We start from the raw sequence: 72,089 nt of genomic DNA, 5'->3' as shown, positions 1-72,089 counted from the left end.
AGCAAATGTCTTTTAATTTTATGGCTGAAGTCACCATCTACAGTGATTTTGGAGCCCCGCAAAATAAAGTCTGTCACTGTTTCCATTGTTTCCCCATCTATTTGCTGTGAAGTAATGGGACTGGGTGCCATGATCTTCATTTTTTGAATGTTGTGGTTTAAGCCAACTTTTTCATTCTCCTATTTCACTTTCATCAAGAGGCTCTTTAGTTCCTCTTTACTTCCTGCCATAAGGGTGGTGTCATCTGCATATCTGAGGTTGTTGATATTTCTCCTGGCAGTCTTGATTCCAGCTTGTGCTTCAACCAGCATGGCGTTTCACGTTTACTCTGCATAGAAGTTAAATAAGCATGGTGGCAATATACAGCATTGACATACTCATTTCCCAATTTGGAACCTGTCCATTATTCCATGTCTGGTTCTAACAGTTGCTTCTTGGCCTGCATACAGGTTTTGCAGGAGGCAAGTAAAGTGGTCTGGTAGTTCCATCTCTTGAAGAATTTTCCACAGTTTCTTGTGATCCACACAGTTAAAGGCTTGTTGTAGTCAATGAAACAGAAATAGATGTGGTTTTTTTGCTTTTTCTCTTGCTCTTTCTATGATCCAATAGGTCAAAGGCACTGACTACTTCCTGAGAGCTGTGGCTTGCTGGCTTAAGTCCTTTTGAAGGAGGGTGCCACTATGGCCATTAACCCTACCATAGCTTGGCCTCAGGCCAAACTATAAGAAGGGAACACAGCCCCACCCATCAGCAGAAAATTGGATTAAAGATTTACTGAGCATGGCCTTGCCAACCAGAGCAGTACTCAGTAATTCACACAGCTAGTCCCTTCCATCAGAAATCTTCCACAAACCTCTTATCCTTATCCATCAAAGGGCAGACAGAATGAAAACAACAATCCAGAAAACTAAATGGATCACATGGACCACAGCCTTGCCTAACTCAGTGAAACTATGAGCCATGCCATGTAGGACCACCCAAAATGGACAGGCCATGGTGGGAAGTTCTGACAAAATGTGGTTCACTGGAGAAGGGAAAGGCAGACCACTTTAGCATTCTTGCCTTGAGAATCCCATGAATAGTATGAAAAGGCTAACTTCTCTAATAATGTTTTATTTTGACACTGAGAAAATGGAGAAAATAACATAAACTGAATAAAAAATTGGAAAAGAATTTTGAGGCAAATGCAGTTTTGACATTAAAGATGACAAAAGAAAAATATGAAAATGTGCTAGAGTGGGGACAAATACATAAATAAATATAGGAAAATAGAAGTGCTTAGATCATAGCTGAATTTGAATAAAGGGTGTTGCTTAAGATTATGCAAAGTCTAAATATTTTTAGTTTTTTGCTTCAACATTCAGCTTGAAAAGTTTTATTATGATTTTTTAACTTAACAGTGAGATTTCACTGTTTCCTGCTCTCTGAGGCTAATAGCTATGCAGGTCTGTTTTTTTTTTTTTTTTTTGTATATATATATTTTTAATTTCCCACAAATTTATGAATGGCAGGAACTTAAATCTGCCATTAATATAATGATACTTGTTGCCTCCACAGCCCTCACCCACTGTCCCATTTGCTGTTCACTACATTGGAAGATTGCATCCTGCAAAATAATTTACATTTTGCATTCTCTGGAAGCTACAACTGGCAAAAGGCATTGTGATAAACCCATGTAAATTTTTTAACATTCATAAATGTACATTGCTGTTGTTCATTCGCTAAGTTGTGTCCAACTCTTTGTGACTCCATGAACTGCAGAATACCAGGCTCCCCTGTCCTTCACTATCTCCCAGAGTTTGCTCAAACTTAAGTCCATTCAGTCAGTGATGCCATCCAACCACCTCATCCGCTGTCAGCCCCTTCTCATCCTGCCATCAGTCTTTCCCAGCATCAAGGTCTTTTCAAATTAGTTGGCTCTTCTCACCAGGTAGTCAAAGTATTGGAGCTTTAGCATCAGTTATTCCAATGAATATTCAGGGTTGATTTCCTTTGGGATTGATTGGTTTGATCTCCTTGCTGTCCAGGGACTTTCAAGAGTATTCTCCTGCAAAACAATTTAAAAGCATCAATTCTTTGGTGCTCAGCCTTATTTCTGGTACAACTCTCACATCCATCCATGACTACTGGAAAAAACCATAGCCTTGACATACTTTGTTGACAAAGTACTGTCTCTGCTTTTTTAATATGCAGTCTACGTTGGTCATAACTTTCCTTTCAAGGAGTTCAGTTCAGTTCAGTTCAGTCACTCAGTCGTGTCTGACTTTTTTGATGCCATAAATCGCAGCACACCAGGCCTCCCTGTCCATCACCAACTCCCGGAGTTCACTCAGACTCATGTCCATTGAGTCACTGATGCCATCCAGCCATCTCATCCTCTGTCGTCCCCTTCTCCTCCTGCCCCCAATCCCTCCCAGCATCAGAGTCTTTTCCAATGAGTCAACTCTTCGCATGAGGTGGCCAAAGTACTGGAGTTTAAGCTTTAGCATCATTCCTTCCAAAGAAATCCCAAGGCTGATCTTCTTCAGAATGGACTGGTTGGATCTCCTTGAAGTCCAAGGGACTCTTAAGAGTCTTCTCCAACACCACAGTTCAAAAGCATCAATTCTTCTGCCCTCAGCCTTCTTCACAGTCCAACTCTCACATCCATACATGACCACTGGAAAAACCATAGCCTTGACTAGATGGACCTTTGTTGGCAAAGTAATGTCTCTGCTTTTGAATATGCTATCTAGGTTGGCCATAACTTTCCTTCCAAGGAGTAAGTGTCCTTTAATTTCATGGCTGCAGTCACCATCTGCAGTGATTTTGGAGCCCAAAAAAATAAAGTCTGTCACTGTTTCCACTGTTTCCCCATCTATTTCCCATGAAGTGATGGGACCAGATGCCATGATCTTCATTTTCTGAATGTTGAGCTTTAAGCCAACTTTTTCACTCTCCTCTTTCACCTTCATCAAGAGGCTTTTTAGTTCCTCTTCACTTTCTGCCATAAGGGTGGTGTCATCTGCATATCTGAGGTTATTGATATTTCTCCCGGCAATCTTGATTCCAGCTTGTGTTTCTTCCAGTCCAGCGTTTCTCATGATGCACTCTGCATATAAGTTAAAAAAGCAGGGTGACAATATACAGCCTTGACGTACTCCTTTTCCTATTTGGAACCAGTCTGTTGTTCCATGTCCAGTTCTAACTGTTGCTTCCTGACCTGCATACAGATTTCTCAAGAGGCAGGTCAGGTGGTCTGGTATTCCCATCTCTTTCAGAATTTTCCACAGTTTATTGTGATCCACACAGTCAAAGGCTTTAGCATAGTCAATAAAGCAGAAAAAGATGTTTTTCTGGAATTCTCTTGCTTTTTCGATGATCCAGCGAATGTTGGCAATTTGATCTCTGGTTCCTCTGCCTTTTCTAAAACCAGCTTGAACATCTGAAAGTTCATGGTTCACATACTGCTGAAGCCTGGCTTGGAGAATTTTGAGCATTACTTTACTAGTGTGTGAGATGAGTGCAATTGTGCGGTAGTTTGAGCATTCTTTGGCATTGCCTTTCTTTGGGATTGGAATGAAAACTGACCTTTTCCAGTCCTGTGGCCACTGCTGAGTTTTCCAATTTTGCTGGCATATTGAGTGCAGCACTTTCACAGCATCATCTTTCAGGATTTGAAACAGCTCAACTGGAATTCCATCACCTCCACTAGCTTTGTTTGTAGTGATGCTTTCTAAGGCCCACTTGACTTCACATTCCAGGGTATCTTGCTCTAAGTGAGTGATCATACCATCATGATTATCTGGGTCATGAAGATCTTTTTTGTACAGTTCTTCTGTGTATTCTTGCCATCTCTTCTTAATATCTTCTGCTTCTGTTAGGTCCATACCATTTCTGTCCTTTATCAAGCCCATATTTGCATGAAGGAGTAAACGTCTTTTAATTTCATGGCTGCAATCACCATCTGCAGTGGTTTTGGAGCCCAAGGAAATAAAGTCTATCCCTGTCTCCACTTTTTCCCATCTATTTGCCATGGAGTATTTGGACCAGATGACATCATTTCTGTTATTTGAACACTGAGTTTTAAGCCAGCTTTTTCACTCTCCTCACCCTCATCAAGAGGCTGTTTAGTTCCTCTTCACTTTCTTCCATTAGAGTGTATCATCTGCATATCTGAGGTCGTTGATATTTCCTCCAGCAATTTTGATTCCAGTTGTGAGTCATCAACCCAGCATCTTGTGTGATGTAGTCTGCATATAAGTTAAACAAGCAGGTTGACAATATCTAGCCTTTAAGTACTCCTTTCCCGATTTGGAGCCAGTCTGTTTTTCCATGTCTGGTTCTAGCTGTTGCTTCCTGTCCTGCATGCAGATTTCTCAGGAGGCAGGTAAGGTGGTCTTGTATTCCCATCTCATTAATAATTTTCCACATTTTTTTTTGTGATCCATATAGTCAAAAGCTTTAGAGTAGTCAATGAAGCAAATGTTTTTTTTTTTTAATTCCATTGCTTTTTCTATGATTCAACAGATGTTGGGAATTTAATCTTTGGTTCCTCTGCCTTTTCTGAATCCAGCTGTACATCTGGAATTTCTCAGTTTACATACTGTTGAAGCCTAGCCTAAAGGATTTTGAGCATGACCTTGCTAGCATGTGAAATGAGTACAGTTGTACAGTAGTTTGATCATTCTTTGTCATTACCTTTCTTTGGGATTGGAATGAATACTGAGCTTTTCCAGTACTATGGCCATTGCTGAATTTTCCACATTTGCTGACGTATTGAGTGCAGCACTTTAAGAGCATCATCTTTTAGGATTTGAAATAGCTCAGCTGGAACTCCATCACCTCCACTAGCTTTGTTTGTAGTACCTAGTGAATGTACAAGTAAACCCTATTTTATTGGAATAAATGATTCTCTAACCCATTTATAATGGGAACAGCAATGTACATATAAAGAATAAAATTGTTTTACTTCCCACAGTAGTCATAAGACATTGTAATATTGTATTTATTTGAGAATCAATCACCATATGTCTTCTTTTTCCCTTCAGTTTTTTTCTTTTCTTTTATATCTTTTTTTTCCCTGCCATTATAAATACATTACAGGTACAATGTCTCATTATGTCATCCCAGTCTAACTTGATAGATCCAAGAGATATTTCAGATTATAAAATAACAGTGTTTAAGTAATATTCTAGGTGACTCTGTACTTTGACAACTCCCAAGTTTTTTTTTTTTTTTTTTTTTTGAGTATAGTTGCTTTACATTGTTGTATTAGTTTCTGCTGTACAACAGCATAAGTCAGCAATATGTATACACATATCACATCCCTTTTTATAATTAATGCATGATTTTTCATATGTTATATTTTACCCTAGTATTCATTTTTGAAAATGTATATTATCCATAATATAAAGAAGTATAATAATTCTTTTATACATTTGATTCATGTAATAGATGCATAGTTCATTAACAATGGTTATTAAAATGACTGTAGGGTAAGAAGAGAATATACTCATTTCCTGTAGGCTGAAACATTTTTATACTTATTTGTTGGATTTGACATTTGTTTCAGAAATAATAACATTAAAATCTAAGAGAAGAACTAGCAGTTTGTCAGTTGCTTGATGGATTATTTACATGGATTATGCATTTATAATTTATTCTTTTATGATCTATGAAATAGCACAGAACAAAATTGAACCTTTTTTTTTTTTTTTTGCAAATATGTCTCATAATGTTTTCCAAACTGTGTCAGACAAGAATGTATCTGATTCTTTGTGACCCCAAGGACTGTAGTCCACCAGGCTCCTCTGTCCATAGAATTTTCCAGGCAAGAATACTGGAGTGGCTTGCTATCTCCAACTCCAGTCGATCTTCCTGACTCAGGGAGCAAACCTGTCTCTTCTATCTCCTGCGTTGGCAGGCAGTTTCTTTAAAACTGTGCCACCTGGAAAGCTCCTCACATTCATTAAGGACATTTAAACAAAATTTTCAGAATTGATGGTACATTTTGATTATGTATAACCTGTATGTCTTTGCATGTTTTTTGTTTTTTCCTTTTTTGGTTAACGGCATCTTTATTGCTGTTATTTTCCTTCATCTGAGATGGAAAAGACTTGCTAAAGTTTGTTAATTATGCTCCTTAGTAGTAATTCCAATAGACATTTGCTGGGATGGGAGCTCAAACTCTTATATGGAAAATTCATATTTTTTTTCAGATTATGATACTAAATCACAAGGGTCCCAGGAATGTAGTAATATGTTATTTTCCAAGAGTTCTTTCATTTGTAATAGCCTGTTCTTCTTCAATGGATATATTAATTTTTCAAATTCCTCAATATATACTGGAGTTTTGTTTTTAAGAGTTCTCTGTTCTTTACTTCCATTTGTTTCTGTTTTGTCTGTAATTTATTTATTGATTTTCTGTTTCCCGTATATTTGGTGGCCCTTAGTTCATTCATATTCAAGAATAGAAGACTTGGTGACTGTTACCATTCCCCTCTGATCTTTTATGCTTGTTTCTCTGCTAGCTTTCTCCCAGCAATAGAACTTGGTATGAGCTCAGGTATGAAGAATGCTTGTTATCTTTAGGGTGAGTAGATGAGGAAACCACTCTTTGGATGCTAAAAAGGGGAGATCTTTACTTTGTAGCAGTGGAGACAATTCCAGCATCATTAGAAACCTTATGCTCATACTGTTAATTAAATTCTTTAAGAGCTATTTTTGATGCCTGGGAGTATAATGTTGGGTTTCTGTGCTCAGTGTGTGGGGAGAAAAGGAAGAGGTTAGGGTGAGTCAGTGTGGAGTCTCAGACCACTTTAGTATTTCAGTAGATAGACTTTCAATTAACTCTCTTTTTAAACATTCTTCCTACTCCCACCTTGCATGACACTGCTGTTTGTGATCCAGGTGCCTCCCTTTTCGCCATTATAAACCATTCATATATACTGGGCTGCCTTTTGCTGGATCTATTTTTTTCATTAATATCTTCACTTACTATAATTTTCTTAGAGATTTAGGAGTAGGGAGAGAGAAGTTTTTACTTTTAGTTGTTTTTAACTGAAAGAGACAATTTGAGACACTTGCTTTAAGAAGTCAGTCTCTTTTGCTGTCTCATACACAGGGTTATTGTTATCATCTTTCTAAATTCCATATATATGCGTTAGTATACTGTATTGGTGTTTTTCTTTTTGGCTTACTTCACTCTGTATAATAGGCTCCAGTTTCATCCACCTCATTAGAACTGATTCAAATGCATTCTTTTTAATGGCTGAGTAATACTCCATTGTGTATATGTACCACAGCTTTCTTATCCATTCATCTGCTGATGGGCATCTAGGTTGCTTCCATGTCCTGGGTATTATAAACAGTGCTGCGATGAACATTGGGGTACACGTGTCTCTTTCCCTTCTGGTTTCCTTGGTGTGTATGCCCAGCAGTGGGATTGCTGGATCATAAGGCAGTTCTATTTCCAGTTTTTTAAGGAATCTCCACATTGTTCTCCATAGTGGCTGTACTAGTTTGCATATTTCAATATTTGGCAAAACTAATACAATATTGTAAAGTTTAAAAATAAAATAAAATTTAAAAAATTTTTTTATTTAAAAAAAAAAAAAAGTCATTCTCAGTTATATAGAGAAAAGATTGTAGGGAGCAGAGCTTTGTGCCAGGAATATAAGTGAGCAGGTTCAGAAATAAGATAGTGCCAGTAGAAAGGAGATGGAGAGAAGTAAGAGGTAAAAAGAAGACAAAATTCATAACATTTGATGACTAGTTCATCATTGGTAGTTGTGAATACACAGGAAGAAATAATTTCTTCATTTTTCATGACCAATAAGCATAATTTTAATATAAAAGCAATATGTAGAACTCCAGGCCACATGTCTTATAAGAATAATAGATTTATTCACCTGTTTTTGGTGTATTATTTTTGATGTATTATTCTCTGGGCCTTGCTTATATAATTTTTCATAATACTTCTGCAGCATAATAAAATACTTCCTGCCCACTTAAGGCCTGACATTGCCATCTTCTTCCAGATCCTTGTGATTGCTATTATTTGCTCTATTAATTCCAAGTCATTTTTATTACATTGAATTTTTAAAAATTTTAATTTCACTTTCTCTATATCTTTTTTTCATCATGCTCAAATGCACTAAATTAGGACCCTTAATGAAATTCACATAATACTATTTCTCTAAGGCCTAATAATATTTGAAAGCCTAAATCCAAAGAAAATAACTAAATTCACTGTGGCATTTTAACTCACTGTAGCATTGAGAATGGTTAAATACTACACACCTCATAGAAATGTCTTCTCTCTTAATTTCTTTATCATAGCATCTGAAGGCTTCCTTCCATTTTTGATACTTTTTCTCTTTTCACACAGTATATTTTTAGTGGGTTAAATCATTCACTCATGGCTTCAATTCCTAAATTAAAACTTTTAAGCTAAAGCTCTCTCCTGATAGTACCTACCAAATGTCTTCACTTTGATGTATCATTAGCACCTCAAAACCAGTCCAGTAAGAGATGAACTTCCTTTCCCAGTTTATCTTCTGACTACATTTTTGTATGGGTAAAAAATAAGCTGGTATTAAAAAGACTATAGTGTGTATTAATGATAAATTAGATACCAACTGATTTCAGAGTGTAAATTTTGTCCTATTAAGTATTTTAACAGAAGGGTATTTATTCTTTCCCATGTTGAGTACTCATGTCCATTGATGCTATGTCAAATCTGATTGCTACTGAATTAGGTAAAGGGAAATATTAACAGGGTGGAATTTTAAAATATTGGGTAGTATCATAAAGCCCAAAAATCTGGTACATGTGTATAAGCTGGACATTATGACAAAAAAAAAATCAATGGAATAAATAGGAATGCATAAAAGATGGACTCCTTTGGAACACAGTTGAAAAGATTGGAAGTAGTCATAAAAAAAAAAGTCATTACTTTTCTTAATTTTATTAAAAATAAAAATGTCACATATGTTACCTCATGCGCAAATCTGGATAATTGTTTTTCAAGGTAGTTTCATTTTAACCATATGAGGGTGCTGCGTGTGTAGATATGGAAGATGTTTATTGTCCAAGCATTTCAGAAATTTATAAAATAATAATTTATTCCATTTTTATGCCTAGCCCAGCTCTAAACTAATCACTATTAAAATTTTGGAATATATTCTAGACTTTTAAATTTGAGAATATCCTGTATAGTTTATATGCAATTTTTTTTTTTTTACCAAAAGATGAATCATAGTTCTGCATACTTTTGCAAAATAACTTTTCCTCTTTCTATATTAAAGATATTTTCCATCCTCCCTCCATATCTCCTGCTTCAGTCTCCTGTCTCCTATGTAAATGGCTATCAATCTTTGTAATTTTGGGAAAACTCTATTTTATTTGTGAACAAATATTTATTAGCCAATATATCATTGGTGAATGGTTAGAATGTCTCCATTTATTTTATTGTGAATATTAAGACAGTTTTGCAACTAACACCATGGTACATATATCTTTGAAATCTTTTGCAGTTATTTAGCTTATCTATAGAATAAATTCCAAGAAAACAAAGCTGCTTAACTAATATCTACATTAAAATTTTTTTTCACTTGGTACCAGATTTTTCTCCTGATTAATATTAATTTACTGTTTCACTGAGAGTGTATAAAAAGTGCTACTTTCTGGAGCATTTGATAACAATGGATAATTTAAACTTCTGAATCTTCTATAATCTGATTCCATTCTTTAATAGACTGAATATTAAATGATTGATTTTACTCCCCACTAATATTTTCTCTTAAATGAATTATATGTTCATTGTTTTGCCTTTGTTTTTTTTTTTTTTTAATTGACATATATTGGTAGAAGATCTTTCCTCATTGTAAATAAGTACTATCTGTGTCTTCTTTTATGTTGCAACTTTTTTTCCCCTTTGTCTTAATTTGTGTTCTATTTGTGTTTTGTAAAACATAAAATTTTAATCTTCCAAAATTTCATGGTTTTATTTTGTGTCTAAAGGTCTGTTTGTGAGTAACTTCAAATCATATTTTAATTTTTCTAAATGGATATATCATATAGCAATATTTTCAACTTCCTGTTATAGTCTACCTAAATACTTGTGCCTTAAGCTATAAATGATCTTATAAGCACAATAATAATCTCACTGAAGAATTTTAGAGATAGATACTATGAGTTACATCATATCATTAAAGACCTATTTTTTTTTCTATTATCTGAGTTGCCATCCTTAGACTATTGACTTGCTGACTCATTAAGATTGCTGCAATATTTCTAGGCATCATATCTTGTTCCAAAAAGGAAGAAGTGGGCCAAAAAATAGTCAGTCACATTTGCCCTTGTTAATAGAACAGCAGATAATTTACCAGAATCCCTAAAAAACTTCTAGTTATGCTTCACTGACAAGATCTGATTTACAGGGGGACTCCTAGATACAAAGAAGTCGAGAGAACAATTTGTTTTAGAATTGACATAGGTCTATAATATGGAGTGATATTCTGCTTGTTGTGCTTTTAAAGATATATCCAAAAACATTTTATATTACTTTTATAATTGCATGCTCCTGCTTCTGCTAGAGCAAATAGAAAATTTAACATCTTGTATTTTTCTCTCTTCTCTTTCTCTTTTTATCCACAGTCTACATGTAATTATTTTCAATTTTACAAAAAGTGGTCATAATTCTGCATACTGCTGCCAAGTAATTTGATTTCCCTTTACCTACTACAATATGCTTATTTTCTTTCTTGTGTGTACATTTGTTGTTGTTGTTCAATTGCTCACTCATATCTGACTCTTTGTGACCCCATGGACTCTGCAGCACACCAAGATTCCCTGTCCTTCACCATCTCCCAGAGTTTGCTCAAACTCATGTCCATAGAGTCGGTGATGCCATCCAGCCATCTCATCTTCTGTCATCCCCTTCTCCTGCCTTCAGTGTTCCCAGCATCAGGGTCTTTTCCAATGAGTCAGCTCTTTGCTGAATATTCTAGTGAATATTCAGGATTGATCTCCCTTAAGATTGACTGGTTTGATCTCCTTGTAGTCCAAGGGATTCTCTATAGTCTTCTCCAACACCACATTTCAAAAGCATCACTTCTTTAGCACTCAACCTTCTATATGGTCCAACTCTCACATCCATACATGACTACTGTTAAAACCATAGCTTTGACTATATGGACCTTTGTTGGCAAAGTAATGTATGCTTTTTAATACCCTGTCTAGGTTGGTCATAGCTTTTCTTCCAGGGAGCAAGTGTCTTTTAATTCTGTGGCTGCAGTTGCTGTCTGCAGTGATTTGGGAGTCCAGGAAAATAAAATCTGTCACTGTTTTCTTTGTTTCCTCGTCTATTTGCCATGAACTGATGGGACCGGATGCCATGCTCTTAGTTTTTTTTCTTTTTTTTTCTTCTAATTTTATTTTATTTTTAAACTTTACATAATTGTATTAGTTTTGCCAAATATCAAAATGAATCCGCCACAGGTATACATTAGTTTTTTTCATGTTGAGTTTTAAACCAGATTTTTCACTCTCCTCTTTCACTTTCATCAAGAGGCTCTTTAGTTCCCCTTTGCTTTCTGCCATCAGGGTGATGTCATCTGCATATCTGAGGTTGTTGATACTTCTCCTGGCAATCTTGATTCCAGCTGTGCTTCCTCCAGACCAGTGTTTCTCATGATGTACTCTGCATATAAGCTAAATAAGCAGGGTGACAATATACAGCCTTGACATACTAATTTCCCAACTTGGAACTTGTCCATTGTTCCATATCTGGTTCTGTTGCTCCTTGATCTGCATAAAGGTATCTCAGGAGCCAGGTCAGGTGGTCTGGTATTCTCATCTCTTTAAGAATTTTCCACAGTTTGTTGTGATCCACACAGTCAAAGGCTTTAGTGTAGTCAGTGAGCCAGAAGTAGATATTTTTCTGGAATTCTCTTGCTTTTCTATGATCCAACGGATATTGGCAATTTGATCTCTGGTTCCTCTGCCTTTTCTAAATCCAGCTTACACATATGGAAGTTCTCGGTTTACATACTGTTGAAGCCCTTCTTAGAGGATTTTGAGCATTACCTTGCTAGCATGTGAAATGAGTACAATTGTGTGGTCATTTCAACATTCTTTGGCATTGCCTTACTTTGGGACTGGAATAAAAACTGACATTTTCCAGTCCTGTGTCTAACCATATATCTATGTATTCTCTCTATTTTTATCTAAATTACAATATAATTTTAAGAAAAGAGAATACTATGTGATATATGAAACATAATTTATCAGTTTACTCATCATCATTGAGTATTTCACATATTTATTAATAGTCTTTTGTGTCAACTATGATGAAAAGACTTGTAGACATGAAGTAGAAAAAAAGTCATTTTTCTATTCACTTTCTATAACTTCAGCGTATGGAGGTTGTACCTGGTCATATACAAATTACACAGCTGAAACTCTTGGTTTTCTATTGAGGCTCTCTGTGGAAGTTCTTTAAAATGCTCTTAAGAATTCTACAACTGTATAGGTGTTATTGATGTTTAGTCACTAAGCTGTGTCTGACTCTGTGACCCCATGGACTGTAGCCCGCCAGGCTCCTCTGTCCATGGGATTTCCCAGGCAAGAATACTGGAATGGGTTGCCATTTACTGCAAGTTTCTTCCCAACCTGTGGATCAAATCAGCATCTGCTGCATTGGTAGGGTCAGTCTTTACCACTGAGCCAACAAGGATAGATAATACCACTATTGTCATTATGATTTTGCAGTCAGTCGGTACTTTGGAAACATGGGTTAAAGATAGTAGGCTGAGGGTCTGCATAAGGATCCCCAAGGGACATGAATGGGCTTGTGATATAAAGGGCTTAGACTGCCAGGAAGTTTATAAAGAAAATCAGAGCCAAATTACTGAAATTTTGAATGCTAAATTTGGGATCTGGACTTAAAAATAAATCTTATATTACTTTGTCAGCACTGAATATGAAATTGTTTACAGTAATAGGTGAGCATTTATATTACTGGAAATATTGGTAACAAAGAATACAGTGGCCCAGGGACACTTCTAGGAATTTTGACTTCATTGATCATAAATGAGGCCTCTGCATTGGTACTTTAAAACATCTGTCCACACTGAACATTCAGCCTGAATTGAAGATGACCGATACAGGATACAGTTGATTCTCTATATTTTACATTTTATTTCCTTTACTTTTGTTCCTCTTTCTGTCACCATTCTTTATAAAATATTAATTACAGTTTTTGAATTCCTGTCATTTTATCATCTTAAACCCTATTTTAAATGGTGGGATGTTCTCCATGATCAGAACTACTCACCCTTGCTTGATGACCTGGAATCAGCAATTCTGGAAGTGTTTGACTCCATGTATGTGCCATGGCTTTGCCTATATATTATCTGTGAAGATGATCAAGGTGCAACATACGAATGACCACAGGGAAGAGATTTCTTGAATGATTCTGAATAATTTTAGTTCTTTTAAGTGAGAAATAGCAAATCAGATTTGAGGATCTATTTTTAATTATATGCTTAATCTTTAGGGATGCCTATAATTAATTATTTGATAACACACTGTTACTCAATTTTCTTGGAAAAATAGGATTATGTACATTCACTGAATTGGTCGAAATTGTGAAATTGTATTTGGTCTGGTGATCAAAAATAGTAATTACTGAACATTTATGTTGTGTATACTGCAACCCCTCCAACATACAAAAGCAGCATATTTCTTTTCCAGATTACAGGATGAACAGAGTGAATATTCAGTAGACGTTTGTGCTTCTATAAATCTGGTGTAGCTTAGCAGAGCTGATAATGTGAAGTGTTACTGCCACCTGCAGCTTGAAAGACATTAAAAGTGTGTGTTACCTTTATGTATATAAATGGATTTTGAAGAACTTGCTTACTTAAGTAAGAATTGTTTAATTTCTCCATCAGTCTTTCTATGTATTTTCAACTGCTAGCTTTCAACGTTACTTAAAATTGTAGTATATTTTACATTACAAACTACTTGTGAATACAGTATAGGTGCCAGAACGATTCCTGAGATTTATTGATTATTTGATTATGCTAAAATTAATTTTTTTAAAAAGAATTAAATGGCAGACTAAAATGGCCTTTATGATGCATTGGGGCTTTATAATGCAAGAGATCTGGGTTTGATTTCTGGGTCAGGAAGATTCCCTGGAGCAAGAAATGGCAACCCACTCCAGTATTCTTGCCTGGAGAACTCCATAGAAGGGGAGCCTGGCAGACTCCAGTCCATGGGGTCACAAAGAATCGGACTCAAGTGACCAACTTTCACTTCACTTCATTGTGATGTATTGACACTAGGAAATATTTTCTGACTCTTATGTTTGAAAAAGTTTGTTTTGAAAATTCATGCATAGAATTTAAACTTTTTTTCAAGAAATTTTTTTTTCAGGTTTACCCGTTACCCTCTTAATCTGTTACTTAGACTAGTAACCAGAGGCATGCACAAAAACGACGTCAGAGATATGTTGTCAATGGATAAAAGATTTTAAGTTGTTGTTTATATTTGTTTTCCAAATAGAGATAGTGCATGGTGTTGATGAGAATATTATTTATTCAGGTCCTAATGGGATGAGGATACTTCTGTCCTAGGTTTCTGAATCCTCATCCTGTGTATTTTAAAACTTCTCCTCTTGTCATTTCTTGTCCATTCATATTCTCATTATAGAAGGTAGAGAGAAGGCTAACAAATCTGTAAAATTTGGCAAGTTACTTAAATTTCCTGAGCATTGTTCTCTTCCTCTGTGCTTTTGAGTTTATAATAATCACTTTTCTGCATTGCATTGAAATTAGATGAGAATCATATGTGACAAATCTAGCACAATGTGTGAAACATGCCTATTAATATTAGCTTTTATATATTCATAAGACAAATTGTTTCATCATATTTTGTTTTAGGCAAAATGCCATACTTTCATATTTGAAATCTCCTATTTCTATTGTAACTGAACTAAAACCAAATATTTATAATTAAATGGAAAATGAATTTTCAATTATTTTGATAATAATATATATTAGCAGATGGTCATAAAATAGTGGCTCAGTCAGCAAGACATAATCTGATTTTGCTCCTTTTCTTAATGAGATTTTAATTATTTTTTTTCTCAAAAAGAAATCGGATTCCTTAAGCTATTTAAATCTGTGACATCTAAATTTAACACCTGGTAGCTGGATGAACTATCATACATGTCACCATGGACAACGTTCACTTGTTTTCATGGCAAAAGCATAAGAAATAGGCAAAATCTATTTGCATTTAGAAAATTTTTATTTAGAAAAAAAAGCCCTTTTCTTTTTAAGTTAATCTGCAGATTCCAAAGCAAAATCTTAGGATAAAGGACAGGATCATCATTGATATAAAGAAAAAATTGCTGAACTTGAGAACTCAAATTATTGTATTTCTTCCCTCTAATTTTAATAATTCAAAATCATTACAGAACTGAGGAAGAGTAAATTATTAAGTATTAAAATTTTATGTAAATTTGAAGACTCAAATTATTATAAGCAAGAATTTCTTTCCACTAATTTTAACAATTAAAGATTATAACAGAACTGAAAAATACCAGAGTAAATTGTGAAGTATTAAAATATTATGTTGTTTCCTAGGTTATTCTTATTCTGATTAAAAAAAATACACCAAATCTAAAATAAATATATATAAACCTCTAATTAAGGTTCCAGTGAATCGGAATTTCAGTGAACTACTGCATTGTCCGGGCTACACTCTGATTCTTCGGATTATCTATCAAAACCTTGTAGGGAAATAGAGATGATTTGTTTGATGAGTTTTACCTTCTTTCCTGCAGGATATTATGAATAGGGAAGAATATTCAAGGTTTTTATTTGTTTTGTTTTTCCCCATATCTGTTGATTCACTCAGACTCAGTTTCTGAGTTCAATCTAGCATCTAGATAATTCTTCACAGTCCTTAGATGATGCTTTAGTCAAGAATAGACATAGAACATACATCTGCTGCTGCTGCTGCTAAGTCACTTCAGTCGTGTCTGACTCTGTGTGACCCCATAGATGGTAGCCACCAGGCTCCCCCGTCCCTGGCATTCTCCAGGCAAGAACACTGCAGTGGGTTGCCATTTCCTTCTCCAATGCATGAAAGTGAGAAGTGAAAGTGAAGTCGCTCAGTCGTGTCCCACTCTGAGCGACCCCATGGACTGCAGCCTACCAGGCTCCTCCGTCCATGGGATTTTCCAGGCAAGAGTACTGGAGTGGGGTGCCATTGCCTTCTCCAGGCCACTTTTCCTACTGCAGCTCAAATTCGCCCGCCTCCTCTTTACTTTACTATACTTCAGCTGCTCTGACTTCTGCATTTCTCAAACTTGTCCAGCAGCCTCTTGACTCACAGCCCCTGCACTTGCTTTTCCATCTACCTGGAACTATTTCCCCAAATATTCATATGAATTTCTGCCTTATTTCCTTTCACTATTCAAATATAACAGCAGTTTCATTTCTATTTCTTTATCTTGAATTATTTTCATGGTTTTGGAAATATAAAGTTTTCACCCTTTTAGGAAATAACTGATTGTTCTTTATAGCAAAAGATGATAATCAGAACTAGCGCAGGAATACCTCAAAGATATTTTGGATTCAGTCCCAACCACTGCAATAAAGCAGTAAAGTGTGTCACACAAATTGTTTGGTTTCCCAGTGCATATAAAATATATGTTTATACCATATTGCAGTCTAATAAATAAGCAACAGCATTATGTCTAATACAACAATGTATATACCTTGATATAAAAATGCATTATTGCTTAATAAAAAAGGCTAACCATCATGTGAGCCTTCAGTGAGCTGTAATCTTTTGCTGGTGGAGGGTCTTGCCTCAATGTCAAATGTTATGGACTGATCACGGTGGTGGTTGCTGAAGGCTGGGGTGGCTGTGGCAATTTCTTAAAATTAGGCAACAATGAAGTTTGCCACATCAATCGGCTTTTCCTTTTACAAACTCTGTAGCACACCATGCCATCTGATAACATTTTACCCAGAGTAGAACTGCTTTCAAAATTGGAATCAGTCTTCTCAAACTCTACTGCTGCTGCTCCTTTATCGACCAAGTTGGTGTAATATTCTAAACGCCTTGTCATCATTTCAACAGTCTTCACAGCATCTTCACCAAGAGTAGATTCCATCTCAAGAAACCATTTTCTTTGCTCATCCATGAGAAGCATCATTATGCTCCTCATCTCTTAAAGTCTGATTATGAGATTGGATCAGTGCAATCATGTCTCAAGCTCTATCTACTTCTATTTCTGGTTCTCTTGCTATTTCCACTACATGTGTAGTTAATCATTCCACCGAAATCTTGAACCTCTCCAAGTCATCCATGAGGGTGGGAATTAACTTCATCTAAATTCCTATTAATGTTGATACTTTGACCACTTCTCATGAATCATAAATGTTCTTAATGACTTCTAGAATGGTGAATGCTTTGCAGAAGATTTTCAATTTACTTTGCCCAGATCCTTACACTATCTGTGGCAACTGTAGCCTTCTAAAATGTGTTTCTTAGAGAATAGAACTTGAAAACTGAAATGCCTCCTTGATCCATTGGCTACAGAATGGATGTTGTGTGTTAGCAGGCCTGAACACATTAATTTCATTGTTCATCTCCATCAGAGCTCTTGGGTGAGGTGGATTGTCAGTGAGCAATAAAACTCATTGGAAATAATCTTTTTTTTTTTTCTGAGTAGTAGGTCTCAACATTGAGCCTAAAATATTTAGTAAACCATGTTGTAAACAGATGTTCTGTCATCCAGGCTTTGTTGTTCCATGCACAGAGAATAGGGTGAGTTGATTTAGCATAAGTCTTAAGAGACATAGACATTTTCAGAAAGTTAACTGAGCATTGGCTTCAACTTACAGTCACCAGTTGCCTTAGTGTCTAACAAGAGTCAGCCTGTCCCTTGAAGCTTTGAGCCAGGCATTGACTCCTCCTCTCCAGTTGTGAAAGTCCTAGATGGCATCTTCTTCCAACAGAAGGCTGTTTCATCAACGCTGAAAACCTATTGTTTAGTGTACCACCTTCATTAATGCTTGTAGCTAGATTTTCTGGGTAACTTGTTGCAGCTTCTACATCACCACTTGCTGCTTCACCTTGTGAAGGAAGACAGTTTCTTCCTTTAAACTTCATCAACCAACTTCTGCTAGCTTCAGACTTTTCTTCTGCATCTCCCTCATGTCTCTAAGCCTTCATAGAATTAAAAAAGAATTAAGGCCTTTGCTTTGGCCTGAAGGAATGTTATGGGTGGTTTAATCTTTTAACCAGAGCACTAAAACTTTCTCCATTGATATGGCTGTTTTGCTTTCTTATCATTCATGTGTTTAATGGAGCAGCACTTTTAATTTCCTTGAAGAGCTTTTCCTTTGCAGTCACAGCTTTATTAACTGGCCTTAGCTGCCTAGCTTTCAACCTACCTTGGCTTTCCACATGCCTTCCTCACTAAGCTTAATCACTTTTAGTTTTTGATTTAAAGTGAGAGATGTACAACTCTTCCTTTCACTCAAACACTTAGATACCACTGAAGGGTAATTAATTAGCATAATTTCAATATTGTTGTGTCTCATGGTAAAGGGAGACCTGAAGACAGAGAGAGAGATGGGACAACAGTCTGTCGGCAGTTCAGTCGGAACACAACAGAATTTATCGATTGAATTTGTCATCTTGTACGGACCCTGTTTGTGGTGCCCCAAACAACTAGCAGAGTAACATCAAAGATCACTAGTCACAGATCATCACAGCAAATATAATAATAATGAAAAAGTTTGTAATATTATGAGAATGAGAAAATGTTGACACAGAGACATAAACTGAGCCAATGCTATTGGAAAAATGACACTAAGAGACTTGTTCAACACGAGGTTGCCACTAACCTTCAATTTGTAAAATATGCAATAAAGTGAAGTGCAATAAAATGAGGTATGCTTGTATTAAACTTGTTTAGTCAATCAGTGATTGATTGTGAAAGTGCACACATTTCTGAAAAGACGTCAGCAACATCCCCTACAATCAAATGTTAAAAATCAGGCTGAAAATCAGATAATCAGTGGCAGCTTCGATCCAGTGAACAGATTTCTGAGAGTCAGCCAGTCAGTAGCAGTCTGACTCTGGTAAACATGTTTCCGTAACTGAAGTCAACAATTCCAGCTTATACACGCCACACTTTTCCCAAACCTATAAGCTTTCTTCTTTGCTTATAAACTAGCTTATAAGCTCAGTCCTTCCTTGCCTATTGAACATGCAATACATTCAGCTGTGATTACATATTTTTGTTACCCACTGGTTTATTTTCTGTCTGTATTATGATATAAGCTCTAAGAGGGCACAAACTTTGTTGCTTTGTTCACTAATGCAACTTATTGCTGACATAGGTGCCTAGCACACAGTATGAACTTCACAAATATTTGTTGACTCCATCTTTAGAGTAGAAATAATGGCCACTTAGCATAATATTCCCACTGCCTAATACAGTACCTAGTACACAGAAGTATTCCCATAAAATATTATTTAGATAATTGAATGAATGAATAATTGTACATGTAAGTTTTAAAATATTTGCTAGGGATATCTTCGAAGTAAACGAGAGATTACTCAGATCTCTGTGGGTCCATTTAGTTCTCATAAATTTATCATCTTTCTCTTCAAAAATATTCCAGATGAAAAGATACTCACCTGCCTATTTGACGTTGCCTTTTGGAAGACTTAGAGACATTACAGGTTTAATGTGCTTAAAACTGAACCCATGTACTTCTACCACCAAACCAACTCTTCTTCTAATGTTCTCTCTGTTACTATAGGCCAGAAATTCCCCTCTCTCCCTTGAACCTCTATTTTTCAACCCAGCATCAAGTAAGGGTGATTTTACTTCCCAAATATATCCTGAATCTGCTGACTTCTCTCCCTTTACATGAGTGCCACATTAATCCAAGCTACCATTAGCTGTCATCTGAAGCTGTCATCTGAACTTCTTTAGTAACACTGATTGGTCCATGAGCGTCTTCTCCAGGCCTCTCACCAATCTAATCTTTCATCACTCTACTCTCTCCTTATAAACCCTCATCAGTTGCTTTGCTAATAGGACACAGTCTAAAATTTTCAACATATCCTCCGGACCTCATTTGTTCTCTTCCTTTACCACGTTTCTCTTCACTGTCTGAACTTTAGTCACTGGCCTTTTTCAAGTCACTTGATATTGTCATGCCCTTCACCTCCTCCATAAGAGAATTTTGCAATTTTTGCAACATTCTTCCTCTTGTTCTGACTTATCCTTCACATATTAAATCCACCATCATTCCCTGACCAAGTCACATACCTCCACCTTACTTAGAACCTTGTCTGTCTCCTATGAACTCTTCTCATGTTGGATATCTAAGTTTTGTTTGTGTCATTATTGGATTAATAGCCATATCTTTAAACTATAATCTTCCTAAGAGAGGGACTCCATTTTTGGCATATAGGAAGGAGTAAATAAGTCTGTATTAAATTAATGAAAGAAGAGACAAATGAATCAGTGAATGAATGAATCAATGAATGGGGGGCACTTGAACTTGGTCAAGACTTTCCAAGTATATTTCAGAGTAAACAGAGTTGGAACCTGTGTTCTGAAGCTTAATGGTCCAATAAAAGGCAGTGATGTACAAAGGAAAAACCTTATTTTAGAGCCTCATTCTTTTCATTTAAATTTTCACAGCAAAGCAAGAGTCTCCTTGGTCTTTCATGGGCTGATGTTTGGTGGTAAAGGGAAATGTGGTACATAGAAGACATTTAAAGATCAATTTCATCTTTAACCTTTAATGAAGGAGAGAAAGGATGGGTCCTAATTTGTTGGAGTACGCCAAATCCAGGTAAATACTGTAGCAGGATTTTATTTAATAGGGTCAGCTTTTTTATCATTGGGGAGTCTCCCTTAGATGTAGGTATTGTGTCCCTTTTCACTAGTTTTAGGGTTCACTTAAATATTTTTTGGAAAAAAAAAACTAAAACAATTTGTTATATTAAAAGGCAGTATTTACAGATTGTGTTTTCTTTCTCCCATTTGTCTTTCTCTCCTGTGAAAGTCTCAACCACTACTGTAGTGACATCAGTTACAAATGTCTTTCACTTTGGAAATCAGAGTAAAGGACAAGAAGAAGCTACAAAAGCATGATCATCTTTCTGGAGAACTTCTGGGACATGGAGGGCAGGGTAGACAGCAGGGAAGATAGGTTCACAGGCAGTCTTCCGCATACTGCCTGATTGTCCTTTGTTTCACTTTGTTTTGTTACCTACCCCACCAGTAATTCAGAGCAAGCATAGTGTCTGGCATGAATAAACCAACAGAAAATAGTAGCCATCTTCTCCATTTTATTGGTTACTAAGCATCAGCTTAAAAACTGCCATTTCCATTGTTGTTGTTTAGTCACTAAGTTGTGTCCAAATATTTTTGCGACCCTGTCAGGCTCCTCTGTCCAATGGATTCTCCAAGCAAGAATATTGGGGTGGGTTTTCATGCCCTCCTCCAGGGGATCTTCCCAACCCAGAGATCAAACCCACATCTCTTAGGTCTCCTGCATTAGCAGGTGGGTTATTTACCATTGGTGCTACCTGGGAAAGGGAGTGGATCCCATTATCTTCTTCAGGATCCTCCTGACCCAAGGATCAAACCCATGGAAAGGGAGTGGATCCCATTTTCTTCTCCAGAGAATCTTCCTGACCCAAGGATCAAACCTGCTGGGAGCCACCACGGGAGATCCCACCCATGACAAGGTCATGTGGAAGAGATCTGACGAGCAAGGCAGATCAGAACTCGAGGGATTCCCTGGATCTGCTCAAGCATCTACCCCAAAACCAGAATCTGTCTGTCTTACTATTTTGTGCCTTTCACCAACTCTTCTGACATTCAGTTCAGTTCAGTTCAGTCGCTCAGTCGTGTCCGACTCTTTGTGACCCCATGAATCACAGCACACCAGGCCTCCCTGTCCATCACCAACTCCCGGAGTTCACGGGGGCTATCCTCGACCACCTTTCTCTGGAAAAAGTCCACTTAGGGCTTTAGTTAATAAGTCTCCTGGGCATGATAGAAGTTTTTCAATTAAAACCCCTCTGATGGCTTTCTAGCTTGCCTGACAGGTTTATCCAGACTCTTGCAGCTACACATGATTGTTCACACCTTCCAACCATGAGAGACACAGGAAGCCTCAAACATTCTAAAAATATAGAGCCTTTCAAAGAGTTAAAAAGTATTTGAGTAGTGCTGGTGTAAGATTTCATTGTTGAGCCAATGCTTGCTGCCAAGTTCCCATATCCCTTATCCATTGTGCACCTGGGAGTGCATTAGTTAATGTAGTTGGAATGTAAGAAAAACAAGTAGTAGCCTTGGAATTAACCACATCAGACCTTTGAGCTAATTGGTTCTTTCTTTCTTGTAACTCACTGCACCTTTGCTCCGTGAGATGTAACTCTGTTTAGCATTTTCTGAGGATGACATAGATTAAAAATATAAAGAAAAAACACTTCAAGGGAAAATAAGTTTTCTGGTTGAGCAGCCTTTATCAAAAAAGGGTCATAAAATGTCCACAGGCCTCCAAGGCCAGAAGATAATGTACACAACATTGTTTATAGGAAAGGTATGCAGAAAAAATCCTGGTTTCCATAAAGACAAAACAGATGTAATGTTTGGGTTGACTCTGTATGACTTTGCATCTTTCATTTCCCTCTATGTACAAGTCAAGGTATAAAAGTTCCTTTTGAAAATAAAGTTATGGGCCTTGCTCACTGAAGCTTGGTCTCCCCATATCATTCTTTCTTTCCTTTTCTTTCTTTCTCTCTCTGTTCTTCTTTTAGGATGACTCCTTGGAACACAGGAACTTCATTGGCTTTCTGTGTAAACCAAGGAAGATCAAGCCTCTTTCTCTCCCCTTTTACTTTCCTTATTGCCGATGCCGTCATCCTGAGGGTACCCCTGGATCCTGCTGGGGCTGGACCCCAGCACAAACCCATATCTCGTGCTTGGCAGGCCGATTCTTTACCACTGAGCCACCAGGGAAAACTATTAGTTAAAATAGATAAAGAATAATTGGAGAAAACACTGTGCTTCTCTACTATCATCAGAGCTCTGCAAGGTAGCAGAAGGGAAGTCTGAGGAGGTTCAAAAAGACTGCGTGCCAGCTTCACAGATGTGTGGCTAGCACATAGCAGAGCTAGACTCAGGTGACATCTATCATAGCTCACAGGACTTCTGTTCCCTCCATGACCATGACCACACTGCTCCCAACATGAAGGTGACACCGGTTCTGCTGAAGGAGTGAATGAGACAACTGGCAGAAGGCTGTGTGTGATTTGAAGCATGCTTAGTCTTTGGTTCAGTTCAGTTCAGCTCAGTCACTCAGTTGTGTCTGACTCTTTGTGACCTTATGAACCACAGCACGCCAGGCCTCCCTGTCCATCACCAACTCCCGGAGTCCACCCAAACCCATGTCCATCAAGTCGATGATGCCATCCTACCAATCTCATCCTCTGTCGTCCCCTTCTCCTCCTTCCCTCAATCTTTCCCAGCATCAGGGTCTTTTCAAATGAGTCAGCTCTTTGCATCAGGTGGCCAAAGTATTGGAGTTTCAGCTTCAACATCAGTCCTTCCAATGAACACCCAGGACTGATCTCCCTTAGGATGGACTGGTTGGATCTCCTTGCAGTCCAAGGGACTCTCAAGAGTTTTCTCCAACATCACAGTTCAAAAGCATCAATTCTTTTGCAATCAGCTTTCTTTATAGTCCAATTCTCACATCCATACATGACCACTGGAAAAACCATAGCCTAGACGGACCTTTGTTGGCAAAGTAATGCTTCTGCTTTTTAATATACTCTCTAGGTTGGTCATAACTTTTATTTCCAAGGAGAAAGCATGAAAATAAAAGATTTTCATGGCTGCAGTCACCATCAACAGTGATTTTGGAGCCCCCCAAAATTAGGTCTCTCACTGTTTCCCCATCTATTTGCCATGAAGTGATAGGACCAGATGCTGTGATCCTAGTTTTCTGAATGTTGAGCTTTAAGCCAACTTTTTCACTCTCCTCTTTCACTTTCATCAAGAAGCTCTTTAGTTCTTTTTCACTTTCTGCCATAAGGGTGGTATCATCTGCATATCTGAGGTTATTGATATTTCTCCCAGCACTCTTGATTTCAGCTTGTGCGTCCTCCAGCCCAGTGTTTCTCATGATGTGCTCTGCATATAAGTTAAATAAGCAGGGTGATCTTCCTCACAAGTTGGTCGCTGATGCTGGCTTGAGGCAAATACATAGTTTCTGTATGCCCTTTGGGTTTGGGAGGGAGACTCAGGTAAGGTGCAAAGTAGCATGGGGTCACAAAGTGTTGGACATGACTGAACGACTGAACAACAACAATAAGAAGGATGAATGCTAAAGGAAACTGAACCAGAAAATGGGAGAGACTCTTTTTCTTTCCATCTTACACGACCTAAAGCTCTTAATCCAGAACCCAGAACTAAATAGATAATGTGCGGGCTATTTAGGGAACTTAACTACCATATACAATGTTATATCTAGATGACAGATTCCAAACAACTAACTTAGTAACAGATGCTTGGAACATATTTCTTTATTAAGTGTTATCGAGAATTTCCCTAAACACCTTTATATGTAGATAGAAATTTGGATCATATTTGCGTAATTATAAAGTAGAGTTTACATGATGTTTTGCTTAGAACAAAATTGTTCCTCATTTTGAGAAAGGGAGAAGGACTGTTACATTCATAAAAAGAAATTTTCCCTTTTTTATGGGCTTTGGAAATGTATGGACAACTAGACTAGAAGTCTGGAAGACTCAAAACATTAAAATGGAAGGTATTAATTGAATTGGCTGTGTTTCCTGACTTCTGTATTTGCTTCATGTAGTAAGGCTTTGTTAGTTTTTGTTTGCTTGTTCTTAAGGCCTGAGGCTGTTTATTTTTCAGAGCCTTAGATTCCTTTTTTGACTGAGCTTTTACTGCAAATAGATAAAGTTCCTGCTCTGTACTACTGCTTTTACTAGCTTAGAAGTTTATTAATATGCTTATTTATATCCCTAGCACATACATGTATGTAAAGCATACTTTGATTTGTAAATATTACCTTTTTTATGGAATGTAAATGTACCTTTTGCCACTAGAACAAATTGATTTCATCTGCTGTCTCATCTTTAAACCTATTATTTACCCAACTTTTAGCTTTTTCATTATAATGTAAAAATGTCTCTCTACTATAAGAAGATTAATAAACAAAGTAGAAAAGACTGCTTATGAAAAAATACTTTAGAAACCCTGTCCTTTTGATTAGGAACCAGTACTTCTACCAGAAAAACTTCAAAGTGCTCTCTAAACATTGAATTTTCATCAGTGATGCTGCAAGCCTTAGCTCTCATCTTTCATGCTTACCATGCAATAACTTCAAAAGGATAAAAAGAAAGAATGGTAATCTCTCAAAGCACCACTGTGCTACGGTCAGTCATCTTGTCTTTAGTTATCATGCATTCACAAGCAGATAATTGCTTCATTACATTATGCTTTAATAAATATAGTAATTAACATTTTGTTACAAAAAAAGAAAAAAGCCAATAGTCAAACCATTCAGAAATGAAATCCAGAGCCCAGGGGATTTCTAAAAGAAAATGAAAAAGAATTAGACAGCGTCAAATATAGACCTCTTCAAAGGGAAAGAGATCATTTAAACTTGTCTTTTACTTACTGAAATACATTCTGCATATTTTATTGTTTTTGTCATCTTGCTTGTTATAATCCAGCCAGTGAATGTTCAAAGAACATAAAATCCTACAAATAAATAAATGGAATATGAGTGAATTGACAAAAAACCAACAATTAAGATCAAGAGTCTTACATGGAAGCTTTGATTATATAAGGCAATTATGTTTCCCAGTGGTGTTCCAGGAACATGTGATTTATCAGGAGGAGAAAAATCAGAAAGTTTTAAGCTTCATGACACTCACATATCTAATTAGCAGAGTTTAAGTAACCTGGAACGGAGAAGGCAATGGCAACCCACTCCAGTACTCTTGCCTGGAAAATCCAAGGATGGAGGAGCCTGGTGGGATGCAGTCCATGGGGTCGCTAGGAGTCGGACACAACTGAGCGACTTCACTTTCACTTTTCATTTTCACTTTCATGCATTGGAGAAGGAAATGGCAACCCACTCCAATGTTCTTGCCTGGAGAATCCCAGGGATGGGGGAGCCTGATGGGCTGCCATCTATGGGGTCGCACAGAGTCGGACATGACTGAAGTGACTTAGCAGCAGCAGCAGCAAGTAACTTGGAAAGCTTATTTGAATCAGCATGATATCACCAGGCAAAATTTGGGGTGGTCAAGAGTTTTTAAAATTAGATTTTTGGATAGTCTGGGTCATCATGAGAAGCTGTAATAGACACGGACCTTTAAACAAGAGTAAGATATGTCATCATGGACCATGTGGTTGGTAACTCAGCTTTCATCTGAGAAAGTACTGAAAACTATACCTGAGGGAACTTGGTGGATTATGCAGTGGTAGACTTCACTTTCACTTTTCAGTTTCATGTATTGGAGAAGGAAATGGCAAACCACTCCAATGTTCTTGCCTGGAGAATCCTAGGGACGGGGGAGCCTGGTGGGCTGCCATCTATGGGGTCGCACAGAATCGGACACAACTGAAGCGACTTAGCAGCAGCAGCAGCAGCAGTCTCAAACAAAAGACCAAATTACTTGTGAATACTTGTGAGTTTTGCTGTTTGGATCAGGGAATATCCTCCAATCAGCAACTTCTAAAGATTTCTGACCACAAGGTAATAAAATGGAGACAGCATTTACAAATTAAAAACATAATTCTTGGTGACAAATTGTTTTAAAAGCTATATTGGCCAAGGGTGAGTGATAGTCATTCATTTATGTCTGACTCTTTGTGATTCCATGGACTGTAGCCTGCCAGGCTCCTTTGCCCATGGAATTCAGGTAAGAATACTGGAGTGGGTTGCCATTTACTTCTTCAATATTGACCAAGAGCAAAGTGCAAATATTTTATAATATTATGGTAAAAAGGAAAAGAAAAGCAATGGATGGAATGCTGTCTGATAGTCTCAGTAAGTGTGTTTCTCTCTAAGACCCTGGAGTAAAAAAGTTATCTTTCCAGATAATCAGGGTGTTACTTCAGTCAGTGCTATCAGTTCAGTTCAGTCACTCAGTCGTGTCCAACTCTTTGCGACCCCATGAATCGCAGTACGCCAGGCCTCCCTGTCCATCACCAACTCCCGGAGTTCACACAGACTCACGTCCATTGAGTCAGTGATGCCATCCAGCCACCTCATCCTCACCTCATCCACCTCACCTCATCCTCGTCCCCTTCTCCTCCTGCTCCCAATCCCTCCCAGCATCAGAGTCTTTTCCAATGAGTCAAGTCTTCACGTGAGGTGACCAAAGTACTGGAGTTTCAGCCTTAGCATCATTCCTTCCAAAGAACACCCAGGGCTGATCTCCTTTAGAATGGACTGGTTGGATCTCCTTGCAATCCAAGGGACTCTCAAGAGTCTTCTCCAACACCACAGTTCAAAAGCATCAATTCTTCAGTGCTCAGCTTTCTTCACAATCCAACCCTCACATCCATACATGACCATTGGAAAAACCATAGCTTTGACTAGACAGAACTTTGTTGGCAAAGTAATGTCTCTGCTTTTCAATATGCTATCTAGGTTGGTCATAACTTTCCTTCCAAGGAGTAAGCATCTTTTAATTTCATGGCTGCAGTCACCATCTGCAGTGATTTTGGAGCCCCAAAAAATAAAGTCTGACACTGTTTCCACTGTTTCCCCATCTATTTCCCATGCCAGGTCCATGAATAAAGGCAAATTGGAAGTGGTCAAACAGGAGATGGCAAGAGTGAACGTCAACATTCTAGGAATCAGCGAACTAAAATGGACTGGAATGGGTGAATTTAACTCAGATGACCATTATATCTACTACTGTGGGTAAGAATCCCTTAGAAGAAATGGAGTAGCCATCATGGTCAACAAAAGAGTCCGAAATGCAGTACTTGGATGCAATCTCAAAAACGACAGAATGATCTCTGTTCGTTTCCAAAGCAAACCATTCAATATCACAGTAATCCAAGTCTATGCCCCAACCAGTAACGCTGAAGAAGCTGAAGTTGAACGGTTCTATGAAGACCTACAAGACCTTTTAGAACTAACATCCAAAAAAGATGTCCTTTTCATTATAGGGGACTGGAATGCAAAAGTAGGAAGTCAAGAAACACCTGGAGTAACAGGCAAATTTGGCCTTGGAATATGGAATGAAGCAGGGCAAAGACTAATAGAGTTTTGCCAAGAGAACGCACTGGTCATAGCAAACACCCTCTTCCAACAACACAAGAGAAGACTCTACACGTGGACATCACCAGATTGTCAACACCGAAATCAGATTGATTATATTCTTTGCAGCCAAAGATGGAGAATCTCTATACAGTCAGCAAAAACAAGACCGGGAGCTGACTGTGGCTCAGATCATGAGCTCCTTATTGCCAAATTCAGACTTAAATTGAAGAAAGTAGGGAAAATCACTAGACCATTCAGGTATGACCTAAATCAAATCAGTGCTATAGTCATAGGGAATTGTTGACATTTTTGCCATCAGCTTGTTATTAATATATAAAATACATGTGTAGGGCAGATTAAAGGCTTCCTTGGTGGCTCAGTGTGGTAAAGAATCCTCCTGCCAAGCAGAAGACACAAGTTTGATTCTTTGGTCAGGAAAATCCCCTGGAGAAGAAAATTGCAACCTACTCCAGTATTCTTGACTGGGAAATCCCATGGACAGAGGAGCCTGGTGGGCTATAGCCCATGTGGATGCAAAAGAGTTGGACATAATTTAGCAACTAAATAGCAGCAGCAGCAGGGCAGATTAAAGGTAATATATTTTTAATATAAACATTAAATAAGGGGACTAACCGGAAGGTCAAATTAAGGTTTTGGGAAAAGGGTGGGAGTATGTTTATGTGCATGGTATGTTTGGTGTCAAAATACAGAATGGTCAAAAAATAGAAGGGAGTAGGAAGTGACAAATTAAAAGCCTTGTTAAACAGATAAGGAGAATGGAAAAATGAAAAAGTATGTGGTGACAGGAAAGATTGACTGGACTTGGTTACATTTATAGATGAAAATGGAGTAAGAGACAACTTAGTATAAAAGCCTAGCACTCTGTGTATTGATATTAATTCTATCTCTACCCATATAGGGAATCAATAAGTTAAAATAATTTCTCTAAAGCTGCTCTCAGAAAAAGTGCTACTATATTTATTTTTAATTAAACTCTAAGTATCTATGAATGGCATCACCAAGGAATTATTTTTAGTTAATATAACTCTCAAGTGTCTCTAGAAGAGCCTAAGTAAATAGGACCACTTTTTTGCCCACAGTAGCACATATTAACATAACCATAAGATTTAGGATCCTAAAGCCTTGAAGAATAACATGAGAGGAAGAATGAAGGTTTACTTTAAAATTCCATGAACTTTTGTGAGTGCAAGAGCTGAAAAAGGTAAGCAATGAGGGAAAAATTAGAAGGAAAGTGGGGAACAGAGAAAATCAGGTCAGAGTTTGGCACAAGTATCACTTGACTTCGATTCTTTCATCAGCAATCTAAAAGAAAATGTTTTTGATGAAATTGTTAAATTGAGAAGAAAAGACAAAGGCATTATATCTTTGTAATAATAGAAACGGCTATATATTAACTCATCTCTGTTTACTCACGTACCTGTGTAGTTATTGGAAGGGCAAGAAAACTGCACTTTTCACATTTTGAATATCACCTGACTCCTTGGTAAGCAATTAAACAGCCCTGAACCTTACCCAGGATAAATAATGTGATTATTTGTGTTTACATATTTTTCACTGGAAGTGAAAATAAGAAAAAGTTGAAAGTCGAAAGAGAAGGCTAATTCAAATATTGAGAAACGATGAGTAGGATGTAGATAGGGAATCCATCCTTGAGAAGAGGGGATTTGAGGGCCACTGGAGGAAGGCTACCCAATATGAATGCAGGCTGTTACATTCTGACTTCTAAACACTGTTGGCCACAAACTAGTTTGTGTATATAACTGTGTATAAAACTGACTCTGTGGGGTAAAAACTATGTGAAACGGGATGGCTCTGTAATAACTGACAAGTGAAAAGGAAAGAAATGAACCACCTCAATCTTTAAGACCACACTTACAAACAGAAAGCAAGCACCAATCATGGCTGCTTTGACTGTCACATCGAGGTCCGCAGGAACGTGAATCCCAAAGTTGTCAGCATTGGTGAAAACATCGTTCACAAAGCCTGACCAGTACTTAGAAATCTTTCCAATTGTAAGCTTTTCATTAATGGTCTTCACCTTTGAAAAGAAAATAAGAGGCTGTAAATTTGAAGGTGAAACCTATGATTTTACATTTTTCCATGTTTACTTCATGAGATATAAGAATAATTTTATTCATCATCTTTAAATGACAATTCAATGGCACTCATTCCTTTATATAATCTTAGGTTTGTAAATTTAACTTTCCAGTTTGTTATTCAGGAATTTTGTTTTTCTGACATTTTTTTTAACCATCATAATCTTTTTTTCTCCTTTCTGTATGCGGATTGAGAATTTAACTGCAATAAGTAATTAAGGCCAGACTGCCACAAGATGGCAGCAGGTACATAGTTTAAATTACATAGTCTAACCATGATGATAATCCTTCTACCTGAGGTCCATATTTTAAATCTGAATTCTTCATGCAAAAAAAAAAAAAAGAAAAGAAAAGAAACAAAGAAAGAATATTTTTGAGAAAGATTTTAGAGGAAATTTTTTAGATAAAATTAATTTCCAAGTATAATTTATTTTTTTATTGGTAAGATTTTATAATTACTGATTTGCTTAAATATTATCAGTTCACTTCAGTCACTCAGTTGTGTCTGACTCTTTGTGACCCCATGGACTGCAGCATGCCAGCCCTCCCTGTCCATCACCAACTCCCAGAGTTTACTCAAACTCACGTCCATTGAGTCAGTGATGCCATCCAACCATCTCCTCCTCTGTCATCCCCTTCTCCTCCTGCCTTCAATCTTTCCCAGCATCAGGGTCTTTTCCAGTGAGTCAGCTCTTCGCATCAGGTGGCCAAAGTATTGGAGTTTCAGCTTCAGCATAAGTTCTTCCAGCGAATATTCAGGACTGATTTCCTTTAGGATAGACTGGTTGGATCTCCTTGCAGTCCAAGAGATTCTCAAGAGTCTTCTCCAACACCACAGTTCAAAAGCATCAATTCTTTGGTGCTCAGCTTTCTTTATAGTCCAACTGTCACATCCATACATGACTACTGGAAAAGCCATAGCTTTGACTAGATGGACCTTTTTTGGCCAAGTAATGTCTGCTTTTTAATATGCTGTCTAGGTTGGTAATAAATTTTATTTCCAAGGAGCAAGTGTCTTTTAATTTCATGGCTGCAATCACCATCTGCGGGGATTTTGGAGCCCCCAAAAATAAAATCTTCCACTGTTTCCATTGTTTCCCCATCTATTTGCCATGAAGTGTTGGGACCAGATGCCACGATCTTAGTTTTCTGAATGTTGAGTTTTAAGCCAACTTTTTCACTCTCCTCTTTCACTTTCATTAAGAGGCTCTTTAGTTCTTCTTCACTTTCTGCCATAAGGGTGGTGTCATCTGTGTATCTGAGGTTATTGATATTTTTCCCAGCAATCTAGATTCCAGCTTGTGCTTCATCCATTCCAGCATTTCTCATGAGGTACTCTGCATATAAGTTAAATAAGCAGGGTGACAATATATAGCCTTGATATGCTCCTTTCCTGATTTGGAACAAGTCTGTGGTTCCATTTTCAGTTCTAACTGTTGTTTCTTGACCTGCACACAGATTACTCAGGAAGCAGGTCAGGTGGCCTGGTATTCCCATCTCTTGAAGATTTTACAAGTCATTGCTTAATTTCATTTTTGTGTTATACTCAGACATTTACAAGGTCATTCCTTTATAACTAACCTAAGTCCTATTTTTCATTTGAAAAACTTCTCTGGGCTAATGTACCACATAAATTCAGACTAATAATTTCACATGAAAAAGTCTATAGTTCTTTTCAACTAGAAGGAATCTAGAATTAAACTATCCACTATTCATTTGCTTGCCCTGTTTCTCATTCAAAGGCTTAAAGTGATATAAACTTTCACTTTCTGTGTGGAAGTAGAAGATAGAAAATAAAGGAAGTTACTTAGGTCATCTCTATACCATAAATGGGATTTATGGTGGCTTACTGGTAAAGAATCCACCTGCCAATGCAGGAGATGTGGTTTGATCCCTGGGTCAGGAAGATCCACTGGAAAAGGAAATGGTAACCCACTCCAGTATTCTTGAGTGGAGAATCCCATGGATAGAGGAGCCTGACAAGCTACAGTCAATGGGTTTGCCAAAGAGTAGGACATGACTTAGCCACTAAAAAACAATACCATAAATATTAAAACTCTTAGTTCAGTTCAGTTCAGTTCAGTCGCTCAGTCGTGTTTGACTCTTTGCAACCCCATGAACTGCAGCACACCAGGCCTCTCTGTCCATCACCAACTCCCAGAGTTCACCCAGACTCAGGTCCATCGAGTCGGTGATGCCATCAGCCATCTCATCCTCTATAGTCCCCTTCTCCTCCTGCCCCCATTCCCTCCAAGCATCAGAGTCTTTTCCAATAAGTCAACTCTTCGTATGCGGTGGCCAAAGTACTGGAGTTTCAGCTTTAGCATCGTTCAGCTTTAGCATCATTCCTTCCAAAGAACACCCAGGGCTGATCTCCTTTAGAATGGACTGGTTGGGTCTCCTTGCAGTCCAAGGGACTCTCAAGAGTCTTCTCCAACACCACAGTTCAAAAGCATCAATTCTTTGGCGCTCAGCTTTCTTCACAGTGCAACTCTCACATCCATACATGACCACTGGAAAAACCATAGCCTTGACTAGACAGACCTTGGTTGGCAAAGTAATGTCTCTGCTTTTTAATATGCTATCTAGGTTGGTCATAACTTTCCTTCCAAGGAGTAAGCATCTTTTAATTTCATGGCTGCAGTCACTATCTGCAGTGATTTTGGATCCCCAAAAAATAAAGTCTGCCACTGTTTCCACTGTTTCCCCATCTATTTCCCATGAAGTGATGGGACCAGATGCCATGATCTTAGTTTTCTGAATATTGAGCATTAAGCCAACTTTTTCACTCTCCACTTTCACTTTCATCAAGAGGCTTTTTAGTTCCTCTTCACTTTCTGCCATAAGGATGGTGTAATCTGCATATCTGAGGTTATTGATATTTCTCCCAGCAATCTTGATTCCAGCTTGTGCTTCTACCAGCCAAGCGTTTGTCATGATGTACTCTGCATAGAAGTTAAATAAGCAGGATGACAATATACAGCCTTGACGTACTCCTTTTCCTATTTGGAACCAGTCTGTTGTTCCATGTCCAGTGCTAACTGTTGCTTCCTGACCTGTATATAGGTTTCCCAAGAGGCAGGTCAGGTGGTCTGGTATTCCCATCTCTTGAAGAATTTTCCACAGTTTATTGTGATCTACACAGTCAAAGGCTTTGACTGAGTCAATAAAGAAGAAATAGATGTTTTTCTGGAACTCTCTTGCTTTTTCAATGATCCAGCGGATGTTGGCAATTTGATCTCTAGTTCCTCTGCCTTTTGTAAAACCAGCTTGAACATCTGGAAGTTCATGGTTCACGTACTGCTGAAGCCTGGCTTGGAGAATTTTGAGCAGTACTTTACTAGCATGTGAGATGAGTGCAATTCTGCAGTAGTTTGAGCATTCTTTGGCATTGCCTTTCTTTGGAATTGGAATGAAAACTGACCTTTTCCAGTCCTGTGGCCACTGCTGAGTTTTCCAAATTTGCTGGCATATTGAGTGCAGCACTTTCACAGCATCATCTTTCAGGATTTGAAATAGCTCAACTGGAATTCCATCACCTCCACTAGCTTTGTTCGTAGTGATGCTTTCTAAGACCCACTTGACTTCACATTCTAGGATGTCTGGCTCTAGGTGAGTGATCACACCATCGTGATTATCTGGGTCATGAAGATCTTTTTTGTACAGTTCTTCTGTGTATTCTTGCCACGTCTTCTTAATATCTTCTGCTTCTGTTAGGTCCATACCATTTCTGTCCTTTATTGAGCCCATTTTAGCATGAAATGTTCCCTTGGTATCTCTAATTTTCTTGAAGAGATCTCTAGTCTTTCCCATTTTGTTGTTTTCCTCTATTTCTTTGCATTGATCACTGAGGAAGGCTTTTTTTTTTTTTTCTTCTTGCTATTCTTTGGAGCTCTGCATTCAGATGCTTATATCTTTCCTTTTCTCCTTTGCTTTTCACCTCTCTTCTTTTCACAGCTATTTGTAAGTCCTGCTCAGACAGCCATTTTGCTTTTTTGCATTTCTTTTCCATGGGGATGGTCTTGATCCCTGTCTCCTGCACAATGTCACAAACCTCAGTCCATAGTTCATCAGGCACTCTATCTATCAGATCTAGTCCCTTAAATCTATTTCTCACTTCCACTGTATAATATTTTGCTCAAATTCACATCCATTGAGTTGGTGATGCTGTCTAACCATCTCATTCTCTGCTGCCCTCTTTTCCTTTTCCTTAACAGTTTTTCCTAGAAATAAATCTTAGAGGAAATAGTCTAAAGTATGTATTTCTTTTTTGTTTATTCACTCTATTCATTCATGTGTATCTCACATAGGACATTAAGTTTACAGGATTTCAGGGCACATGACTCACCTAGAATACAATGTACATTTTACAAAATGGGCTGTCATAACTCCAAAAATTCTTGGCATAACTTTCCTAAGAGTATAGAATAAAAATAAGCCTTATAATTGAGGAGTACATACCTTAGACTATTTCCTCTAAGATTTATTTCTAGGCAAAACTGTTAAGGAAAAGGAAAAGAGGGCAGCAGAAAATGAGATGGTTAGATAGCATCACCAACTCAATGGATGTGAATTTGAACAAACTCTGGGAGATCGTGAAGGATACAGAAGGCTGGCATGCTGCAGTCCATGGGGTCGCAAAGCATTGGACACCACCTAGCAACTGAACAAAGCTGTTAAGATAGTTCATATTACACATTGAATTTGCAAGTACTTACTGCTTTCTGATTTACACACATATGTTTATATGGAAATAGATTGTTACACAAAAAGAAGTTAGCAAGTCTTACTTACATAGCTTTTAAATTAATGATATTTTAATGGAGTATGCTCTTGAGATCAGATTTGGAATATGTTACCACCAGGGATATAGGAAAGAAGATGTGATTTCAGTGATTCTAAACTAAATATATTTGCTTTATACCATAGGTGCTATAATTCCACACACATCAAATTTTTGTAGTATGTTCTAAAAAAAATTCTTGAACTTATGTCTCTGGAATTATGAGTTATTATGGGCATGCACAATATTACTTATTCCATTATTTCACAAATATATTATTTTCTGAATTTATTTCAGAAATATTTCATGATTTGAACATTTAAAAAATTGAATTATGTTGCAAAAAATCAGGACCTAAGTGAAACAGTCCTTCATTTGTCAATCGTACCTCAAAATCCACATCGCCAAAACAGCCACATGTTGCACCAGGACCAACAATTTTCAAAATATCTTCTTTGTTTGCATTTTGGATTGTGAATTTAGGCAGAAAGGGGTCCCACTTCTGTGCAACATAACCAACTATAGAACCAGGAGGGGCTTGGATTTCTAACTGTAGGAAGAGATAATAATAAAATAAGATTTCCTAAGGTTATTGTATTTTAATTTTACTACAATGTCTGCTTACTTCTAAACAGTATATAAAAGATTCTAAATATCTGCTTCTATGCTATACTGGATTTTTAAAATAATTTTTAGAAACAAAGAAATTCACTGTATAGATTCCTCATGATCCACTAAAAGTCCATGTCTTTGATCTTCATTCCCTAAGGAAAACCTACCCCAGGCCTGTCTTCTGACCCTGGGATACTGGCTTCTTTGCCATGTCTGTTCCAAGTACAATAGTTGGACAAGCATTGAAGTTGTTTCCTTTAATGTACTTCATATTTATCCCCTCTTGGTTGTTGTCACAACACACATCTATTTTTAAGCCTCACGTCTTGATTCTTATAATTTTTTTTTCCTCTTTGATTTATCAACTTCAGCTTCTCTGTGCTAACAAATGCTTCTTGCAGAGTTACAGTTGTTACACACCAATGTGATTTCTGTTTCATTTTGTCCAAAGCATTAAAAGAATATCATTTGCATTTTCAGAGCTGACTAGTATTTTGCTCCATTATCATTCATCCCCCTAATTTCTTAATTGTCCATAATACTGTATTTCAACATATTTATTTAGCCAATTCAAATACTTTGTATTAATAAAATAAGCTGGAGTGGGTGAAAATGATGAATATTGTTTGCTTTTAAACCAAGCCAACTCTCCATCATCTGATCTCTCTTTGTCTTTTCTTGTTAAATTCATAGTTTTATGTGCATGTCTGTAGTGTTTTTGGATAGATAAAGGTATTCTCAACAAGACTTCTTAGAATTACATAGATTTGTTCTAGGATCACTTCTAAAGTAATTGATTTGATTTCAACCAAATTAAAAATATACTAATCAGTATTAGGATGCATCCTATGTTTAATTTATGTGACATGGGGTTCAGTTCAGTTCAGTTCAGTCACTCAGTCGTGTCCGACTCTTTGCGACTCCATGAATCACACCACACCAGGCCTCCCTGTCCATCACCAACTCCCGGAGTTCACTCAAACCGACATCCATCGAGTTGGTGATGCCATCCAGCCATCTCATCCTCTGTCGTCGACATGGGGTTACTTTGAAATAAAATATTAACTGTCAGAAATGTTATAATGGGTGCATATTCTGGGTTATACTGACTTTAGCATCTTGGGGCATATTAGATATTGAATATCCCCAGTAAAAGGATGAAAATTCTTGGGCTGCAAGAATTTGAGTACCTTAGCAATCCTATCACTTGACCAGATAATTGCCTATAAAGAGTTGCAGAATTAGCTTCAACATATATTGTTAGAAACTTCTCTACTTAAGGAGAGTTCTGTATTAATATTTACTTCCCATTGTGCTAAGTACAATATTTATACATAGGTCCTCAATAAAGAAACTTGGGTTTGAAAAAAGATACCTGGATCAAATCCCTCTTATGATATATTCTAGACGTGTGATCACAGGTGAGGCCCCTCTAAGCCTCAGTTTCCTCTATTGCAAAATGTAGAGAGTAAAATCTATTTCTTCTCACTTAGAGGTTCCTGATATCAAAGAGATCAAAGTAAGTATATATTCCACATAAACTTAACTGCATCATGTCCATGAAAGTTATTACTATAGATTTACTAAAAGGTGATAAAAATCTATTATATATTAAAATATAATAATCAAATGATTCCCTCTAGAAGAATAACACACTCTTTGCTGAACCTTGAAGTTTATCATAAATGGGTAAATGGAACATGAGATACTGTTCTAAAAATAATACTGACCCAGGAGATTCCTTTAGGAGAGTTTAGTATCACTCAGCACTCCCTGAACTTTGTACCAATGAGAAGATGAAGAGTAGATCTGCTTAATGGTGGAACTTACAGATATTACCTAGCTAATACAGAGATTCAGGAGGATGTGTCTCATTTACATGATGCATGAGCTGTCTTTCCAAGTTACCACCACGGAAGCCACTATAGTTTTTCATTGGAAATGAAAAAAAAAATATTAGTGAATCACCAAATCCTTAAGCTGTTCTGATCTTAAAGGAGCAACATTCTAATTCAACAATTGAAAGGTTAATGACCTTGTATCGCCAGCTGCATGTCATTTATTAAAGAAATAATTGCTAACCTTTCCAATTGTGGAAAATAAAAGCACACCCAGGTCAGTGACTAACCTCTTGTAGGTAGCAAGGGCACCAGCAGCTGTTACACCTCAAGGGCCTGTTGACTGTAATCACCTCTTGACCTGAGTTATCGGTGATCTTCAGAACGCATGATCGCAGAGTGGAACAAAAAGTACGGTTGAAGCAGATGCTTTCCTCCACTGCAAAGTATATTCTTTGTCCCAAGCTGTTTTTAATCTCATATTTGTTGGCGGTCTCAGTGCCCAGTATCACTAATGGAGCAAAAAAAAAAAAAAAATTATCAAAATCATGCTACTGCTTAGTATCAAACCTTTATATGAGTAAAAATAGTAGTGTTATTAGAAGAAAGCAGCATGACTGATTAGTTATTAAGTACATGGTATCTTCTTCAGACAAATCTATTTCTGTACTCTAAATTTTGAGGATTTAGCCATAGAAATCAAAGCAGACTCTGTGAAAAGAGCTGTGCAATTGATAAATTTTGATTCCAGTTATATGACTTATTTGGACACTTGTAGTACTTTACAACTAGGGAAGCAATGCTCTAAAGAAGGATCATACTCAAATTATTCTGTCATTGTTATGGAATTTACTGGGACAACTCACAGTGAAACTAATGATTCTATCTAAAAATCTATTTGGTACTATATCTATGAACTGGACATGGAACAACAGACTGCTTCCAAATAGGAAAAGGAGTACGTCAAGGCTGTATATTGTCACCCTGCTTATTTAACTTATATGCAGAGTACATCATGAGAAACGCTGGACTGGAAGAAGCACAAGCTTGAATCAAGATTACTGGGAGAAATATCAATAACCTCAGATATGCAGATAACACCACCCTTATGGCAGAAAGTGAAGAGGAACTAAAAAGCCTCTTGATGAAAATGAAAGTGGAGAGTGGAAAAGTTGGCTTAAAGCTCAACATTCAGAAAACGAAGATCATGGCATCTGGTCCCATCACTTCATGGGAAATAGATGGGGAAACAGTAGAAACAGTGTCAGACTTTATTTTTCTGGGCTCCAAAATCACTGCAGATGGTGACTGCAGCCATGAAATTAAAGGACGCTTACTCCTTGGAAGAAAAGTTATGACCAACCCAGATGGCATATTGAAAAGCAGAGACATCACTTTGCCAACAAAGGTCTGTCTAGTCAAGGCTATGGTTTTTTCCTGTGGTCGTGTATGGATGTGAGAGTTGGACTGTGAAGAAGGCTGAGCGCCGAAGAACTGATGCTTTTGAAATTTGGTATTGGAGAAGACTCTCGAGAGTCCCTTGGACTGCAAGGAGATCTAACCAGTCCATTCTGAAGGAGATCAGCCCTGGGATGTCTTTGGCAGGAATGATGCTAAAGCTGAAACTCCAGTACTTTGGCCACCTCATGTGAAGAGTTGACTCATTGGAAAAGACTCTGATGCTGGGAGGGATTAGGGGCAGGAGGAGAAGGGGACGACAGAGGATAAGATGGCTGGATGGCATCCCTGACTCGATGGACTTGAGTCTGAGTAAACTCCGGGAGTTGGTGATGGACAGGGAGGCCTGGTGTGCTGTGATTCATGGGGTCGCAAAGAGTCAGACACGACTGATTGACTGAACTGAACTGAACTACAGCTTCATGCTATCTATTTATTTCAATTTTGACATACTTTAGGTGTTATCTAGAATATTAAGGACAAACATACTCAAGTAATTTGTGTATTCAGCATTATAAATTTGTGCCCTGTTAAATGACTTGGTTTTTGATGAATCACTGACAGTATGATAAAACAGTAGAACTTTATTTTGATGTTTTTTTGTTGGTCTCAGCCTCAATTTCCATGTCTGAAATTGTTAAGAAAATTTAAATTATTAGCAGCCATGGAAATGACCAAGTAGCTTTTATTACTTCAAGATTAAAAATAATATTACATTCCTAATGACAATATCATCAAAGATTTGGGGAGTTTTATGCTTTTAGGCTTATGTATATCAGACTAATAATTTTACTTTCAGTGGGAGAGAGGTCCAACAGGGAGGGGACATATGTATACCTATGGCTGATTCATGTTGGTGTTTGACAAAAAACAACACAATTCTGTAAAGCAATTATCCTTCAATTAAAAAATAAATTAAAAAACCCTTCCCAGAAAAAAAAATAGACCTAGTGCTCTTTTTTATTTAATTCTCTCCTAAACATTTAACTTTATAAAATACTTTAATAATTTTAATAATTTAACAATTTTAATAATTACAGAATGTACTTACTTCCAAGAAGCTCCACCTGCTGGTGTATAATTATCAGGTCTAACTGTTAAAAGATGACATGAAGGAAATACAAAGTATTACATCACAGGTCTTTGAAAACCTTTGCAGCTATTACTATTAACCTGTTTACTGGACTCATGAAATTAGGTGTTTTTCATGTTCTCTGTGTGGAAAATGGTAGAAAACAACTCACATTTTATAATGAAGGAAAAAAATAAAAAAAGCTAACATGGTTTTTACTCAAGTAAAAATTACAAGAACCTTGAAAATTTCAAAGCAAAATTGCTCTGAATAAGAATAGGAACTGTGGTTAGCTCTGTGTTTTTCCTGTGGTGATAAGATAGCTCTTGGAAATTATACCAATACCCTTGAGAATATTTTTAAACAGTCTCTGAATAAGAATGCCTATGAGGTTTTAAACTTCTTTCTCACTCTCTCTTTAAAAGAAATGAACGAAGAGGATACAAACAGTAATGATCTGCATGCTTGGCCTCTCCTCTCAGCCCTAACTACTTCACTCTGTCAGGTGGTAACTCATTCCTGATTGTGATGAAAAGTCTGTTAAAGCTGAGAAAGGCAATTCTTTAATTTCTTTCTTCAGTCACACTTTTCTTTGAACTAAGGGAAAAAAATCCATAAATCCTGTCAACAAAATACCAGTTTAAGCAGAAAAGAGTTAGCTTCTAAATGAATGACACATTAAAACTTGCCTATGCAATTAGAAATGAAGTTAATTTACAGAGATAAATTAGTCACAGGTAGCTGAGATGTGACTGTGTTAAACAGAATATAATACAAATGGGTTTTTTTAAGGAAATATTTAAAATATGTTCTTAGAATGAATTTTATCTGTGTATATTTTAATTTTCATATGCAGCATTTAAAGATTCACTAAGATAAAATCATGAGCACTGAATACAGTACTGATTATTGCCTTTTTGAATGCTTAATTTTCTATTTTGCCTTAAAATTTTCACTTTATTCTCTTTTCACATTAACAAACTCACTGATAACTTTCAAATAAATGTAGTAATTGTTAACATTTGGAATTGATTGGGCAATCACAAACCCTGAAAATATGAAATTATCTTATTTCCTTTATTCTTCTTGTATATCCTGAGGTAGAGGTAAAAGCTAGTATCATTTCTTCTTATTACTGATAAGAGTGTACATATGCCCTCCTCTCCAAGATTCACAGATATATTTTTTACAAAAATAATTTATGATATAAGATATTCTAGAACATATTTAAACAACTACGACTAAATCTTTAAGAAATCGGAATTGGTCTTTGTTATGTAGTGTTGTTAGTTCTGTTTTCCTCTTTTGAGGGAAAAGGAGGGTTGACAGAAGAGAAGGGGCACACATGATTATTTAGCAGTGCATCTATGGAGGCTCAGATGGTAAAGTATCTGCCTTCAAGGAGGGACACCCAGGTTTGATCCCTGGGTGGGGATGATCCCCTGGAGAAGGAATGGCTACCCACTTCAGTATTCTTACCTGGAGAATTCCATGGACTGTAGCCTGGTGGGCTATAGTTCATGGGGTGTTGAAGAGTTGGACACGACAGAGTGACTAGCACTTTCTTTCCCCCCAGTGTGTAGGCATAACTTAGAGATGGAGAAGAAGTTTTGGGGTGTGAAAGTAAGGTTTGAGTTTAGGAACTTTGACTATTTATGTCATGGATCAAGTTTCAGCCCTGAACTTTAGAGACTATTGGCTGAAAAGGATAAATGTGCATCTCTAACATCTAATAATAGTGGTTGTTTATTTAATGACCACCTTGAGGTAGTCACTGTGCTAGATATTTGACATAGTGTCTGATTTAGTCCTCACACACATCAGAGAACAGGATATCATTACATGTAACATGTAATGTACATGTAACATGTGAGGAAACAATCCCAGAGAAAGAAAGTGGTTTTGCTCAAGATCATAGAGCTTGTAAGTGGTTAGGCTGGGATATGAACCCAGGCAGTGATACCATGGATTTCAACTTGCTCTCTACTCTGCTGTACCAGCATAACTTAACTAATCTTAGGAACTGGGAGAAACAATTCTTAAGTGACACTGTGGAACTTCTGAGTACCTTTCCTCCCTATTTACTCTTATACTCACCCATCGTCTCTAATAACCTCGAATGTGGCCAAACCTGTGGACAAACCTCCTGGATATGAGGGTCCTGGTTTTGGTTGTTCTTCTAGTTTCCTTTAAGTAGCCCTGGGCCACTTATAAACTGTGGTCCAAAAGAGCCTTTTCATCTTTTGCTATTAATTGATGGACCAGGAATAGTTGGAAACTTTAAACAGATTACATCCTGTATTCAGGTGTTAGGACAAGCAGAGCACTCCTACAGTAAGAAAGCTTCAGAATGGACACCGAATGACAGCCTTGGAAATATATGAACAATCCATATGTATAATTTATCAGGCTTACAGGTATCAATGATTCAATTTAATATATGTATTGGGTTGGCCAAAAAGTTCATTTGGATTTTTCCATAAGATGTTACAGGAAAACCATAAGAAACTTTTGGTCAACCTAGTACTTCAAAATAAATGGAATCTTACATGTGCCTTTATAAATTTTAACTCAGTACTCTGATCTGTAGGTGACTAAATAAAAGTCATCCTTTGATGCTTATAGGATAAAATGTTATTGACTATTATGAATATGTTAATTTAACTTGGAATGAATATAGTTTGATCCCATCCCCTGGAGAAGGAAATGGCAACCCACTCCAATATTCTTGGCTGGAGAATTCCATGGACGGAGAAACCTGGCGGGCTACTTTCCATACAGTCACAAAGAGTCAGACATGACTGAAGTGACTCAGGACAATCTATAATACATGAACAACATACATGTATACACATACATATGTAAATATATATGTACATACAAATATTTTTATATGTATGTGTATATAAACATATACACAGACACACACATACACTTGCCACCTGGGAGTTTATTTTCAATTTGTTAGTGAAAACATGATTATCAATAGTTACTGGATAATAATGATTAAAAGAGAGTAGGTGATTTTTTAAATATTTACATTGAGATTTTAATTTGGAAGCATTTTTATTGAGTATTTTCCTGTTTGTTTATTGAAGCATGCACTATTTTCAAATATTCATAATTTTATTGTGGTTTTTAGATAAAAGCTTACAAAATTCTTCATATATGTATATATATATGTTTCTCACAAACTGGAAGTATTAAAAACTTTTTAAATGCTTATTCATCCTGTTCTGTATGCACTGCTTTAAAGCAAATGTGTTCTTTTAGTATAAAGACTATAAAATCCATTCCCTTTGAAGGAAAATACCCACCAATTTGTGAAATATTTTTGTTTTCTGAAAAAGAGTACCAAAGGTATACATTTGGAAAATTGACTTTGTTTTAGAACTGAAGCCAGTGGGCTCATATCTCTATCAAATATGAAAAAAAAGTGTGTTCATGTCAAGCATCTGGCTCTGGGTATGTCATCGTTCATGGATGGAAGAAGAATATGTGATGGCCATATGTGATCATCAAACCCCAGCCCTCTGGCACTGGTATATCACTTTTATACTTGGCGAAACCTTGTCTGACAACATTCCCAAACAGCTTGCAGCAGTTAATCAACTCTAGTCAGCTATTACAGCTGATCCTTTCTGCAGATGGAAGATGGTAGGTTAGCTTTTCCAGCTCTTTTACATATCTCCCTGAGCTCTCCAGTCTCTAAAGTACATTTGTCTGCCAGTGGGTTTCTGGAGAAGGCATCTGCAATTATAAACATTTTCCCAGGAACATATGCTGTGTGCAGCTTAAACCCTATCAGGCATAACAGAAATCTCTTGCACCTTAAGGGAATTAACACAGAGATTTGATTTTGATAAAGGAGTTAGACTTTATAGTTAGAAAGAGTGCCAAACAAGCTGAAAATTGCAGCACATGTGCTGACATCTCAATATTAGTGTATTTCTAATCGTGTGTAAGATAAATATTAAAGCATCAATAATATATACAAATATCAATTGCAACTTATATGCCATAAAATTCAGATGATATTTCTTGACTGATTTATTATAAGGCTTGAATCACTGCTTACCCTCCAATGACTAGAACAGTGACTATACTTAATATGATCTTTCAAGCAAATTGGCTCAGAGATGGCAAAAATATCAGAAGACAGTAATGCTAACTTGATAGCTTGATTTCTCTTGGATTTCCATCCACCTTTTGAGATTCAGTTGACAATGTTAAGCTCTCAACTCATTGAGAAAGTCTCTCCTGAGTACGTTGATCTTTAGCAGCCTTTCTCTTCTCTTTTATTGTTTAGTCGCTAAGCCTTGTCCAACTGTTGCGACCCCATGGACTGTAGCACAGGCAGCTCCTCTGTCTGCCTGGGATTTCCCAGGCAAGAATACTGGAGTGGGTTGCCATTTCCTTTCACAGGGGATCTTCCTGATCCAGAGATTGAACCTGTGTCTCCTGCATTGCAGGTGGATTCTTTACCCATGAGCCACCAAGGAAGCCCTCTCTTCTCTGTACACCTGCCCAAATTAAAAGTCAACACTTTTAATTGTTGACAAAATGTTTTTTCAATATTTTTTTGTCTTTGCCAAAAAGGTTGCAGAACATTTGGATGAGAGGAACTAGGTTTTATACCATTTATGTGCCTTGATTATAGCAGGTACTCAATTAATATCCTTTAATTAAATAACTGTAAGTGACTAGACATATTAGACAATTCCTCTAGGATTTAAATTTGCTGACACCTTGAGCAATGAGGAGAAGAAGGATAAGGTGCTAAACAGCTCAATCAAAAATGTTTAGTCTTCTCTCTGTGTCAGGTAAATAAGGAAAATAGAAGTGGTTATAAAACAAGGCAAAAGTTTCTTGCCAAGTAATAGAAATAAATAAAAGACAGATTGTATAATGCTTTTCTCACTTCAATAAGTTATTTGCTGAAGTTTTTAGTCTTGATTGGAGGGGAAGAAACCAAGTTTGCATTTGTCTTAAAGGGAAAAAAACTTTGCAGAAATAGAGAGAGAAAAGCACCTGGCTTAAATATTCTAGGCCAGGAGGGAGATTCCCTGGTGGAGGGGGACCCCGCTGCCATACTTGGTACCCTGGATTGGAAGGTAAGATATGAAGACCATGGTCTGGGTCTGAAGCTCCCGGAAGAAAGCCAGGCGGACCTCTGCTTCTTTGGTTCTCTGCATCTGCAAGAGAACGACAGTTCCAGACCATATGTAAATGTAGACCATTTTATTTAGTCGTCTTGTAATATTTCCTGCTGCTTAATTCACAAGGTAGAGTATCTTCCACCTAGCCTCTCGCTTCAGTGCCCCTTCCTTCATTTTCTATATTCACTGTCACCACCACTTCATCTTGAACCCAGAGAAAAAGGAATGTAGTTGTGAGAAAAAGTTGGATAATTTGGGCAAAATAAATCATTTTAGAAAATATGTTTTTTGAAAGCAAGTGAAACTTCTATTCAAAGAACTGAAAGATTATAAACTACAAATGGAAAATCAATGACTAAAGAAACTAGGTATTCTCTACTCATAAAAGGATGACCTTAGACATACGTTTTGAATCATACTTAATGATTTTTGAGTATATTCTCCTTTCTTCAAATATTATGAAATTGCCTCATAATTTCCAAGATTATTTTGTCTCTTTTCATCAGTCATTCCACTATGCATAGATTTAATTCAGTGGTTCTTATACTTTAGCCTGCAGCAGAACCACCTGGCCTGCCTCTAAGTTGTTTCAGTCATGTCTGGCTCTTTGTGACCCCATGGACTATAGACCACCAGTCTCCTCTGTCCATGGGTGTTGCCAGTTAAGAATACTGGAGTGGGTTGCCATTTCCTTCTCCAGGGGACCTTCCCAATCCAGCGATTGAACCTACGTGTCTTATGTCTTCTGCATTGGCAGATGGGTTCTTTACCTCTAGTGCAACCTGGGAAGACCAAAAACCACCTTGGAGGGCTTAGCAAAACACACATTGTTGGGCTCACTCCAGACTTTCTGATTCAGTGGATGGAGTGGGGATGGAGCTTGAGAATTTGCAGTTCTAATAAGTTCCCAGATAAACTAATGCTGTGGGACCAACAATATATACTTTGAGAACTAATGGGAATATTTGAAACTAATTTATGAGATTCTTAAGGGCAGTGTAATATTTAAATTTAGCTGTGATTTCCCAATACGCAAGCAAAATCTTTTTTGACAGTGTTAATCCCTTTGTAGCTCATCCAACATTATAAAAGATAAAATAATTAGAAAATTATAAAATGTTTGGCTTTGATTTTTCAAATAATCACCTGTTTTCTATATTATTGCCAGGTAAAATTGTTACTATTTTGATTATCTCTTAGGTAGATATCGATTAGATTGAAATTTGGAAATTTACTATTTATCCTGCATTAATCTGGAGCCCATGTGATATTATGCATATGACCTATAAGGGGTACATGCAAAATTCTTCTTTTTCATTAAAAATATACTTTATTACCTTTCTACTATTATTTTTCCCTTTTCTTCTCACATGACCACCTTTGACTATCTTCCTCATTGCTGCTGCTGCTGCTGCTGCTGCTGCTAGGTCGCTTCAGTCGTGTCCAACTCTGTGCGACCCCATAGACAGCAGCCCACCAAGCTCCTCTGTCCATGGGATTTTCCAGGCAAAAGTACTGGAGTGGGTTGCCATTTCCTTCTCCAATGCATTATAGTGAAAAGTGAAAGTGAAGTCGCTCAGTCGTGTCTGACTCTTCGAGACCCCATGGACTGCAGCCCACCAGGCTCCTCCATCCATGGGATTTTCCAGGCAAGAGTACTGGAGTGGGGTGCCATTGCCTTCTCCGTCTTCTTCATTAGATACCATTAATTTTTTCAAGACTATCTGTGTTCTCATTTCTCATCTTTATTAAGTCACATTGTCAGACATCTCACATGTGCATTCATTTCATTTACGTGTTGCTATTTTAGATTGAGTGTATGTGTAGAGCAAGGTTCATGATATGTGTTTTCAAATATCAGAGGAGCCATTATGAAGAAAAGTAACTTAGTGGATGAGATGGTCGGATGCATCATCAACACAATGAACATGAGTTTGAGCAAATTCTGGGAGATAGTGAAGGACAGGGAAGCCTGGCATGCTGCAGATCATGGGGTCGCAAAGACTCAGAAAAGACTCAGTGACTGAACAACAATGAACAACAAACTTAGACTATTTTGAAGACCTATGAATGGGAAGGACAAGGAAAACTGGCTCTGGATTAATAGGAGGAAGATATTTATGGCAGCTGCACAAAGATTTGGATAAGCATTCATTGTACTTATACTAAAATCGGAGTTACAGCTTTATAATTCACAGTAGATTTAAATGGTCTCCCTTAAGCACTGACACCCAAGTCCATGTAATTTGTGTGTGTGTCTGTTGAGGGGCAGTATTATTCTGAATCTTTTAAACCTCTAAAGAGTAAATTTGAAGAAAGGACTGATTTTCTTTTGAATAGTATTCATTCCTCTTCATTCATTGTCTCCCAAACATGTCCTGTATGAGCACTTGAGAGAGATTTAAAAAAAAAAAAAAATGGTGAACGAATATAGGCTTCAAGGTGTGGTCCTTTGGACACTAACATAAACTGTTACTAGGAACAATTGGCTCATTAAGGTCATGTGTACATTTGATGTTAATGAGGAACATTAATTGCCAGATGGTCCAATTATTTATTTAACCATAAGGTTGTGGGAGTAGACAAAATGGATCTCTAAGATTATACTAGTCTGTGACATTTAGCATTTGGACATGCTTTAGGGGTGTGACTGAATGGAAACAAACTTGTCATTTGGCCCCATGAAAATAGAGCCCCATACTGACAGTATTATAGCAATTTGCTTCCCTAAAGTCCCCCATCCTGAACTTCTCTCAGATCTGGGACAGACACAAAGGATATAGACTTCAGAATTCCTCTTGCTCTAGGGAAAGGGGCCTGAATGAGAACCTCTCCCCAAGAGTGAATAGCTGAGAAAACTGAGAGGAAGCCTATGTAACACTGTCAGATTTGGGAGAGGAGCGAATGCCACATTAGCAATAGCGCCTGGAAAATAATAAAAGGGTACACACATCCTTTCATTGGCTGTAGTGCCAAAAGCACTGTTGTTATTGACTTTCAGAGGAACAGAGACAAAATTGTGATCTGGGGAACACTAGTTTAAAATGATAAAATTCAGAATAGTGTTTCATCTCAGAGATGGAAGTATATGGCTATTGAATAGTAAGGGACCTTTATGAGCGGCCAGAAATATTTTATATCTTGATCTTGGGTAGTGGCTACACAAGCGCATCCTGATTTTAAAAATCACAGAGCTTAAGTTTGGTGCCTTTTATGCACTTAACTGTACCCATATTATCCTTCAATTGGTAAAAAAAAAAAATATGTGTAGGGATTAATTTCTAATAACTGATAAAAGCTTATTAGATTCTCTTTTGTCAATTTTACTGTTAAAAAAATTAGCAAATTACTCCAAATTTATCTTGTAAATTATTTTGCTATGACAGAATGTGGTGGGTTACTGAATGTCTAGCAACTGGTTCTACATTCCTCACATAGGTCTTTAGATTTCATGGCATTAATGTACTGCAGCCCAGATCACGTCCAAAGTCTTTACTAGGAAGTCGAGGCTCAGTCAGACACTTCTGAGAACACCATTCTGAGATCACTTGCTTGCTCTTCTGGGATTTTGGTTTACATTGGAGCAGCAGAGCCTTTGAAGATCTAAACTGAAGCTTCTGTTCAGTTTAGATCATCCTGGGAATGCCTGTTTTTCTCAAACTTTAAGTTTGAGACCAAAGTGTTCATAAATTGCTTTTGTTTTTTCTAACTAGGGGACTTCAGACCACACAAATATTCCTTCAGTTCTAATGGCATCCAAAGTCCAAACTATCCTTTGATTTAGTGGTGCTGACGGAACTGCCTGTGAAATGTGTGAAATGTTCAACTAGCCTGTATTCCCTGGGAAAATGCTATCTGCCAATACAGATTAATGGGCCAGAGAACATCATGACAGTATAAATAATGTCTTTAAATCTATTTGAATAAAACTCCACAAAAATATAATAAAGTGACTTCCCCCTGAAACAAGATTTTTAAGTTCTATAGGGTCCTCTCGCAGATATTTTACCCACTTTATCCGTTAAATATTTTGACTGGGTTGCAGAAACGGTGTTAGTTTTCTACTTAAAGTTTTACCTCTTAAGTTGAGTCTTGAGCCCTTATCATTACTGAACATCACTGCTCTTTTTGGTAGATTAATCATATTTTGATCATAATATTGCTTTCTAGTCACAAGTTTCTTCAAAGACTACGACTACCAGTTGAAGAAGAAACTCCTTTGAATTTCTATCTGGCTTTGAATTTCTATCTACGGTTTTAAAAATGTATAACCAGCTTATAAATATTTCACATCCTCTGCAACTCTTTACCGTACAGGCTACAGTTGTTGCTGTAACTCTTACTTGATAAAGTGATGAAATGTTTCGGACTGAGTCTTAGTGTCAGTCTTAAATGAAGGAAAGAACGTGCCAAGATTTTGTCTTCAAATATAAAAATGAGACACATATATTAAAATTCATGATTTTGAAGTTTCATGTCTATATTTTACAATTTGCTTGAACTTTCCCAGTGATACTCAGAGACTAGTGTATGGTGACAAAAAGTGAAAAAAAAATTACTTCCTTTGTTTCAAGTTAAAAAGCATCCTAAGTGTGTTTTGACAAAGGAAGCAAATAAGTGTACACATTTCTCTGATGTAGATCATTAATTTAATTTAGGATATTTTAAATCGGTGGACTCTGTTAATCCTATTTGTAATTAGGTTAAAAGGTTTCCACCAATTATACTGATCACAATTCTTCATGATAAAACTGTTCATTAGAGCTCAGAGTTTAATGGCTTCTTCTGATAATGGAATGAAAACACATTATAATTTCATTTTTATATCATTTCACAAGTGTTTTTAGTGAGATTGCAACTCATTACCTAAAAGCAGCATATCCCTTTTCTTCTGAGCAGTTCTTTGAGACAGCACTAATGAGATTTACATTTTCAGGGATGTGAGGAGAATTTACCAGTCCCCCCTCCCAAAGTCTTTAATTAATCTGTTTGCTTAAATTAGTTTCTGTTTAGTTTTTATGTATAATTTACCATCAAATAAATTTTCAAAGATTTTTGCTTCGTTGTTCAGAAATATTTGCTTCTAGTCCATTAAATTTACTAGGATCTCCTGAGAACACACGTTTAATTCTCTACAATAAATGCCTGTATCACATATTTTAAATAGCAGATAGGAAATTAAAAAATATTGAACTATAACACTTTTAACTTATGTATGAAAAGTTTTCTACCAATCTCTTTAAACTGGAAATATCAACTTGTGTTTCGAATTAAATATTCCTATTCTAAATTTTGCTCTGCAGCTCTTCTCATTAAGGTTTATATTTATGATAACAAAAACATTGTTTATATCTTAACTTTTGGATTCTTTTAGGTAGAGTGGGTTTGGTTTTTTTTTAAATATATTTAATGCAATATGCTCTTTGGCATTCAAAGTTAAAAACTACAAAGTTCCAAAGAACTAAATGACAGGTTTTAAAGTATCAATCTCACTGATTGTAACACCTTACAACCTATATTTTCAGTCATAAGGGAAATATTATTAGCTGTCTATATTTACTCTTACCTTTAGAGGCCATGAATATGTCTGAGTCACTTATCCAAAGGCAGCCAGGTTAAAAGAAAGGCTCTTCTTGTTGCAGCAAAGAGAAACACAGCAGGCATAGAACTTCAGAGGGTGTCTGCTTCTTGTCAGCTTACAAACACCAGAGGAAGGGAGAGCCTTGCAGCTTCCGGATGCTGTGTTTTATCATTTTGAACAACAGGAGGAGACAAAGCCATCATAAAAAGTACACACTACTCACAAACCATCATCCCACTTGGTGGCTGAAGGACCAATTGGAAAAGAATAAAAACCCAGGAAAGAAAATACGCAATGCTTATTTTTATGGACTGTATTTCCATTTAATATTTAAAAATTATTTCTTGAAATATGTATTTTTTCCCTCACTGCAATAGCCGAAATATTTCATTTTTCTAATTTCTAGCAATCTCCTGTAACAGAGTCTGTGATAAAACATTCTATCACATGTAGGTTTCTGACAGTTCTAAAGATATTTTTTAAATTTTGTAAATGTTTGGGCAGTCGTATTCTTATGTTTTCTCAGGATTTCTTCCCACTCTGTCTCCCTGTAACAAACAAGAAAAGAATTATTTTATGCTATTTATATGCATAAATATATATTTAGTTTATTTTTATTTGAATTTTATTAATCAGAGGAATTTGAAAATGCAAACCTTCAATAATCTAAAGTTAAATGAAACATAGAGGTAATATTTAACTGCATTGCATTTTTTTTCCAAGGGAAAAAAAATAACTGTAACCTTGACTAGCCAGCTGATATTTCTCAATGCCCATGGAGATTTTGCTCAACAAGTCAGTGACCTGGTTAATATAATTTGGAGAGGTTGAATTAGTTGGATTTACTACTTTATCAGCCACACTGTCTACTTCTAAAAATAGTTAAGTGGCCTGAGAAGGCACAGATAGTAATGAAAAATCATAAAGACAGCTCACAGGTTGTAGAGCAACAAAAGTGTAGGTTCTTCCTATTTGGCAAAGAGGTGTTTCTTTTTGTTGTTGTTTTGAAGTGTTCAAGGTTGAAATGAGCTACCGTTATCCGAGTTATCATTTTGCATAAAAGGTATATAAATATGACTAGTATTTTTAAATTATATTTTATGTTTATTAATTTCTTAATGTTTGCCATGGGCATCTGATAAAACTTTGATCTAAACCAAGTAAGTTGTTATTAGAACTATCAAACATGATATTTTAAATTATAGTCACAAGGGACCAGCTAATTTTGACTTTGAACAGAGCACCAATTTTAAAACAAAGTATAAAAATCTAGTGGAAGTGAGAAATAGATTCAAGGGATTAGATCTGACAGAGTGCCTGAACAACTACAGAAGGGAGTTCGTGACATTGTACAGGGGGCAGGGATCAAGACCATCCCCAAGAAAAAGAAATGCAAAAGGCAAAATGGTTGTCTGAGCAGGCCTTAAAAATACCTGTGAAGGGAAAGAGACACGTGTACCCCAATGTTCATCGCAGCACTGTTTATAATAGCCAGGACATGGAAGCATCCTAGATGTCCATCAGCAGATGAATGGATAAGAAAGCTGTGGTACATATACACAATGGAGTATTACTCAGCCATTAAAAAGAATACATTTGAATCAGTTCTAATGAGGTGGATGAAACTGGAGCCTATTATACAGAGTGAAGTAAGCCAGAAGGAAAAACACCAATACAGTATACTAACACATATATATGGAATTTAGAAAGATGGTAACGATAACCCTGTATACGAGACAGCAAAAGAGACACTGATGTATAGAACAGGCTTATGGACTCTGTGGGAGAGGGAGAGGGTGGGAAGATTTGGGAGAATGGCATTGAAACATGTGAAATGTCATGTATGAAACGAGATGCCAGTCCAGGTTCAATGCACGATGCTGGATGCTTGGGGCTGGTGCACTGGGACGACCCAGAGGGATGGTATGGGGAGGGAGGAGGGAGGAGGGTTCAGGATGGGGAACACATGAGAAATAAAGGAATAAAAAATTTAAAAAAAAGAAAAAGAAGCATTCATGCAATAAGCCAAGTACAGAGAACAGAACTCAAGAACTGGTATATAAGATAGAAATTGCTCATGCACTCCAAAAGATTTCTAGGCTTTGTACCTGCTCTAAACTCCTGTTTTATTCATCACTGTTCACTCACCCTCTAACAATGTACCTGGCACATAGTAGGTGATCAATCATTATTTATAGACTAGATGAATAAAGGAATGTGTCAGTGAATGAATAAACACAGGCATTTCTCATTAAAAAAAAAATACCTGTGAAAAGAAGAGAAGTGAAAGGCAAAGGAAAAAAGGAAAGATATACCTATTTGAATGCAGAGTTCCAAAGAAAAGCAAGGAGAGATAAGAAAGCCTTCCTCAGGGATTAATGCAAAGAAATAGAGGAAAACAACAGAATGGGAAAGACTGGAGATCTCTTCAAGAAAATTTGAGTTACCAAAGGAACATTTCATGCAAAGATGGGCTTGATAAAGGACAGAAATGGTATGGGCCTAACAGAAGCAGAGGATATTAAGAAGAGGTGGAAAGAATACACAGAAGAACTACAAAAAAGATCTTCATGACCAAGATAATCACGATGGTATGATCCCTCATGGAGAGCCAGACATCCTGGGATGCAAGTCAAGTGGGCCTTAGCAAGCATCACTATAAACAAAGCTAGTGGAAGTGAAGGAATTCCAGTTGAGCTATTTCAAATCCTGAAAGATGATGCTGTGAAAGTGCTGTATTCAATATGCCAGCAACTTTGGAAAACTGAGCAGTGGCCACAGGACTGGAAAAGGTCAGTTTTCATTCCAATCCCAAAGAAAGGCAATGCCAAAGAATGCTCAAACTACTGCAGAATTGCACTCATCTCACACGCTAGTAAAGTAATGCTCAAAATTCTCCAAGCCAGGCTTCAATAGTATGTGAACCATGAACTTCCAGATGTTCAAGCTGGGTTTAGAAAAGGCAGAGGAATCAGAGATCAAATTTCCAATATCTGCTGGATCATGGAAAAAGCAAGAGAGTTCCAGAAAAAACATCTACTTCTGCTTTATTGACTATGCAAAGCCTTTGACTGTGTGATCACAACAAACTGTGGAAAATTCTTCAAGAGGTGGGAATACCAGACCACCTGACCTGCCTCTTGAGAAATCTGTATGCAAGTCAGGAAGCAACAGTTAGAATTGGACATGGAACAACAGACTGGTTCTAAATAAGGAAAGGAGTTCATCAAAGCTGTATATCGTCACCCTACTCATTTAACTTATATGCAGAGTACATCATGAGAAACTCTGGACTGGAAGAAGCACAAGCTGGAATCAAGATTGCTGAGATAAATATCAATAACCTCAGATATGCAGATGACACCACCCTTATGGCAGAAAGTGAAGAAGAACTAAAGAGCCTCTTGATGAAAGTGAAAGAAGAGAGTGAAAAAGTTGGCTTAAAACTCAACATTCAGAAAACTGAGATCATGGCATCTGTTCCTGTCACTTCATGGCAAATAGATAGGGAAACAGTGACAGACTTTATTTTTTTGGGCTCCAAAGTCACTGCAGATGGTGACTGCAGCCATGAAATTAAAAGACACTTGTTCCTTGGAAGAAAAGTTATGACCAACCTAGATAGCATATTAAAAAGCAGAGACATCACTTTGCCAACAAAGGTCTGTCTAGTCAAGGCTATGGTTTTTCCAGCAGTCATGTATGGATCTGAGAGTTGGACTATAAAGAAAGTTGAGTGCCAAAAATTGATGCTTTTGAACTTTGGTATTAAAGAAGACTCTTGAGAGTCCCTTGGACTGCAAGAAGATCCAACCAGTCCATCCTAAAGCAAATCAGTCCTGAATATTCATTTGAAGGACTGATGCTGAAGCTGAAACTCCAATACTTTGGCTACCTGATGCGAAGTACTGACTCAATTGAAAAGACCTTGATGCTGGGAAAGATTGAAAGCAGGAGGAGAAGGGGGCAGCAAAGGATGAGATGGTTGGATGGCATCACTGACTCAATGGACGTGAGTTTGAGTAAACTCTGGGAGTTGGTGATGGACAGGGAAACCTAGCATGCTGAAGTCCATGGGGTTGCAATGACTGAGAGACTGAAATTAACTGAAAAAAATCTAAGTGAATTAGTCATCTGAAAGGTTGTTGTTGAATCACGCAAAGACACTGGGATTCTTGGCCTCCAGAGGAGAAGAATTCAATCCGGGGCCAGAGATGAAGCTTGATCGCTCAGAGCTTTTGTGTAATAAAGTTTTATTAAAGTATAAAGGAGATAGAGAAAGCTTCTGACATAGGCATCAGAAGGGGGCAGAAAGAGTATCCCCTTGCTAGTGTTAGCAATGAAGTTATATACTCTCCAATGAATCCAAAGAATGTCTGGAGGTTGTAAAGACCTCACCAGACCTACTCCCATAATTTACATGTTAAGATAACAGAATTAGCCAGAAGGTTTAATCCAGAGACTGTCCTCAGGCAGGATACATTATTGTTATATAATCCGAAGGAATGTAGAGCAGGAAAATTTGTCCTTTCTTCCTCCTTGAGAATTCCAGACCCCTCTCTCCTTGGGGACCCCTAGACTCCTTATCAACCTGCCTAGGAAATGACTCTCTCACATCTACTTTGGCCTTTATAAGGCCAACCATCTATGCATTTGAGCTTGGCCACTTGACTTATTGAACCCTTCAGTATTTGACCTGCAACAAAGACTTTCAGGCGGCAAAAGATGTGCCTGCAGTACAGGGGACATCCAGTTGATCACTCGGTCAGGAAGATCCCCTGGAGAAGGGGATGGTTACCCACTCCAGTGTTCTTGCCTGAAGTTTTTTTATGGAAAGAAGCAGCTGGTGGACTATAGTTCATGGGGTTGCAAAGAGTCTGACATGACTGAGCAACTAACAGTTCCCCTTTCACTTTCAAATACTTTCCAGGCCACCTAACTTGATGAAGTGAAGGTATTACCCATCCCTTCCTTTACACTTTCTTCCTTTGTCCTGTCAAAAATAGCACAGACTATTTTTATTTTCTTTTTGAGGTTTAGCAGATACCAACTTGAAGTCTCCCCTTCCCTCCTTTCCTTCCTGTTTCCCAGCCTTTCTCAAGGAGAGGCTCAGAAGCGCTCATTAAACTCAGAGGTTTCAAGTGTCCTGTCTTTGAGTGCTCCCGCAGTCAGGAGATGTTGCTCCTTGAGCTGGCCTTGCCTCCAATCCTGCTGCTGTTCTCCTTCACCTCACTCTCACTCTGCCTCCCCTAACACCTGCCACCTTTATTGAAGAAGTAGTACCACTCTCAATACTCAAAATGGTCCCACCATCCTCCTACCTCTGTGCTATGAAGCCTTGGACTTTTTCAAGCATCATCACTGTTACTTTGCCATCAAGCTGCAGTATTTCAGTCTACTCCCTTGATTCCATGAAATATAGACAATACAAGTTGAGCATGTCCAGTGGATACAACTCAGGGCTTGATGATAACATAGTGCATACAAAAAAGGAGATGTGAAAATGGATATCAGAAAACTCAGGGTCCGTGGACCTGCCCCTTCCTAGGACACTCCCTACCAGCCTCTCTCTCTAGAGCCCCAGCCTTGCTGTTCTGTTACTTGAGTGTGCTCATCCACTCGAGATGTCCTACCTTGCCTGTCCTTGTCCCTGCCACCATGCCTCCCCAAAAAACTCTACATCCCCTGTCTTCAGTTTCAGCCAAAAGGAAATGAGGGGAAAAAAAATCCATCATTAGTCTTGGCACAATCTTGCCCTTGGCCTTTTTATAGGATCTATCACAGCTGTTAGGAGGGTCTGTCATTCAGTGTTATATCATTGTTCAGAACTTCCCCATTATTTATTTAGCTGTTAGATATTTGACTTAAATTTTCATGACTAAAAAGCTCACTAAAATAGACTCTCTTGATACAAAGGGAGAGACTGCCAATTATTTAAGCCTATATAGTGACAAAAGAAATGCTACCCATTGTAAAACAAAACAAAATCAGCAACATGCTCTAGATGACATCCTTTGGGAAAAGAATGTGGAGCAAATTAAGATGTAAGCCTACAGGTCTGAGGCAGGACCAAGGACCAAGGAGTGAGATAGACTGGCTTTGAGACTGTTTCATTAGCTTAATGGTTATTCTGGCTCTGAATATATTGTTCCTAGATACTATATACATACATTTATTGTTGTTTAGTCACTAAGTTGTGTCAGACTCTTTTGAGACCCCATTGACTATATCCCACCAGGTTCCTCTGTCCATGGGATTTCCCATGCAAGAACACTGGAGTGGGTTGCCATTCCCTTCTCTAGAGAATCTTCCTGACCCAAGGATGGAACCCAGGTCTCCTGCATTGGCAGTCAAATTCTTTACCACTGAGCCACCAGGGAAGCAAGTACATACATGAATACATAAACATATATATATATACATATATAACTAAATGTACATATATTTGAAATGAGAGAGAATCATTTTAGTTATATGTATGTTATTTTAGGTATAATTCTAAAACACATTTTAGTCACTTAAAATTATGTTTTTAAAACTTAATGACAATGCATAGCTTCACATTGTTCTAAGCCTCTGCATATCATTACATTTTATGAGCATAATTAATATAATTTCTGCTTATTGCCATTTTAATAGACATTTAGTTGTTTCCATTATATAAGACAGTGGTTCTTATGTACACATACAGCAATTCTTTTGAAGACACATGTATCCAGAAATGAAAATACTGGCTAATGGGATATGCAGATCTTCATCTTTACTATCACTGAATTGGTCTCCAATAGTCTTCTACAAATTTACATTCCCAACAGTGAGGGATAAGAGTTCCCATTTCCACATGTCCCTGTCAACACTAGCTTGGTCATCATAGCAGGGAATATCTAGGGGCCTCCCAAGTATTAATTTATGAAAAGGAATCATCTATACATCTTAATTACTTTATACTGTAAGAAATGTAAAGACGATTGTGTGTATTTGTTTTCAGCTGTTCCTATCATCCTATGTCATACAAGAATAAGAGCAAATTTTATGAATAGCTGGCCATAAAAGTAACTGCTACAGGTGGGGAATGGTGTCTACGTGGACTGTAATTTAGTGATAAATAACTTCTTTCATTCAGTGAGGCTCGTGGTATCATCTGCTAAACTATGAACCCACTTTCAGCAATCTTGCAGCACTTAAGGCATGCATTTTCTACGCATTAATCTTATCTCTGGCTTTATAATTTCCCACACTAAAGGTCATTGTGAAATAATGCGGGTGTGTATTAGTTAGTTAAAAGCAAATATGGGAAGAAATATCATTAGTATAAGTGTTTCTTCCCATATTTGCTTTTAACTAATTTTTTCCAGAGTTATTTGATTGGAAACAACACTGCTAAATGTAAGATATCCAACTTCTTAATGTAAATTAGATGTTTCTTCTCTAGGAACATGCAACTCCTATTTCAGCAGCAAATTATTCGCACTTTCCAAATTCCTGTCAAGGTGCATTTCTTTACTATCTTATTTCAATCTGCCTTTTTGAAACAGTGCTTCATTCATTCTTTTAATAATCATTCATTGACTTTTACTATGTGCGTAGCATTATGGAGTCCACTGAGATGCATTGATATGGCCTCCACTCTAGTGGAGGATCACAACATAGAGATGCAATATTCCTTTTACTTTTCAAAAGAATCAGTTACCACCTCTTGAGAATAAAATGATGCAACTCATCTGCTCTCTGAAAAGCAAAGCTATTCAGAATCAGTAATGTGTCATTCAAATGAGCAATTCTTTGTTTCATAGGTACGTGTCTAATTTTACTTTCCTCTGATACTTAAAACAGAAAAATAATAACTATTCTTTATTAAATAATGAAAGAATAGTATACTGGATCATGCTTCTTGGTTGCTAATAAGAGGTTTCTTACTCCCTTTTTGCCTACTTAAAAACACACTGATTTAAAGGACTCGAGAAAAATGAAAAAGAATCCTAGATACAGGGAAGAATTTATGTGAAACTAAGAGAAGCTGGTTCTAACACAAATATATCTAGAGAGGACCCAGTGCACCAAGATGACATGACAAATACTCCTAATTTAGAGTCCTGTACACAGATTCCCTGGGACAAGGCATATCCCATAATCAGTAAACAAAAGTTTAGTTTGTGTATAGAAGTTCTTTTTTAATTTTTAGCCTTATACATTTTCTTCAGGTTAGATGAAGTTAGGTCAAATGGAGTTCCCTAAGCAACCCATCTTTGTTGTGCTTTGTCTTCTGGCATTTGACTGATTTGTTGTGTACAATTCAAACTTTTAACAGTTAATAATGGATCCTTTAAAGAGTCTAAAAGTAATGGGAACATTCTTAAAGGTTCTGGCTAATTCCAGGCCATATTAGTAGAAAAAAGAGCATTACAAGCAGAAAACTGTACTCTGCAGACATATGACAAATCAGCAATTATTTTTTGAGATGTCTTTCAGGGTGTATGTCTATGTGCATCTCTTAGAGAGAAGAGAGAGAGAGAGAGAGAGAGAAGAAATTGGAGCTACCAAGTAGATTGACAGGGAGAATTAAGAAGACATTAAAAATCTTCACAAACCCCAGTGCTTCCCACCAAAAACTGCTTTACCATTTTGAAAATCCCTTTATTTCTCCCATTAATTTAAATATACTTACCGAGTGCCTGGGCCCTTGTGCCTTGCTCAGTGTGGTTGTTCTGCCCTCCCAGTATCTGCCTTCGTCTTCAGACATCACCCAAATACTGCAACAAGCCCTTCGGTAGCTGCAGCCGACAGCCCAGCAGTGCTCTGCATACAACTGCCTTCATTGACAGCAGCCATATCACACACAGCCCGTGCAGCTGCGACTCAGTGCCAGCCAGAGGAGACAATTGTTTTCTGCAGCACCTTGCCTTCACATCTCCAGCCTGGAAAATCACCTTCCCCAAGCTTTGACCATCCCCTCCCCCAAGAGCTACGTTCCCAAGAAATTGAGATAATTGTTACAACAAATATACATTAAACATATAAACAACACATGTTAGAGTTAATTTATGTCAAACAGTGCATATTTAGTATTTTCTTCTGGTGCTATCTATAGGCTAGATCACCCCGAAAATGTTACTGCATTTAAATGCATGCTTTGCAAAGTGGTAACTAAAAGAGTGGCACGTATCCTATAAGCCACGGAGAATATTGTTTCACTAAATGGGGGTGGAAAAGGAAGGCCTGTGTTTGTTATTACTGCACATCCCTTATCTTGTTGTTATTGTCTCATGCAGGTCCTGACCCATTGTAGCCATTTGTGAAATATTAACTTCAAGAATGGCTGCATAGATGTTACCAAAAGCATTGTTTCTGCTTTGGGACTTCTCCCTTTCTTTATTTTGTCTACAAGAAAATGTATGAACTGTGAAAATTGATGAGAATTATAATCTTGCTCCTGACTTCAAATTATAGTCAGTCATGATTTGAGTAAGATGTATACAGGTATGCTTTGTGCTTCTGGCATAACAAAACATAACTGCGTTGGGTTAAAGTGAAGTGTGTTTATGCTTTGTATAGCTGATTATTTTTCTTTGGAAATCTCCTTAGTCATGTTTTTCTCTAGCAATAGATTCTAGTGCAATATTGTCAATAGGAATATATTTTAAGACACATACTTAATTTAAAATTTTCTAGGTGTGTGTGTGTGTGTGTACTCAGTCATGTTTGACTCTTTGTGACCCATGGACTGTAGCCCACCAGGCTCCTCTCCATGGGATTATCCAGGCTAGAATACCGAGTGGGCTGCCATTTCCTCCTCCTGAGGATCTTCCCAACTCAGAGATCAAACTTACATCTCTTGCATCTCCTGCTCCGTAACCACTTGAAATTTGACTAATATCACATGTTGGAAGTATAATATGTTTGAAATAGTTAAGTAAAATATATTATCTAAATTAATTTTACCTGTTTCTTTTAAATTTTTTAAGTGGCTTCCCAAGTGGCTCAGTGGTAAAGAGTCCGCCTGCCAATGCAGGAGATGCAAGAGATGTAAGTTTGATCTCTGGGTTGGGAAGATCTTCAGGAGGAGGAAATGGCAATCCACTCAGTATTCTAGCCTGCATTGGCAGGCAGACTCTTTACCACTGAGCCACCTGGGAAGCCACTTAAAAAATTTAAAACAAACAGGTAAATTTAATTTAGATAATATATTTTACTATGGCTACTATGTTGGACATAGGAATTCTATAGTATTTATCCAGAAAAAGGGTTAACTGGTGACATATTAAAAGTTGTATGTTAATCTTACATGTTTGCTTAAGAATATATGCTTTAAAATAATTCTGAACTTCAATTTTTAATTTATATTTTTAAAATAGAAATGTGGAAGGAAAAAGGATAAGGGGGCAACAGAGGATGAGATGGTTGGATGGCATCATCAACTCAATGGACATGAGTTGGAGCAAATTCCAGATATGCTGCAGTCCATGGGGTCACAAAGAGTCAGACACGACTTAGTGACTGAACAACAACATCACATTGATAGGGCAAACAGATTGAAATTATACTGAAAATCATAAATGAAAAGATTATCTTTTCCCCCTGCACCAGTTCCTCACCCCCCACCACCAAGTCATTACTGTTAACTCTTATATGTATGTTTTTAGGTTAAAAAAAAAATGCTTGTATGTATAATATGGGAATATATTAATATATTAAAAACTTCTACACATACAAATCTTATACAAACAGACCTGTACTGTGCTCAACTTCAGTGGGAAAAAGAGAAAAATTAAATGAGATACTGTGATATACTTACTAACATGGCAGAAATTAAAAGACTGATCATACCAAGTGTTGACAGGACATGGAGCAGTGGTAGCTCTTATGCACTGCTGGTGATTCTTTTTTTAATTTATTGAAGAGTTATTGTTGATTTACAATGTTAATTTCTGCTGTACAGCAAAATGATTCTGTTGTACATATATATGCTATATATATATATATACACACACATTATTTTTCATATTGTTTTCCATAATGGTTTATTTTAGGATATTGAATATAGTCCCCTGTGCTATGCAGTAGGGCCTTATTGTTTTTCCATCCTATATTTAATAGTTTGCATCTGCTAACCCCAAACTCCCAATCCCTCACTCCCCCTCCTCCTTGGCAACCACAAGTCTTTTCTCTATATCTGTGAGTAGGTTTTGTAGATAAGTTCATTTGCTCATACACTTTTCTTAATAAGTTTTAGCATATTCCCCTACCCCCCCCCTTTTTTTTTTTTTTTTTTGGTTTTACTCATCAGTCTTTCTCAGGCTATTTTGCTGGTGACATTTCTTTCAAAGGTTTATTTTATAGTACTCTATTGCTCACTCTAGTCATTTTTTTTCCTACACATGTACTTCTTTGGTGATCTTCTCTAGTCTTACAGCTTTAAATACAATAAAAATTTTGATTACTCCAAAATATACAGTATGTCTAACTATTTATATAATAACATCTCAAACTAAACACGTACAAACTGAACTCCTAATGTGCTTTACCTGTCTATTCTTTGGCAACCCTATCTTTCCAGTTAGGTCAAATCTTGTGGGTCATTCTTGACTCCTCTCTTTATCTCACATCTTGTATTTCACACAGGAAGTTTTTTGGCTCTTTCTTCAAAATACACCTAGAATCGCACCAGTTCTTTTCTCTTTCACTGCTTCCATCCTAATCTAGCCATGATAATCTCATGCCTGGATTGTTGCAATCATCTCATAAATAGACACCTTGTTTCTACCCTTACCCCATAGAGTTAGTTCTTGATTCAACAGCAAGAATGACACTTTTGAAAGTATAAATTAGATTATATTATCCTGCTCCTCAATCTTTGGAATGAGCTCCATAGAACCTGTAATATCTTATCACATCTTCTGATACTCTTCCCCATGATCTATTTTACTCACACTGGTCTCCTTGCTGTACCTAGAACATGCCCAGGATCCTTACACCTTAGGGCTTTCTCTAACTATTCCCTCTATGAAATAGCATCAGGCTAAACTGTTTTTGCTTGCTTAAATAGGCTGTTGATTAAACAAATTGAAACAGTGCTATCTTAAACTGGTTTTGCTTCCTTAAATAGGTGGTTGATTAAACAAACCTTGAGTTATTTTACATAGGCGGCACTGCATAGGGACAGGATGGGAACCCCTGTCTCCAGGGTGACCCCAAAGCCAAGAATCTTCACTCTGTGAAACTCAAAGAATATGAATGTTGCCACCAGAGCCTTTTTACAAAGTAAGAAGTCTTCATTAAGGAAAACCTAGCTTTCATTAGCACAAGTAGCTTATATGAACTAATTCAATATTAGCCAATCAGCTTCCAAGTTTAAAATTCCCCCTAAGCTCTTAAATTTCACCCCTAACCTTGGATCACCAGGCAGATTTGAGAAACTTGCCTCCTGAGTCTTTGCTGGTCAAAGTTGAAATAAAGTTCTTTCTTTTCTCAAAAGCTGGCACCATATTACTGGCTTCTGTGGAAATCAGGCAGTAAGTCCTTGCTCAGTAACATCTCTCTGAAATTCTCTTCTGCAAGATATTTGCAGGCAAACCCCTCATCTCACTTACGTGTTTGCTTATATATTCCTATACAACCCCCCTTTCTTCTCCTCTCTTGACTTGGGATGTATAGATTATTTTTCTAGTCTATAAAGCCTAAACTTACATATTGATCATGTGTATGTAAGAAATTCTAAATTTATATTCTATATGATACCTTAAGATTTAGCCTCAGTTCTCTATATAAAGTTTTCAGTAATTACCTTAAGTTCTTTGCCACAACTTTACTATATTTGTGGGGCTCCATATGTTGTAAGGCATCATGGATTCATGTCTCCTGCATTCACGTGTATCTGAAAAAAAATCTTTTTTGTTGTTATCTTTACACTTGCTTGACAGATTGCAGATTGTCTGCATATAACTTTCCTGGATAATTCTTGATTTCCTCTTAAATCTTTGTAGCCTGTGCTCCATTTTTTTTAACATTTTATTTTTCACTGAAGTGTAGCTGATTAACAATGGTGCACTAGTTTCAGCTGCACAGCCCCTACACATGCATGAATCCATTCTCCCCCGAACTCCATCCCATCCAGGTTGCCACATAACACTGTCTGCTCCTAAGGTTTTTTCAATATTTGTGCAGTTGTCCAAAGACAGTAGGCATTTCCCACTGTATAAGCAACTTGCTTTCCTTGCCTAGATGACTGAAGAATACTTTCTTTAGCCTTGAATTTCAAGAAGTTGGCTATCATGTTAGAAGCTAATTGTTTTGTAATGCTTCTTTTAGAAGCACATAATCTTTTGATCCATGCATTCATTTATTCTTTTATATGAGCAAAATGTTCTTTTAGAGGTATTTTTCTCTGTTCCGTTAGTTGTGCTCTCTACTTTAGATTCAAGGGTTATCTTAGGTGTGATTGTTATTACCTGCTTTCTACTATCCTCTTTCTAATTACTTTAATAATTTTTTTCTATTCCTCTGCATTCACATTATTATCTCAAGACTTTCTATATTATCTTTCATGTTGTTCGTTTTACTATATTACCTGGTATAATCTAGTTATTGGAATTACCTATTATTTTCAAATTATTTCTCAGTTCTCTAATGCTGTTTTTGCTCCTCCAATCTGGTCCTTAGCTTGGCATTTGCATTTTACTCAGCTATTTTATCATTATAAGCTTAGTATTTTGATACTTTGGGCTTGTGTTTTCTCTCTTTAATTTCTTTTTTGGTAAGGAACAGTAAGGGTTTTTTATTTATTTTCTCCTGCAAGAGTTAATTTTTTACTTCACTTTTGTATACCATCATTTCTTTGAATTTCCCTTTCAGCCAACTTCTTTTTTCCCTTATTCTCTTTCTTTCATGTCTCACTTCTCTCATTTCTTCCTTCCTTTTTCCTTTCAATAGCATCTTTGCTGTGTTAAAATGCTTTTTTCTTTTAGCCATCTCTAATAAGATCTTCTAATCTATTTGATGTAGTATGGATAATTCCTCCGTGATTTTCTTTTCTGACTTTTTATAAAATTCACAGAGCTCTAGTTTAATATCTTGTTTTTCCACAATCTATTATTATGTAGCCCAGGACCATGAAGATCAAGAGTAGAATTCATCATGGACTCTGTAATATCTTACTTAGAGGATTTGATTTCTGTACCCCCCACCATTTTTAATTTTTGTGAAATACTTTGTATCCATTTCAATGTCCTAAGTTGGTTATATATCCTGTTCCTGTCTTGTGGTGGTAACCGTTGTATCTGAGGTCAAGTGGGATCCTAGAGCCTTTCTCTGCTGCTGTGAAGATTTGGCTGGGTAATTCTCTTGTCACTTCTTCCAGCTGCCATCTCCATATTCTCACCAAGCACAGGAACAGAAACACATTTGGAAACGGTCGCTTGGGCCCACAGAATTTGTAGAATGATTAGTCTATGCACTGGAGGGTTAGAATTTGAGAGGCTGGGGAATTGCCTGGTAAAGGGGACTAGGAGACCATCATCACGGTGTCTAGACCCTTGGCCTGTAGCGCATCCATTTTGCTGGGCCTCACTCCTCTTGCTCAGAGAATCTGCCTTGCTTTTAAGTTCTTTGTCTTTGAATGCTTTGCTTTCCAGCTGGAGATAGTTAAGTCTGGGAAAGACTGTTCATTTGGTCTTTCCTTTAAACATCCGTCCTGCTGAGAAAATCTAAATGAATCTTAGACATTTTTCCTGCTTCTTATGAGGCTCTGACACAGTAGGGAGGGGCTAAGTGTCTAGAGCTTTTGTCCACATTTTTCCTGGCCTGCCCACAGATCTCTTCAGTGTGCTTTACAAATTGGGAGGAAATATGTTAAAATCAAAGGATTCAAGATACAGAAAGAGATCTTAAAATCATGTATTATAGTATTTTCCAATGAGTAGCATAGGCAATTATTCAATTTCTGTGTCAATTTTGATAGTGAGTGCTGATAATTGCAAATAAAATGATATGCCTAAGTACATGCAACTAGCTACCCTGACTATGATATCCCTGACTCTGATTTCTTAATGCCCTTATCACTATACTTCCATTACACCATGTTATTTTTTCCTACTCAAACCCAGAAGACAATAAAGAGAAATTTACAATATTTGTTTTAGTCTGTTGAATCATTTTTAACTCAATTAGTAAACTTTTAAACTAATTTTTCAAAAATGCTTCATAAACAGTCTAACATATTTTGGTCAGTTAATCAGGAGCAGGGATTTTAGTTTGCAGATTCATGCTGCTATAAATTGAGATAGTCTGTCCAATTTTTTTTTTTTTTGCCTTTTTATGAAGAGGCAGAGGGAGGTTTCATTACATTTCAAAGGCCTGTCTTGTGTCTGACCATCAGTGTGCTATTATTACACTTAATGTCTCTTTCCTCAAGAGGGAAATCTTTTTCTTTTTTTTTAATCCCCTGTCACTTTCCAAATCATCATTTTTGAGAATCTACCAATCAAAGGAAATTGTGATTCTTTGAGCCTCTCAGCTGTACTCTTTGTAACCATGGAAACCAAGCCAAACTGTTACCAAGGTAACCTTCCCAAAGCTATGATTTCAATCTCATTAACGAATTTTCTTAGGTTTAATAAATCCATTGAATGTTGAGCATAAATAATACTGTATCTATATATATTTTATGGACTAGAGTATGATTATTTTTTAATTCTTATTTAAAATTCCATATTACTGAATTTATGGTTCAAGATGAAGGAACAAGCACAATCATGTGGCAATGTTTTGAGCAATTCATTGAGTTTCTGAAAAGAAAATTAATTTGACCTTGATGCTGAGAACATTTTCCCTTTGGCACATGTTTAACAGTTTAAGGCCACTTGTCTCCTTTTTCCCCCATACAACTTGATTCTTTAGTATGGTATGCCCTATGCTAAATGTTAATATTGGTCAGTTTGTATAATCAGCATTTGGATAAAACACAGAGGGCATGGTTATAGGTAAATGACAGAAGATAAATTTTAGAAACCTTGAAAACATAAAAGAAATTGTGTGTATTTATCATATAATGTTTGGTGAAAGCAAGTGGGATCTTATTAGATGTGTGCATACATGCTCAGTTGCCAAGTTGTGTCCAATCGCATGGACTGTAGCCTGCCAGGCTCCTCTCTCCATAGGATTTCTGAGGTAAGAATACTAGAGTGGGTTGCCATTTCCTTCTCCAGGGAATCTTCCTGACCCAGAGATCGAACCCACATCTCCTGCTTGGCAGGTGAATTCTTTACCATTGAGCCCCCAAGGAAGCCCTTTATTAAATAGCTAATCCAATATTGTTGATTCAAGAGATACTATTTAAGTTGACAAATCAGGAATCTAAAGCATAAGCATGTTTTAGAATAATCTTATAAATATTTTCATATATGTAAGTTTATATATTTCAATGTTTTTAGAATATTGTAAGCATATCTTCTGATATCCATCTTGAAAAAAAATGTAAATTATTACAAAGAAAATGGAACCAGTGGTTTGAAATTAGGATATAAGACTCATATTTTAAAATGTTTGTATGCCTTGGCATTTATCACTAAACATTCTAAATAAATAGAAAATTGAGATTTTCTTGTTGTTCTGAATTTTGGAATGGTGTTTTTCACAGTAGAGAGAAATGTCTAAGAATTTTTATTTCTCTCCAAATTGAATATGAACATAAGCATTTGTACTTTAGGGGGGTCCCATACCCCATAAATGTTTCTCTTCTTTTCAGATTGTCTCTTTATTTCATTTTTTCTCTTAGGAAGAAGGTACACAGGCACATATCAGTGGACCCGAGGCCCTCAGTTTGGATCATGAGCACGAAGAAGGGCCAACACATGCACTGCTTGTGTATGAATGAGGAAGTGACCCCCAGTAGTCAGAGTACCAAGGGGAAACAGAAGCACCTTCAAAATAGAACAAGGTCAGAAATATTTATTTATTTGTAAAGCCATTATTTCTAAATTTGTTGGAGTGGGTACCTAGGACAAATACCCTTCAGTGTCCTAGTCAGCCCCAAAGGGACAAGTGTGTGACTTATAACAGGAACCCAGAAAGAGTGAGGCAGGTGGGGTTAGCTGACACAAAGGGGATGTAAAAAAGAAATAGCTACTCTGACTCCTCTCTCCCCTGACCTTCCCATCTCCATGCTACTCTCTGGGTTAAACTCCAACCAGAAGATGGGTTCTATTTTATAGAACAGACAAATCAATTTTTCTGAGTAGAGAGCAAGGTAGGGAAAGGAGGGGATGGACAGAGAATGGATTTTTAGGTGGAAAAGGAAAATATCTGTCATGAAACCCCTACCTTGAGACCCTTTTGTGATTTTGTTAGAAATGGAATTTTACTCTCATCTGTCAGGAAAATTGTAATCAATATATGACTCTGCCTTGTCTATAGTATGTATGGCCTTTGTTAGATTTGGCAGCATTGTACACTGTACCACTTGCAAAACCATGGGTTGCTGCCTTATACTTGACTAAACAGACTCCATTACTGGTATCTTTTATTATTATTGCGATGCTGACCAGCAAAAAAGAGGCTACTATGAATTTAAATTTCACTGCATCACCAAAGTCACACTGATGGAATTCAGAAGGTGAGAACTGTCCCCGTCAAAAATGCTTCAGGTCCCCAAACTCCGCATCAGAGAATTCCTTTGAATTCCACTTTTTAGGACCCTTATTTATAATACTTATTTCCTTGGGTGAAGAAACACACACACAAAATGATTCCTATCCCAGAAATCATGACTTTAAATAAAGATTTCTGCTTTTAAAAAATCTGGGGCACTGCTAGAGTCCTTGGTTCACTTGAAAAAAAAAAAAAAAAAAGAATACTTGAACGAGGAAAAGGGGAAGGAAGAAAATTTGTATGTCTTGTTAACCTAAAGCAAACAAACCACCAGTTATTTTTCCAGCAAAAAAATTATTCAGGGTCAGCAGAGAATTGCGATTTGGGGTCTACAACCATGGTGAGACACGTGGAAATCCCCAAAGAATGGAGAGGACCACTCTTTCATAGAGGGAAAAGGAAGTTGGGAGGCAGTAGAGCCCATGGCTTTCCATCGTTGAGTTGCGACTGTCTCTCATTGGCTGAGTTTCTTGTCAGGCAAGAAGAGGGAGTCGATCTTCTTCCTGTTAGGCTCTGCTATTGTGGCAGGGTAGGAAAACTCTGACTCTATTTAACTGATGTTTTATTAATTTTTATACCCTAATCATCTTTTGTATAAGATGTTATGAGAGAAACTGAATGAATCTAATTAATCACCTTAAATTGACAAGGCAAGTAATTTTCTATTTTACAAGTGCAGTGTATGTTTTGTACAAAATGTGGTTCTATTCATGTTCTTTGATTGTTACACAGTTAAAGGTGATTATGAGTCAAAAAATAACCAATGTTAGGAGAGGAAAAGGATGTGAGAAAGTGATAGACTAGATCAATGAATTTCTAAATGTGTCTTGACAAATCTTCATGTTCCAAAAGCAGGCCTCAGGGGCTTCTGAGTGTGAAGGACAGGATGACAGGTGCAGAGTGTGGCTGGGTGGGGGGATTCAGAATGGGGCAGGGTAGGGCGTACAGAGTGGGGCTGGGAGGGGGTGCATAATGGGGCAGGGTGCAGGGTGCAGTGTGTGTTGCAGGGGTGTACGTGAGGCTGAGCAGAGAGACTTTGGATTCCTTCTCTCCTTTCAAATGGAGCAGCTTTGATTGGATCTGCTTTCAAAATATTCTTAAGAATAAGTGGTATCGAGATTCTAAAAATTGTATCATCAGTTCCTTAATATTCTCTCAAAATTACCTCTAACTTATTAGTGGCATAAAGCTTTCAAACAATATTACAATTAAGGAGAAATGAAGCAATGGTCAGCTTGCCATTCACATAAAAACCGGCATTGCCTATTTTGTTCCACAAGCAAAGGTTCATTAACTCATTTAAAGGCAGACACTTCATTAAACAAACATGTGATCAGATATAAGCAGTTCTTTCTGAAGGTGAAAGTGAGAAATGGTAGACCGTGACCTCCCAGGCTAAAGATTCTTTTCATGTTCCTTCTTAAGATCTGGCATTCATGGATTCTTTTGGGTCTCTCTTTTTGATCATCCTCGTACCTTTACCAAGAGATTGGTTTTGAAGAATTTACCGAATTAATAAGCAATCATAACCCATCCAGTTATTGTATGACTATTGCCTTTCAGTGCCTCTGCTGAGTCTAGAAAGGATCTGTAATATTGCCCAGGCAGGTGGAGGTGTGAACCCTGCCTATCCAGTTACACAGAAGGCCTTAAGTCACCCTGTCACCAAGATAGCTTGAAGGAAGAGTGAGGGAAAAAAGAATTCAGTTTTACTTCCTCATTTAACTACCTTTATTAAACGTCTTTTAATTGAAATATAATTGGTGTAAAACATCGTGTTGATTTAAGGTATAGAAAAGATAATGCATTCTGATTACCACCATAGCCTTAGCTAACATCTCTTTCATGTCACATAATTATTTCTTTTTAGTGGTGGGGATAATGAAGATCTAGTCTCTAAGTACCTTTGGAGATTATAATACAGTACTGTTAACCATAATCACCATACGGTATATTAGCTCTCTAGGACTTATTTGTCCACTATTTCCAAGTCTGTGTCCTTACATAACATCTGCCAGTTCCCCCCTCACCCCACCCCTATCCCTGGGTACCCACCATGAGACTTTCTGTTTTCATGCGTTCAGATTCCACATCTAAGTGGTACCACACAGCATTTCTCTGTCTGACTTATTACATTTAGCCAAATGCCCCCCAGCTCCATTCATGTTATCCCAAATGAGAGAATTTCCAAAACAGTGTTTATTTTGTGTATGTAACTAAAATGGGATAACAGAGTAGGAGCTCATAGGGGATCTCACAGAAACCTGTCTTATCCCTTTCCTCAGCATGTCAGAGGAAAGGAGAAGATTAGACACTCTGCAAGTTTAATGTAAACAAAGGGGGGAAAGCTAAATTTGAGAGTTTTTAGTTTTAAAAATTGTTGTATTTAGCCGAAAAAATAAGGAGGAAGGAGTCACACGCTTTCATCTAATTTTATTCCTTGGCTGATTTAATTCACTGATATTTGCTTGCATTAGGGTACAAGAGAAGTCACAGAATAAAAGTAGAAATAAAACAGTGGCAAGGAAGGAATGTGAACATTGTAGTAGAATTTGATTACAAATATTTGTAGATGAAGAAACAAAGGCAAGGGCATCTATGTCATCTGTGTTTAATTTTCTCCCTCATGTTTTAAATTTTTCATAACCAGGAAGAATCTGAGAAATGTTACATTGGCCTTTAAGTTGCTTCTCAGAAAGCTAAGTAAAGTAAAAAAAACCTCAGCAACAGCAGCCACAAAAAAGTAAATGATGGTGCTGAATGCAGAGTTGTCAAAGGTCTCCAGGGTTTAGGGGCTTCATCTCCTTACCCTCAGGCACATTTTACACGTACTTCGGACAGATAAACCTGGAGGAAAGGTGATTTCAGAAACCATGTCTAGTAATTCACGGTAATGTTTATTTGAACTCCCCTTCTTCTCAGAGAGATCTTACGTCTTTGTGAAATCCTTTGTGCTGCCATTTACATGTCACATGAAGGAAAATCTTGAGCAATATTTCTCTTATTGGTGTCTGTGTCAGTTGCAGCGCCAGAGGCTTTGTCTCCTTTGTTTGAACAGGAGCTTCCTAAAATATATGTCACTATCTGCCTTCTCTGGATTTAGAAAAGGCAGAGGAACCAGAGATCAAATTGCCAACATCCATTGGATCATCGAAAAAAAGCAAAAGTTCCAGAAAAAAAAAATCTACTTCTGCTTTACTGACTACACCAAAACCTTTGACTGTGTAGATCACAACAAACTGTGGAAAATTCTTAAAGAGATGGGAATAGCAGACCACCTGACCTGCCTCCTGAGAAATCTATATACAGGTCAAGAACCAACATTTAGAACTGGACATGGAACAACCGACTGGTTCCAAATAGGGAAAGGAGTACGTCAAGGCTGTATATTGTCACCCTGCTTATTTAACTTATATGCAGAGTACATCACAGGAAATGCTGGACTGGATGAAGCAC

The 72,089-nt window shown here is 37.2% G+C and overlaps 1 protein-coding gene and 1 pseudogene across 1 annotated transcript; both read right to left on the bottom strand.

Moving 5' to 3' along the window:
- Positions 1-16,817: 16,817 nt before the first annotated feature.
- On the bottom strand, positions 16,818-18,713 carry LOC138985534 (tigger transposable element-derived protein 1-like; annotated as a pseudogene).
- Positions 18,714-25,583: 6,870 nt separating this feature from the next.
- Positions 25,584-51,113, bottom strand: PLSCR5 (phospholipid scramblase family member 5). The gene is made up of 8 exons (XM_005899342.2): positions 50,979-51,113; positions 45,285-45,448; positions 40,233-40,275; positions 38,014-38,234; positions 35,662-35,823; positions 30,271-30,432; positions 25,767-25,849; positions 25,584-25,679 (listed from the first exon to the last, which is right to left on the bottom strand). The coding sequence occupies exons 1-7, from the start codon at positions 50,989-50,991 to the stop codon at positions 25,811-25,813; spliced, it is 804 nt and encodes a 267-aa protein (XP_005899404.1). The 5' UTR covers positions 50,992-51,113; the 3' UTR covers positions 25,584-25,679; positions 25,767-25,810.
- Between the last annotated feature and the right edge of the window lie 20,976 nt (positions 51,114-72,089).

This window comes from Bos mutus, chromosome 1 (assembly GCF_027580195.1).
Source record: "Bos mutus isolate GX-2022 chromosome 1, NWIPB_WYAK_1.1, whole genome shotgun sequence".
Lineage (NCBI taxonomy): Eukaryota > Metazoa > Chordata > Mammalia > Artiodactyla > Bovidae > Bos > Bos mutus.
This window is presented reverse-complemented; position numbering and strand designations above follow the sequence as displayed.

Excerpts from the sequence above, each read along its gene's own strand:
- PLSCR5 (XM_005899342.2), bottom strand. Across the intron at positions 38,235-40,232 it reads GCAGGTGGAGCTTCTTGGAA|TGATACTGGGCACTGAGACC; the intron begins GTAAGTACATTC and ends TTGCTCCATTAG. Across the intron at positions 35,824-38,013 it reads GCCCTTGCTACCTACAAGAG|TTAGAAATCCAAGCCCCTCC; the intron begins GTTAGTCACTGA and ends CTCTTCCTACAG.